This window comes from Euphorbia lathyris, chromosome 6 (assembly GCF_963576675.1).
Source record: "Euphorbia lathyris chromosome 6, ddEupLath1.1, whole genome shotgun sequence".
Classification (NCBI taxonomy): domain Eukaryota; kingdom Viridiplantae; phylum Streptophyta; class Magnoliopsida; order Malpighiales; family Euphorbiaceae; genus Euphorbia; species Euphorbia lathyris.
In genome coordinates this window covers 79,302,381-79,366,762 of record NC_088915.1, presented here as the reverse complement: position 1 = coordinate 79,366,762, position 64,382 = coordinate 79,302,381, and the positions used below count along the sequence as shown (strand labels likewise).

Below are 64,382 nucleotides of genomic sequence, written 5' to 3'. Positions count from 1 at the left end.
GCCTCCCACTTTTATTCCAATAATCGGCCTCTTCCATTGCTCTTGTCATAATACGAAACCGGGGTTCTAGCCATTTGTCTATTGATTCGTTGTATGCATTTGACTCCAGACTATCATAGAACTCTATCCTCATTTCTTCCACGTAGAACACCCCGAGTAACCAGTGTTCTCTTTTATAGTTGATGGGTATTAGCACATGTTTAACCTCATACCAAGGCCGATTTCGAAACGCTTCCATCCCATTGATTCGTTGCACAAACAACTTGGCTTGTTCCCATTTTCCGGGTTTGTCATAATTCTTGGTCATATTTGCAATCTCCATGAATCCAAAGAAATTTGGTCAATGGCAGTCCAATCCTGACTCTGATGGACGTTTTTTCCATTCAATAACCACAAAAATGCATTTACAAGCTGTAACACATGAAAAAATAAGTACAAACACATATTAGTAAGGACCCAAATTGAATGATGCGTCGATATGGTTGATATATCGATGCATCCTAGTGAACAATATACACCAAAACATACAAAGTGAGCAGTATCTTACTTGGCTGTCTATGTACATTCCAGTTAACTCTGCATCTTCAAACCACGATACAGTCTGTCCCCATTCGGTTCCACCTAACTGCCTCAACAGATCATGGGGGTATTCTTCTTCCAGTCGTCATAGGCCTGTAGGAGGTGTCCTTTTATACGATCGCGACCATCGTGTTGTTCCACGGGGTACTGATCATCATCATCAGCAAAATGACAATTCATCTGAGGATGAGTGAATGGTGACTGAACGTCTTTCCCAAGTTTCTTTTCTCGCTTGGGTCTCCCTTTCACTTCAAGTGTTGGGGTTTTAGTGTCCTATAGACAATTGTTCTAGGATACAAACTTAATGTAAATGAAGTGTGTTGGTCCCTAGTAATTAGTTCCAAGGGGGGGTTAGGAACTAATATAACTTTTTCGCGTTTAGTAATGCTGACTGAAGGTTATTTTAGGAGTTTGTTAACTCAACTTTTGGTCAGCTTGGTGAGATGTGTTTTAAGACAGCTTTAGTCAGGTGTTGACTAAAGTTATTTTCTTGTAAGTTAGGAATTGACACTCTTGGAGGTCAGCTTCTAACTCAGCACAACTTATTTACTCAAGGTCAGCTTTGGCAATTTATATGCTAAGTAGATAAAGCAAACAACACATGCAATATGAGAGAGAGTTTAGAGATTACTCAGTATCACTTATCCTGGTTCGGCCTCTCTGCCTACGTCCAGTCCCCAGAGTCCTCCGGGCTTTTTGAATCCAATACTGAGCTCTTTAACGGTAGAGCACAAACCAATTATAAGGTAGTTGAATATGCAAGAGTACCTTCCTCTATTCGTCTACTCAACTCCTACTAAGTGCTACAACCCAGCACCTAGATTTCTCTACCACTGAATGCTTACAACCAAGCACTCAGCTTAACACTCTCAATAGTCCTATTGATCACAGACTTGTTCTTTTTCAACTAAAGAACACTTTAGATGATTACAAAACAATCAATCTAGCATTTACACAGAGAATAGAAAAGTTGGTGTAAGATCTTTTTGTATTTGAGTGCTTTCAAGATTTTCTCTCTTTTTTATTTTTCTCTTGATGCTTCGGTGATTATCCAAGGTTCTTCATTGTCCTTTTATAGAAGGAAAATTGCAGATTTGGATCGTTTGAATTGTTGTTACCGTTAACACCAAAACGGCTCTTTTGGGGGACAAATTCTGGTCAGCTTCAGTCTGTTCCGCCATTCCCTTCCTCTGTTTTCTTCAGGCGTCAGGTTTTGTCTTATTGCACCAGACTTGTCTTTTTGCGCCAGTTGTCTTTTACCAATAATCCAATGTCCCATGTTTCTTGGAATTAGTCTTTTGTGTGTCTTCGAGGTTCCAATTATTGGTGCAGAGGATTGGCAGACTTTGTCTTGTAGTGAACGGATCCTTCATGCTGTCTTGACTGTCACTCAGCTTTATTCGTTATCTTCGGATGTTCAACTTCTAAACTGAGTTCCTTCTTGGTCAGCTCCGTTCTGTTTAAACGCTTCTGAAGAAGTCTTCAAATTTAGTTAGCTTCATTTTGCTTCTGAGTTCTACTCCACTCAGCTTCCATTCTGTCATGCTGAGTTCCCTTCTACTCAGCTTTGCTTGTGCTGACTTTTGTCCTGTCTTTACTTTATATATATTTTTGCACTCAATATTGAACAAACACATTAGTACAATTAAATCAAAGCATTTAATTTAATTGCCTCTTAATCATGGATGATTTTGTCAAATCAAAATCTTGTGGAAAAGGTGTTTCAACAAAGTGTTCTTTATATCATTTGTTTTAATGAGATATGGTTTCATAACTATATAAAGGCAATCCCTTTTAAGAAATAAATAAAGTCTAATAAAAGGAAATCCGTAAGTTTGTTTAAAGTGATTATAAAGTGTTCATACAAGCATGAAGTGAGACGAAACTTTATAATAAACTAATAAACTTAAAACCACCCCAAGTCAAGTAATATGTTTAGGATTGACATATCACTGCTGAGACTTGCATGTAACAATATCTTCTGTCGTGACAGAAAGCTAATCTCACAAGCTTCATATATATAGATATCTGGACAGTTACATGGATCCAATGAAAAGAAGTTCATTAGGATTGAGGACCCGACTTGAGATAACAGGCTGAGTAGATTCATCATTGTCACCTATTCATCTCATTGGTATTAATAGGTATAAGTAATCCTCAGACTCAAAGGAATGTTAATTAGTAATTCTGGATTACGGAATGTGACGCTTTGATCCTGTTGTAACACGATCCTTAACAGAGATGACTCTGGGGTGTGAACGACAGACGTTGGGTATCACAGGAAGTAATTGTAGGATAGTTATACATTGGATTGAGCATTTATCACTCCCGATAAATGGGAGATATATCCATGGATCGCTTGTGGAAGACTTGACTCTAAATCCTTGCAAGGTGATAGCTTAAGATTGAAATACAGATTTCTCTTAACCTATCTAATTGGAGTTGACTCGGCCTGTACAAGTAAAACGAACATCTCGCTATATTTGACTTGACATTATCCATAGTCATAAGATTTAGTCTAAGGATGTAGTTGATAAATGATCGAATTATACTGTAACTAATACGGAAAGGTCAACGACAGAATCAACCTGTCTTCTTATAGCTCTGGGGGAATGTTTCGGATTTGCCAATCACATTTTGCGTACTCATTCCGTTATGCAAAGATTAAATATAATTCTGTGAAAATTAATTTAATAGTTGCATACGGCTAGAAGCAATAAAAACCTAATGGGTCACACATAAGACTTGGAACCCAAAAGAGAAACATATGTTAATTAATTGATGGAAGCCCAACTGAGCCCAATAAGGCCCAGTTAATGAGGGGGGCGATTTTATGTATATAAGATACATAAATAATTAATTTGATTTTATCAATTCTAATTAGATTAGGATTATGAATTAAATTACTTAAAGGATAAATAAGTTAGGAGTTTTAATTAGATTATATTACTCCTATTATTATCCTATAAGGTTACTAATATTATCTTTATATTTAAGATATAATTATAGATAATAAATAAGAATTATATTCCGAATTAAATTCTTATTCAGTAATCTAATTCTATCTAACTAGGGTTTAGATACAAGAGGATATAAATACCCCCTTATATGCAATTTTTCGAAATACACAAGTAAACCGAGAGAGAGAAAATTTCGACCCACACACTAGAGGACGAGATTATCTACCGCTTCCTTCCGTTCGATTGATTTTCATCTCTTTCTCTTTATCCTTGATCTTGTGTTGATTAATTAGAGACAATCTATTTTGGTTGTTATAAACGGTTGATTCTAACTTGATCTTCAATTGTTTTGTTTTGTGTTCGGGAACTCGAAGTAAGAGTTGTGGGCACTTCGTTTTCAACGGTAGATAGAACTTCTGAAAGGTATTTCTTTTATCGCTCTTTATATGAAATAACGATTAACGGATCTTGGGTTAATGGAAATAGGTTAAAATTTTTATATTTCCGCTGCTATACGTTAGCCTATTTTCCTTCATCAAGTTCCTCCTTGATGTTTCCATCCCTTCCTCTCCCTCTTCTTCCTCCTCTTGCCCCTTTTCCTCCTCTTCCATCCCTTCCTCCTGCATCCCTTACTCCCCCTCTTATTCCTCTTCCACCTCCTCTTCCTCCTCTTTTTCCTTTCCATTCCTCCTCATGTTTAACCTCGATAGTCAAATCTTCTATTTCTCATTTGTCTTCACGCGTAGGTAAAGATGATTGGACAACTTGGTTAACCAGAAGAGTAAGTTGTCCATGATCTATATCAGCATCATGGCCGTCATGGCTCTCATCCTGTTAAAACACCAAGTAGAAACACAGATTATATCATTATTCTATATTAAAAGCACCGGATTAAACATTAAAAACAAACTTACATCAATCATTATAACAATTTTCCTCTCCTTATGCTCTATCTTCTCCCTCTCCTCGTGATCTTTCTTCTCCCTCTCCTCATGCTCTTTCTTCTCCCTCTCCTCATGCTCTCTCTTCTCCCTCTCCCCATGCTCTTTCTTTTCCCTAGCCTCCTGCTCTCTCTTCTCCCTCGCCTCTTGCTCTTTCTTCTCCCTCTCCTCCTGCTCTTTCTTCTCCCTATCTTCCTGCTCTTTCTTCTCATTCTCCTCCATATCTTTTCCTCCAATCTCCATCTCATACATATGAAACTCCCCCTCATACATCCCACGTTCCACATCCCGTTGTGACTTCAGTTCATGCACATCACGTTCTACAACGGACAATCTATTTACAAAGGCATTCATTTTCCTCTCTTGCTGACCAAACTGTTCAGTTATCATCTTCTCTTGCTCAGCAAACTTGTCATTCATTTTCTTCTCGTGCTCAGCAAACATCCTCCTCAGTAGTCGTTCCAGACTAGATTGTTTCTTCTTCTGGACAGGTACTCTAGGAGAGACAATGAAGGCATTTTCATCATTATCAGTCTCAGATTCACTATCATCCTCTACATCAATATCTCCCCCTTCATATGTACCCAATCCCTCATGTTCCTCCTTTTTCATGCCTTCATCCTCTTGCTCCCCTTTCCCCTCTTCTTCCACCTCTTTCCCCTTTGCAACCTCTTGCCCCTTTTCCTCCTCTTTCCCTTTTTCCTTCTCTTGCCCCTTTTCCAAATCGGTAAACACTTGGTCATAATTACACGGAAGACCATCCACATGGTTTACTAGATGTTCATACCATGAGCTTTCTTTCTCCATGTCTTCAGCTGTAAGTTGTGTGGCATTTGGTTTTATACCCGACTAAAAATACAAATGTACAAATAAACAAGTCAGTCAGATGTATAGCACAATAGTGACACATATAGGCACAATGATTGGCCAACTTACTTCAAAAATGGCTAGAACGTTGGGCAATTTAGCGATACCGGTCTTTTTCCATCGTAGCCATCGTGGGATGCGAGTGCCTTTCTTCTCATACCATGCGTGGGTGGCATCCCATACTTCCAACAACCAAGCCTGCAACAAAGTTCCAATTCATTATTTATGCCTATTACCAACATTTCTAGTATACAGATGTTGAGCGATTTCCGCAAGTGCACGGTTTCGCTTGTAGTAATAAAAATATCGATCCCACAGGGATACGTTTTTTAACGAAAAACTTATTTTTGAATCTGTTAATTTCGAACTTGTTAGATTTACTATTGAATGTAAATGAAAAGTGAAATTTGTCTAATTGAATTTAGGAAATTGTTTAATTGAGTTTGTGGACTTTGAATACTTGAAAATGCTGGAATAAGATTTTATATTTAGAATATATCGATTGTTAGAAAGATCTTCTGATTTTAAGGGTGAATTTTACAAAACAGGAACATTTAGAACTTTTTAGAAAAACGAATGAATTTATTCATTTGCATTAAGCAAAGAAAACAACTTAAACTTTGTATCAATTATGATGATGAAATAAATGACGGAACCTCTAATTAATTGGTTTTGAACGCGACAAAACCCTTTCGGGATAGTTGCCCTTACTCAAATTAAAACTCTTTCGAGATGATAATTTGCCTAAGTGTTCAACAAAGTTTCCTTGTAATGATTTTGAATTCAACTGCGTATTAATGAAAACACCAGCCTCACTTATATTGGATTGGTTACCATAAGTGTTGCATAACGATTTGTCGAATAGAACGGACTTTATTATATGAAATATAAATTGATACAAGTTTACAGAGAACAAGGAGCATCGAGTTCTTCGAGGGCGTGCAAGTGAACGGCTTGATCGGTTCCTTTCCTTGGGTTTCCTAAGAGGTTGTCAGGCTCAGGGGCGAACACTCTACTCAATCTTCTCGCTGTAACTTCGTAATAGGGATTCGGTCGGCCACTACCATGATGCAAACTAAAACTGGAACAATGTCTAAACGCTACTGAGATGTAATTAAACTATAAACAATATGTGTACCTCATCTTGTTTTGTACAGAATCTAATTTCTAACTCTCGAAATGTTTTACTTAGAACTTAGACATAAGTTCTACGCTCTGATTCTATATCTATATTATAACATTTCATTGCATTTTTTTCTCAACATCAACTCTTTATTTATAGATGTTGAAGGGTTGTGTTTGAAGTGATGTATCCGTTGGTTAAGAGTTGTGTCCGTTGTGAAAGGACGTCTTTATCCACTTGAACGAACGCGTTTCTTGGATTTCAACATGTGTAAAATGCATTTGGTAAATTTTCTGCACTTACCGAGGATAGGAATCCTCGGCCGTGAATGACGTAGCATTAAGTTGAACGTTGGACGAAGGGGAGAAATGGCTAAACCACGCGTGTCGCGATCGCGGGTGGTGGATTCGCGGTCGCGGCTTGGTGAGTTTTCCGTTTCTTTGCTTTCGTTCGTGTCCTCGACTTGGTGCTTTCGATTTACGTCGTCTTTGACTCATTTTGTAGGGTTTTTCTTCTGTTTTAGATCCTTTTTCGTTCCTATTTGGATTTTACCAAATATTTAGGTACCTTGCAAGAAAGAAAGATATTCGAGAGTAAAAGTAATCTAAACAGATATAAATAACACGAATTTGTAATAAAAATGATGTAAATGTTAATGATATTTTAGGTATATTTTGGGCTTAACAACAGAATATACACACATCATACCTAAAATACATGTGCAAAACCATATAGGTTGTATGAGACACGGTTAGTCCTAAAATTCTCCCTATAAGCGACCAATTGATCAATTCGGTCTTTTCCACCAATTATCCCATTAACAAGAGACCTGTAGGTCACATCCGAGGCACAAATACCCCACGTGAACTCGTTAAACAATCTTGGAAATTCAGCAAGTTCTAACACCCAAGGAAGATCTTTTTTCGCGGCAGTGTTATCCAACAGACAGCCAATGACAAAATACAACATGGCAAATGAAACTGCATCCTGATCAGGTTCATTCTTCCAAACAGTTTACAGCATAATTGTGTCCACGTCTTTAAAGGTTGGTGTAGGGATGCCTGGAAAAAACTTATTCCTAAATCTATATGGCTTATTTATCGCACTAAACCTTTTGGTAAATGCTTCCATGTCTCCAAACCGTAACCCACTTAGGAGTCCAAACTCCCAATCCCCAAATCTTATCTCAACACCTCTAACTTTGAAGCAAAGCTCCCTGGATTTGAGGTCTTCACGTATGATCTCCCTTGTTAAAAGGGTATGACAGAGGACTCCTGCAAATACTGTATTGGTCATATCCAAATACTGCCCAAAGCAACTCTTCCTAAATAGATTTACTTGGTTTGGTGTTAAACAATCCTTTATATGTTTTCCTGCTTCTAGGTTACACCTAACTGTGATGACGCTTTCCGTTCCAAATGCTTTTTTGTATTTATATTCAGATTTCTTCTTGGCTGTCTTCTTCGAAGGAGAGCCATGTTCATCTCTATTCCTCTTGTCTACACGATCATGCTGAAAAATGTTGTAGACATATCATCAGAGAACATACAATTAAGCTAATTATAACGTTGAGCTAGAATGAGCTAGCGTATGCTAAAATAAGAGAGTTATCGACAATTAGCTCGACGATATGAATGTTCTATCGGCAATAGATCATCGATATGAATGTTCTATCGGCAATAGATCGTCGATATGAATGTTCTATCGACAATTAGCTCGACGATATGAATGTTCTATCGGCAATATATCGTCGATGTGGATGTTCTATCGGCCATTAGTCTGTCTATATCTATGTATTATCTACAATTAGGTTGCCGATGAACATACATATCGACGAATTTCAACCAAACCGAATGACTTCCTAACACCAGACGAACCCAGATAAACCCTAGCACCAGAAGAAGTAAACGAAACGAAACGAAATATTCCTTCTCAAACACAACAAATGTACATACAATACAAGAGAGAAATGCAAATGTAAAGTCAAGTTATTTACCCTCTTTTTCATCCTTCCTTCTGAATTCGATTCGTTGTCTGAGCTTCGTGTTCTCGCCATGTCCACTCAAAGTAACAGAGATTCGCCGTATGAAATGTACAGAATCGGACAATGAATCACCGGAAAGTTAGAGAGAGGAATAGCGGGGTGTTAGGTTAGAGAGATGGAAGTTTGAATGTTAAAGAGCGGGAGCGGAGTGTTAGAGATGAGGGCAAGGTTGGAATTTTGTTAATGAAATGTGTTAGTTTTGGTGAGTTTTTCAAAATGAGTTATAAAAGAAAATTAGCCCCTTAAAAGGTGCTAGTTTTGTAATTGTCCCTTTTATAAACTCCATAAGTTTTTAGTGACATGTATTTTCTTATATTTGTTGCAGTTCAACAAAAAAAAAAAATGGAAGAAAAAATAATAATAGAGTTAAACATGTTTTACCAGTCATGTTTTCATGTATCATTTTATTAGCCTTTTCTAATATATATTAGGATGCTCATTTGATATATTGACTTAAAAATATAGGATGGTTGTCCACATATGGAGTGGTTGTGTATCATATTACAGAAGCTTTTACTAGAGCAATAAAATGAATTGAAAAGCATTTTGGATACAGACCCTCTCAACTTTTCTCTTTACACGAAACAACAAATGATATAATAAAGAAAGAAGCAATGTACAAAATACCTGAAAGGATGTATTTTAGCTGATGTGGTTCGGTTTGTATGTATATAATAAAATGCTACGAGTAATAGAATGTGATAATTTTCCTAAAATAATAATAATAATAATAATTTAGCATTTTGTAGCATCTCTCTTGATAATTTGCCTCCTAATTTCAAATTCTTAATTTGAAGTACATATCATTTTCAATTTTATTGTTTATCTAAGATTTTTAAATTTGAATATCTAAACATAATTGAATGTATTTGAATCTCAATTGGATTCTATATCATTCTAACGTATGTATTTTGAATTTCAATATCAAATAAATTGGATTCTTTATCCTTGGCATTTTATCCGATATTAAACTTCGAAAATTTATGATAAAATATTAAATGGAAACTCCATTAATAATTCGACCAAGAACAATCCAACAGAAAACAAAAAAGGAAAATAATTGAAATTTGTAATGTACCGGAAGGGAAAAACTGAGCGCGAAAAGAATTGAAAAAGACTGTGAATCCCAAACTTAGGCAAATAAAGCAAAAATCTCAAATTTAAAAGAAAATTAATAAGAAAACTCAAAATTAGAAATTATCTATTAGAACTGCAAATATCATAAACATTAGAACCCTACGATTATGATATCACTATATAAAGCTAGGAAATGTTCTTACTATCCCCTTATTGATATGTTCCAATATTAAGACAATCTTTAACACTCTTTCAGCAGTATCAAGAGGTAATAATACATCTCCACCCGCTTCTAGAGTCTTTAAGATAGTCTTTTAAAATGAATTAGAGAAAATTAGCGTAAGTACATACATTTCAAAAGGTCCTGCAGCATTAGCGAGAATATGACCATATCCAAGTGAATGTACAGAGTACCTGAAAGGATGTATTTTAGCTGATGTGGTTCGGTTTGTATGTATGTAATAAAATGCTACGAGTAATAAAATGTGATAATTTTCCTAAAAAAAAAAAAAAATTAGCATTTTGTAGCATCTCTCTTGATAATTTGCCTCCTAATTTCAAATTCTTAATTTGAAGTATATATCATTTTCATTTTTTTTGTTTACCTAAGATTTTTAAATTTGAATATCTAAACATAATTAAATGTATTTGAATCTATCATTTGACAAATATTAGAATTAAAATCATGTGATTTTATATATGGACATTAAATTGGTTCTTCTCTAATTTTTTAGTAATATTTTGGTATCTCATCTCTTTTAATAATATTCTGTAATTATTTTATTAAATTCAATTATCTTATTTAATTTAATTTAAAAATAGTATACTAATATATATTTTAACTTATATATATAATAATATTTAAATATTGACAAAAAATTATTAATTTTTTTATATATCCCGTGCATAGCACAGGTACGAAGCTAGTTTTCTTGTAATCAAGCTAATCCTATCAATAAAATTGACTTTTTTTTTCAAAATCTTTGTGTCAATTTCGCACTTTATTTTTTGTAGCTATCATCGTTCCAGTAAAGCTTCTAAGCGGTACTAGGAACCCAAGAGGGAGATTTTCTCAGTCTTTGTGTCTCTTGCCAGTCGTTTCGTTTAAAAGTCAAGTTATTCGCACATTTATCATGTAATCATCTAAATTAATTGGAAATAATTTCCCTGGCATGCCCGTACTCCAATTCACACATGACAAGGTTGAGTTTGATAATATTTCAAAAATATCGCTAACAGTGAGATAAAAGAGAATAGAGTGATTAAAATTGTTTTTACATTGTACAATTTTTGTAAGAAAGATCAAACGTGTAGGTTGAGTCTTTTAGGTTTTCATCACTAGTTCTTTAGATAGTGTAGGTTCTTAAGTACATGTAATCTTAAGGTTGTAAGAGTTTTTAAATTAAGCTCGTAAAAATTGATGGGTGAGTTTCTTAAAGACTCGAGAAGTTTTGAGAGAAGTAGATAACAGGAAGATATTTACTTGGGTAGTTTTTAGGTTGTAAAAATTTCGCAGGCTTGATTTTTGTCAGTTAACAGAATTACAGTGGAAAATCTCGAGATTCTCCCGAAGTTGCCAAAACCTATGTAAATCGTGTGGCTAAACTTTTCTATCCCTACTCTTTTAATTATTATCTTTACATTTTATTTGCAAATATTCCATTAAAATCATTTTATTATATTTGCTTAAAAAGTTTTAAAAGATAACACTTAATATTTTTACTAAAAAGTAATTAATTTGCAAATTCATTTAATTCGTAAATATTTTAAAAGTGCAAATTAATACTATTGAACATAACATTTAATAAGTAAAAGATATAGTTTTTAAAAGGGAAATAAATATTATTCATCCATCTAACATTTATATAGTCATATTGGACTAACAAATAGTATCAGAGTCGATATCTTTTTGCTCAAAGTTTAATTATTAAGAGAAATCTATATAACTAATATAAATTTCTCCAGAAATATGTCTACACAATTTATTCCTGAAGGTTGATCAACCACAAGACTTCTTTTATTTGTAGGAACAAATTATACTTTTTAGAAAAATAGAATGATATCTATTGACATATTTGTTTGGAAAATTATTAGGGATGGTCCAAAGCAATCCATCAAAAATTGTTGATGGAATAAAAGTTGATAAAAAAAAATGAATTTACAAACGATGATTGGAAAGATTTACAATTAAATGTTAAAGCTATTAATGTTTTACATTGTGCTTTAGATATTAACGAATATCATTAATTCAGGATACACCACCAATGCGGAAAAAATATAAAATAAACTAGAGACCGCACAAGAAGGCATTATGAAACAAAAAAGATTTAATAGTGAATATGAGTTATTTAAAATGGAGGATACAAAAAGACTAAATGATGTAGATATTGTGGGAGTTAGCTTTTCTATGTTAATCCCGAGTTAATTTGTTGTGGTGTTTGTTTTGTCTTACTTTTCCCTGGAAAAAAAAAAAAAAACTAAATGATGTTAAACAAAAAAAAAATAAACATCACAATCAAAATCAAATGGTCATCAATATTTTTGTACTTCCATTTTTTCCATAATTTATTGTATTTTTATTTTTTTATACTTTAATCAATCCTAAATAGACAAATCACTTTTTCTCTCTCCTTAATGTCTCTTTTCTCCTTCTCTTCAATTTTTCACTCTTCCAATAACCAATTTCAATACAGCTTTCTCTCTCTAATAATATTTTCATCTAGTGATCGATTCCCTCTAACATACCTTTCAATTTCCACGTGGAATAATTTTCCTTGTAGAATTTAGAGGTAACTTGGAAGAATTTTCATGTATTTGTGGTTGTTAATTTCTCCAAATTCTTATTAATTTAAACTCTAATATAAAATAGGCTTAATACATCGTTAACTTGTCCAAAAAGCTTGATTGACCCCCTTAACTTTTAAAATGTTCAAATACGGAAGATCTATTACACGTATCTTAAAAAAAAAGTAAAACAATGGTATGCAATTCTAATATTAGAGAAGACAAGTTTTACAGTTGATTAAATAAGAACTTCCTTTTTAATCTATTCTATGAATTATATAATAACATTTTAGGACTCGTGCAATACATATTCCGAATTTAACTTTTTTTTTTTTACAACCGAGTAATTAATTTATTACATTTTACACAAATTCTGGAGGCTATCAGGACACTTTGAAAGTTCAAGGGGCAAATGATGTATTAAACCTATAAAATAATATAAAGTTTTTAAAAAAATTAATGTTTAGAGATCATAATGAATGTATTTTACCTCAAATATGCAAAATCGATTTTTTTTTTAGGAAATTCATGTAAGTCGTCAAAGATGATTATACTAACAAGTAATAATGACTCGTACAGACATCTTTGAACATGTTGAAAAAGAAGAAAGTGAAAGCACTCACAAGCCACATATTATAACGTTTGGACAAATCATGGGAAACTAAGAACAATGGCTGCCAAAAGAAGTTTTCTGCATTTTTTGCTTTTTATCCTTCACTTCTCATCATACGATTCTCTTGATATCATCACCACAAACCAAACCTTCCAAGATGGACATCTTCTTATCTCCGAAAATGGCAAGTTTGCATTCGGGTTCTTCACTCCTGGCAATTCGGCTCACAGATATGTTGGAATATGGTTCCACAAAATTTCACAACTTGTAGTGTGGGTAGCAAACAGAAACAGTCCAATCAATGGCTCTTCCGGGTTTCTATCATTCGACCGATATGGGAAACTTGTTCTCTATAATGATCCTCGACGAAAAATTCCACTATGGTTTACTAATGTTTCGGGCGAAGTAGATGATCCTTGTGTTGCTCAACTATTGGATTCAGGAAATTTGGTTTTGCTTCAGGGGAGAAGTAGAACAGTTGTGTGGCAAAGCTTTGATCATCTCACTGATACTTTTCTACCAGGTGCCAAAGGAGGGAAGAATTTCAAGACAGGTCAAGAATGGAGCTTGACATCATGGAGATCAGAAGATGATCCGGGAACAGGAAAATTCTCCGTTAAAATCGACCACAGAGGCACACCACAAGTCTTTTTGTACGAGGGCACAAAACCACGCCATCGCCAACACATATGGCCGCATAGGAGATTCTCTGAAATATACAAGGGTGTTTACAATCGAAATGAAGAGGAGGCGCATTTGGTCATTGAGATTAATGATACTTCAAAGACAATTATCATAGTAGCAACGGTGGACTATGCAGGAATTTACAAGTGGCTGAGGTGGAGCGAGAGCAGTAGCCAATGGAAAGAGTTTGTATCAGTGCCTAAACACACATGTGATCTGTATGGAAGATGTGGCGCGTATGGTAAGTGTACTCCTAGCAATCCTGATACATTTGAATGTTCTTGCTTACCTGGTTATGAACCCAGATCCCCGATGGATTGGCACCTGAGAGATGCATCAGGAGGATGTATCAGGAAGCGAATGGAATCTGCCTCAGTGTGCAAAAGTGGAGAAGGCTTTTTGAAAGTTGAAAATCTCAAGTTTCCAGACACTTCATCTGTAGCTTGGTTGCGTATGAATATTAGCCATCGACAATGTGAAAGGGAATGCCTGATGAATTGTTCCTGCTCTGCATATGCAAGTGTAGATAATGATTTATCAGAGAATGACTGCTTGACATGGTATGGGGAATTAATAGACACAGTGGATCACGTAGATGGTAATGGCGGATTTGACATGTATGTTCGTGTAGATGCACTTGAACTAGGTAATTTTTTTTTTTCCAGTACCATTCTTCAAAACACAGATCATAAACAAAATGAACAGGCTTTATGTGTCAAAATGTATAGTCTACTATGGCTATGCTGCACAAATTCTCTTCTTTCATTCTAGCCTTACCTTTTACTTCTTTATTTGAAGCCAGAAGCTAGAAATTATAAATTTCTCTTCCTCTTTCTTTTGTTGAGGAACAATTTATTTCCATTACTGCAGCTGAAAATACTATACAATCAAATGCTTTTCTCAGAATTGGCGTAAAGATTCTAATAGTTCCTGTCGCTTCAGTATGGCTTACAGTTATCTTTTTTGCCTATTTATGGATTAAGAGGAGGAAAAGAAGAGGTAAGGAACCCATGAGTCTCTGTTCTTAATTTTTGCTACTAAAGCACATTATAACCAAACTATCCTCATTATAGCAACAAAGAACAAACAGGACAAAAGGCTATTCAATCCTGCATCTGGTTCAATCTACTACAAAAATACTTTAGTGGCAAGTGAGCTTGAGCAGGCAAGTCGTCCACAAGACGTATCATTTTTCGACCTTAGCATCATTGTTGCAGCCACTGATAACTTTTCTCCCGCTAACAAACTTGGCCAGGGTGGTTTTGGTATAGTTTACAAGGTAGTTTGCTCATACAATATTTGAATGCTCTATTTCTGTAAATGTTATATTCAGCAACAGCATGAGAAAAAGAAATTCTGTGAAAATTGACTCTTCTTTCAGGGTCAGTTATCTAATGGGAAAGAAGTTGCTGTAAAACGACTATCCACTAATTCAGGGCAAGGGATAGAAGAGCTTAAAAATGAAGTTATGCTTATTGCAAAGCTTCAGCACAGGAATCTTGTGAAGCTTCTAGGATGTTGCATTGAGGGAGGAGAACAAATGTTAATTTATGAATATCTGCCAAACAAATCCTTGGATACATTTCTCTTTGGTAAGTAAATTTTATGTATCTAGTATTCTGGGTTATCTGGTTGTCTAATTTTAAAGTGTTTCAAATGAAATAGACTTAGGTGCAGACACAACATCATTATAGAGTAACTGATAGAGAAACGTAATATATAATGTTATATGATAATTAACCGGCAATAAAGGAATAAAAGTGATGCGGACATCCTAACTGGGATCACTGATCACGCGCGCTTTGGCGGATCCTCAAACATCAGACCCACGGAGGTTGTACCTAGGAGGGCGGATCCCCAGGACATACAAGCGGGGCGGATCTAGGAGTACGCCAGAAGGCGTATCAACATCTACCCTGGGCGGATCTCTAAGGTTTACTTCCTCCCGAAGTAATTCACCAACAACCCTCACAATCCGTACCTGTACCATTGTACTGATTGTCGGGGCGTATCACCCATTTTACCCTTTTATGGATAGCCTTATCGGAACCCTAGTAGGGGTAGTCCTTGTCTTTTATTATCATTAGTAGGAGGTATTTAAACCCTCATTTTGTAAGGATGTAACAACTTTTATCAATCAAACATTATTCTCTTTGAGAACTGAAGGTTTATACCTTGTTATTGGGATTCACTCCTTCTAGTTTAGCTAGAGAAGAAACTCTTTGTTGGTTTACGATTAAAACCTCCATTTATCGCTTTCAATCTGTATCAGTTGGTATCAGAGCCGATCGTTTCCTAACCCGAAACTTCTTTTGGCAATGGTTCAACCCCGACAACCGCAAGATTCCATGGAAACCAGTGACCGGAGGTATGAGGAGCTGAGGGAGCACCTCGCGGAGCAGATCCAGGCCAGCCATGAGCGGCAGAGGCAAACCGACCAACGGTTCCTGGAGCTGGCCACCTCCCTAGAAAACTTCAAACTGGAGATTCGGGCTCTAATCCGACCAAACGCGGGAGGATCAACCCAGAGAAAGGAAGGAATCCCTGAACAACAGCTTCCACAAATGGATCCTAGGGATCCTGAGGTAAGAAGACCCAACTTTGTCCTTGTGCATAACGCTGATAGTGATGACTTTGAGGGTATCGGAAATGATGATACCGTTAGAACTATGAGGGATGTTGGGCCTGTTGACGACCGACGTGTGGAGGTTGCTAGAGTATACCCAGGTCTAGGAAACTTTGATAGAGATGATGCCTTTAAGCTAAAAATAGACTTACCGTCTTTTGGAGGCGAACTGGACATAGAGGGATTCTTAGTCTGGTTATCGGAAGTAGAACGTTTCTTTGAGTATGCTGGGATTCCTGATGAGAGGAAAGTAAGGCTGGTGGCGTATCGCCTGAAGGGTGGCGCATCAGTCTGGTGGGATCAGATGAGGGAAGAAAGAAGAAGAGGGGGCAGAGATCCGATTAGATCTTGGCTACGGATGAAGGCGATGTTGAGGGAGCGGTTCCTACCGCCGGATTATGAGCAGTATATCTACAGCTCCTACAGGGGATGCTCTCAAGGGACCCGAAGTGTTCATGAGTATACCTCCGAGTTCTTGAGGCTTTCGGCAAGGGCCAACTTGTCAGAAACTGAAAGCCAAAAGACCTCTAAATATCTAGAAGGGTTGAGATACAACATCCAGGATCGTATTGGCACACAGATGGTGGTGCGGGTACAAGATGCCAGAAATTTAGCCCTCAAGGCTGAATCTCAACTAACCGGGAGATCCAGGAGATCCGCCACTACTGAGTATACGCCTGGAGGAAGAGATCACGTGAGGTCTTATGACAAAGGCAAGCAGGTGGCGAGTGCCAGTGGGGCCAAGGTTAACAGTGTGGGGAGGGGATCTGTCGGAGATACTAGGCCATACAAGGAAGCACCTATACCACCTAAGAGCAACAATCCGTATGCGAGGCCAGCGCCTTTCAAATGTTTTCGGTGCAATGAGCCAGGCCATAGATCCAACGAATGTCCTAGGAGGAAGAGCGCCAACATGGTGGAGAGGTATGAAGATGACTATGACGAAGGGGATGAAGTATTTTGTGAACCCTTAGGAGAAGATGATGATGAGGCGGATGAAGAGAGATACGTCATTCATGTTGTACGGCGTTTGTTAGTCTCCAGCCGGATAGAGGGAGATCAGAGGCACCGACTATTCAAGACCCGCTGTCTTGTGAAAGGTGGGCGATGCAATGTGATAATAGATAGTGGGAGCCAAGAGAACATTGTGAGCAGCAGCGCCGTTCAGAAGTTCGGGTTGTTGGCGGAGGCGCATCCCGACCCTTATAGAGTGGGATGGATAAAAAACGTGGGTGAGCTTAGGGTGACCCAGAGATGCAGGGTACCTATTGTGATTGGTGATTACAGTGATGAAGTCTGTTGTGATGTGGTCGATATGGATGCCTGCCACCTATTGTTGGGCCGACCCTGGCAGTTTGATAACGACGCCATCCACGCCGGAAGAGAGAACACTTACAGATTTGTGAAGAATGGGGTGAAGTTCGTCCTTACGCCAATGATGAGAGAGCCAAAGGCCGACGAGAAGTCTACCTTGGTAGTCTGCCCTACACACAAATCATTTGTCAGTGAATGTGAAGAGAGCCAAATGGTGTATGTGGTAATGGTTAAGGCGAATCACGAATCCGCCCAAAGGGACGAGAGGGAGATCCCGACTGAGGTGACCCGCCTACTTGGCGAATATCAAGAACTGTTCCCTGAAGGGCTGCCGAGTGGGTTACCACCTTTGAGGGACATCCAGCATCATATCGATCTTGTGCCCGGGGCTAGTTTACCAAGCCTTCCCCACTATCGGATGAGTCCAAAGGAAAATGACATCATGAGACAGAAAGTGGAAGAGCTCATTGAGATGGGATACGTTAGAGAAAGTATGAGTCCATGCGCCGTCCCAACCCTACTTACGCCCAAGAAGGATGGATCTTGGCGGATGTGTGTGGACAGCAGGGCTATCAACAAGATCACTATCAAGTATAAGTTCCCTATTCCAAGCTGGATGATATGCTAGACCAGCTTGGCGGATTCCGAGTTTTCTCCAAGATTGATCTCAGGAGCGGTTATCATCAGATACGAATTCGATCTGGGGATGAGTGGAAAACCGCCTTCAAAACTAGGGATGGATTGTATGAGTGGTTAGTTATGCCATTTGGGATGACTAACGCCCCTAGTACTTTCATGAGGCTGATGAATCAGGTACTTCGCCCGGTGATTGGAAAATTTGTAGTTGTGTACTTTGATGACATCCTGATTCATAGCGAGACCTTGGTGGATCATGTGGAGCATTTACGAATAGTGTTTGACCTATTAAGGAAACACCAGTTATACGCCAACACTAAGAAGTGTGACTTCGTCATGGAAAGTCTGGTTTTCCTTGGGTTCGTGGTTAGTGGCGATGGGGTCCAAGTTGATGGGGAGAAGGTAAGAGCCATCCGAGAATGGCCTACTCCGAGGAATGTGGGGGATATCAGGATATCAGGAGTTTTCATGGGTTAGCAACATTTTATCGTCGATTCATCAAAAACTTCAGTTCCATAGTGGCCCCGTTGACGGAATGTTTGAAGAAAGGAAGGGGGTTCGAGTGGGCGGATGCCCAAGAGAAGAGCTTCGCCCTGATCAAGGAAAAGTTGAGTACATCGCCCGTGCAGGCGTATCCCAATTTTGATAAACTGTTCGAAGTTGAGTGTGATGCCAGTGGAGTTGGGATTGGTGGAGTCTTGATGCAAGAAAAGAGGCCCATTGCATATTTCAGTGAGAAGCTCTGTGAGGCACGGCAAAAGTGGGCCACGTATGATCAAGAGTTCTATGCCGTAGTGAGGGCGTTGAGAGTGTGGGAACATTATTTGGTAGGGAAAGAATTCATCCTCTACACTGACCACCAAGCTCTCAAGTACCTGGGAAGTCAGAAGCAGCTTCGAAGCTCCATGCATGCCCGGTGGTCCGCCTTCATAGATAAGTTCCCCTATAAGCTTATCCATAAGGCTGGAAAACAGAACAAAGTGGCGGACGCCTTGAGCCGAAGGGTATCACTAATAAAAACAGTCAGTCTGGAGACCGATTGTTTTGAACACATCAGAGGAGAATACTTGGCGGACCCTGACTTTGGCAATATCTGGGAGAAGTGTCAACACCAGCATGGGGATGGGGCGTATCACCTGATGGATGAGTATCTCATGAAGGGCAACCAACTTTGCTTACCCTGCACTTCCATCCGCGAGAAGGTTATCCGTGATCTACATAGCGGATCCCTTGGAGGACATTTTGCGCGAGACAAGACATATGAAGCAGTGAGTTCCCATTATTTATGGCCTAAGATGAGAAGAGATGTTGCCTACTTAGTCGAACGATGCTATATTTGCCAGACCGCCAAGGGACGCACTACAAATACTGGATTGCAGTTACCTTTGCCTGTGCCAGAGACCATATGGGAGGATCTGTCCATGGACTTCGTCCTAGGGTTACCCAGAACTCAGAGGGGCATGGATTCCATCTTTGTCGTGGTTGATCGGTTTTCAAAGATGGCTCACTTCATACCATGTCGCAAGACTAATGATGCCTCAGCGACTGCTAAGCTATTTTTTAAAGAGATTGTCAGGCTACATGGAGTGCCTAAGAGCATTGTCTCGGATCGTGACACGAAGTTCCTCAGTCACTTCTGGCGGACGTTGTGGGCTCTGTTTGATACGTCTCTGAAGTTTAGTACCACCGCCCACCCTCAAACAGACGGACAGACAGAAGTGGTCAATAGAACTTTGGGAAACTTACTGCGCAGCAAATGTAAGGATAAGCCCAGGATGTGGGATGTGGTTTTAGCCCAAGCTGAGTTCGCCTACAACGGCTCTGTACATTCGGGAACCGGGAGATCCCCATTTGAGGTGGTATACACAAAGACCCCGAATCACGTCCTTGATACTGCCAACCAACTGGCCAAGGATTACGTACAGATGCACCAAGAGGTAAGAGAGACTCTCGAGGAGAGAAACCAGAAATTAAAGGCTAAGGCGGATGAGCACCGCAGGGACCTACAGTTTGAAGTTGGGGATGAGGTTATGGTATATTTGGGCAAAGAGAGACTCGCCAACGCCCCAAGTAGCAAGCTTCGGCCTAGGAAATACGGGCCATATAAGATCACTAAAAAGGTTAATGCCAATGCCTATCATATAGCACTGCCGAATTGGCTTGGTAAAATCTCACCAGCATTCAACATCCGTGACCTTAGCCCATGGAAGCCGGATGGTACTTTGGAGTTCAACCAGGGCGGATCAGTGCCGAGGTCTTTTAAAGAAGGAGAGAATGATGCGGACATCCTAACTGGGATCACTGATCACGCGCGCTTTGGCGGATCCTCAAACATCAGACCCACGGAGGTTGTACCTAGAAGGGCGGATCCCCACGACATACAAGCGGGGCGGATCTAGGAGTACGCCGGAAGGCGTATCAACATCTACCCTGGGCGGATCTCTAAGGTTTACTTCCTCCCGAAGTAATTCACCAACAACCCTGACAATCCGTACCTGTACCATTGTACTGATTGTCGGGGCGTATCACCCATTTTACCCTTTTATGGATAGCCTTATCGGAACCCTAGTAGGGGTAGTCCTTGTCTTTTATTATCATTAGTAGAAGGTATTTAAACCCTCATTTTGTAAGGATGTAACAACTTTTATCAATCAAACATTATTCTCTTTGAGAACCGAAGGTTTATACCTTGTTATTGGGATTCACTCCTTCTAGTTTAGCTAGAGAAGAAACTCTTTGTTGGTTTACGATTAAAACCTCCATTTATAACTCTGACAATCCGTACCTGTACCATTGTACTGATTGTCGGGGTGTATCACCCATTTTACCCTTTTATGGATAGCCTTATCGGAACCCTAGTAGGGGTAGTCCTTGTCTTTTATTATCATTAGTAGGAGGTATTTAAACCCTCATTTTGTACTTGTCTTTTATTATCATTAGTAGGAGGTATTTAAACCCTCATTTTGTAAGGATGTAACAACTTTTATCAATCAAACATTATTCTCTTTGAGAACCGAAGGTTTATACCTTGTTATTGGGATTCACTCCTTCTAGTTTGGCTAGAGAAGAAACTTTTTGTTGGTTTACGATTAAAACCTCCATTTATCGCTTTCAATCTGTATCAAAAAGGGACATGTGGCAATCCTAGACATAATTGGCTATATCAGGGGTTTAAAGTGAGAAATGGGGGAGATATATATATATGTGGTATGAAAAGAGAAAGGTAGCTTTTGATTTATACATTTTGGGAATTTTTGTAGATTTCTGCTAAGAGAAAAAGGGATCATTCCCTTGGCAGTGCTTCGGCATTGATTTATAATTTGATTTTGTTCATCAACTTGTATCTAATATTATATCAGTTCTACTATTCGTCATCTATTGTGCATTCTACTTCTTGGTTTGATTTTTGTCCCTTTTATTCGTTCTTGCCCTTTTCTCATATAGCATTATCTAGCACATTTTCTGTTAGAAACCCTAATAAATAAAAATATAATAATCTAAAATCTTGATGTAGATCAAACAAGAAAACCATTCTTGGACTGGAAGAAACGCTTTGGTATTATAATTGGAATTGCTCGCGGGATGTTATATCTTCACCAGGATTCAAGGTTGACAATCATTCATAGGGATCTGAAATGCAGCAATATTCTACTAGATGCAAACATGAACCCAAAAATTTCAGATTTTGGCATGGCTAGAATATTCATGACTGATCAAATTCAAGAGAAGACAAACAAAGTTGTGGGGACATAGTAAGTATGAAATTTAGAACAGTTGGTCAATATGAATATCCATGGAAAAACTTGGAATACATGTTAAGTTTATTTTTCAACAATTTTCTTGTACAGTGGCTATATGTCTCCAGAGTATGCAATATTTGGAAAATTTTCAACAAAATCAGATGTGTTTAGTTTTGGGGTCATACTATTGGAGATTGTGAGTGCTAAGAAGAACAATGGCTTTCGTAAAGAGGATCCTTCCTTGAGCTTGATAGAATATGTAAGTGATGGAAATTCATAAGCACCAATCTATAAATCTAGGAATGAAGTACAAAATTAGCCCTATGATAGTTTGGGAGAATAGATTTAGACTCCGCTTATAGAACAGAGAAATGTTAACACTAACATTTTGTAGATGGAGCAATTTCAGACTTCAATAACGACATATAGCCCATTTCCATTAATTTGGTTCCATGTCTACACCACCTAAGCTCCATTAGTCCACTTGTAACCAAAGTTCGCAAATATTACATGGTTTTGTATATGGAGTCTACATTTTCTCCCCCGCAATAACCATAGGGCTATGTTTTTACCTCAGGAGACGTAGGCTTGGAACCAAATTAGGGAAAATTGACTACTGTTGGATCTGTCATTAATGGAGTCTAAAATTGCTCCATCTACAAAAGGTTAGTGCTAACCTTGCACTGTTTTACAGGTTCTGTTCTCCATTGGACTAAATTTGTACATTATCCCATAAATCTATAACTATAACGATTATATTCTCCATATGCTAATGCTTCAAAACATACAGGTGTGGGAACTATGGAGACAAAACAGAGGAATGGAGATTGTTGATTCATCAATGGAAGGATCATGTCCTATGAATGAAGCTTTGAGATGCATTCAAATTGGGCTTTTATGTGTTCAAGAAAATGCAGAGGACAGACCAACTGTGGTAGAAATAGTCCTAATGTTAGGGAGTGAAAAGGCTCTTCCCTCTCCAAAACAACCAGCTTACATTTACAGAAAATCTACCAATACTTCTTACTCCATAACAGCAGATGAGAATGCACCAAGTTCAATTAATGAAGTCACAATTAGCAGTTTAATAAGTCGCTAAACGCATAGGTTCTCAATCATCCAGCAACAGGAATTCATAATTTGTGAATACTAAGGAGAAATAACAACATACCTTATCGATTCGATTTGGGAATCTGAAAATCCGTGTCATATTTTCCACAGAGTCTGCATTAATTTTCTCGCTCTTCTTGTTCGGATAATGGAAAGCCATGACTTGGTTTGAGTTGGTATTGAAGTTCTTTTCTGTCTTCTTCGCTGCAACTGAACTCTCCAAAGTCCAAGAAGGCTTTCAGAAAAAAATTCGTAGTCATGAAGCCATTAAAACGACAATTGAGGAATTTCTGGCCACGTATAGATCGTGGTGGTGAGCAGGGTGACTAGTGACCGGCCCCGGTGGTCGTCGGCGGCGATAATTTCTACAATACTCCCCCGAACAATACACTGATTTATCCTGATTTTGTCTATTTTTCTTGATTAAGCTGATTTTTTAATACAGCACCAATTTTTTTAGAATGATTTGGGAGTATTAACTTATTAACGAATTAGTTAATATCATATGTAATTTTCCTTTTTAATATGTAATTTTTCTTTTTAATATTAATCATTTCTCATAAGGTCTGGTATGCAATATTGTTTTGATTGGTTAAATATAAGTATAGTAAAAAAATTCTCATGTGACACATTCATTTACCGCCTCCAAATTACTTATTATCACCCCTATTGGACAATTTTGCCCTTGGCATAAAAAAAAATTTCGAAATTGGGGAAAAAAGTTTTGAGAGAAAATTCAAAATTTAGCCTAAACGGATGCGGCATACCGTTCGACCCATGGCGAGAACGGATGCCGCATCCGTTCTCACCATGGTTCGAGCGGTATGCCGCATCCGTTCCCGCCATGGGTCGAATGGTATGCTGAATCCGTTCCCACCATGGGTCGGGTGGTATGCCGCATCCGTTTAGACTAAATTTTGAAATATGCAAAATCGTAAAATTTTTAGTGACGAAAAATACTAAATCATTCAATTTTTTGTGACGAAAAATGCAAAATCGTCATGAAAAATATATATTATTTTCATGAGTTCTTTGATAAAAAGATGTAAATCTTAATGTTTCCGACTCGTAATCATCCATTTTCGGGGTTCGGATTGTCACACATCAATTATTTTCATAACTTCAATTATTGTTGTTCGGGTTTATGATTTTGGAGAGAAAATTTTCAGTTTTTGAACAAAATTATGAGAAGGGCAAAAAAAGTCCAAAAAAAGTGGTGATAAATAATTTGGAGGTGGTATTTAGCAGTTGACTTTATATATGCAGATTATAATGTCAACTGCTAAATATCGCCTCCAAATTACTTATACAACTGATTAAGATAATAAAGATTTTTAAATTATAAACTCCAATAAAAAAAAATTTAGGGTTTCTTTTAGGTTTTTTCACGTATAGGTGAGAGTGTTGATTTTGCTTCTTCTGTGAGTAGATTTATGGAAGACGTTGCGAATTTATCTCTTAGTATCGAAGAGGATGTGGAGTTGAGTTTGGAGCCTGCAGACAAAGGAGGAGAATGGGGTTTAAATGAGTTCTGTTTGGTTGGTCGTTTTCTCACCGACCGATTAATCAAATTTCCAGTTATGAAACATTGACTGGCGGGACTGCGGAGGCTTGAAAAGGGAATTACCATCTATGAGTTAGGCAGGGGGAATTACCAATTGTAGCATACTTTGGACTTGAAGCGTATTATTGAAGATGGGCCTTAGACTTTTGATGTTCATCTCATCCTCATGCACCATTTACAATAAGGAGAAGTGTCGTCGATGGTTCTGCTTTTATTATTGAAGGTCTGAGTCCAAGCGCATGATGCACCTCTTGGCTACATATTTGTGTCAGATGGGAAGCTCTTAGGCCGATTTTTGGACGACTTTGTGGAATATGATGTTAAAAACAATGCGGGTGAATAGAAGAATTTATGAAGGTTCGTGTGACTATAGATTTCCGTGTACCCTTAAAGAGATGGAAAAAGATTAAACTCCAAAATAGGGTGGGAAGAGTTATGCAATTCAAGTATAAGTTCCAACAGCTAGTCCCATTCATAATGACGGGTTGTGCCCTAAACGATTCTCAATGGCGGAAGAAGATTTGAAACTAATGGGGTAAATGGATTAGGGCATCAAACTTGTGTGATTATAAGAGGGAGAGAGAAGTGGCTACGAGAAGATGGAGGTAGTGTGTACGACTTGAATTAATAGTGGAATATCAGTGGCCATGGAAGCTGAAGTTTTGAATAATAACAACAGTAATGGGAGCAAGCCTGTTGACTAAGAAACAACTACCTCTAAGATTTTGATCCATAATGGTCGCACTATGAGAAGTGACGAATACATGATTGCTCTGCTGGGGGCAAATTTACACCTGTGTGGTCTAGTATTAATTTTTTTCGTACAAAAAGATATTCCGCTCTTCGTCTTCCAACAACAGTCATATTCCTCAAGCCCAACTCAGTTCATCTTTCTCAATTTGCTTTTATATTCCTTAAGTTCATCAACATGTATTTTTCCTTTGAATTTTTGTTCAATCTATACATTTTCTCTCTTATATGTCCTTTATCTCTACCTTGATTCATCATTTGGATTTTTTCTATTGTCTATTCTCTTTAATTACTAGAAATCTAATCATTAACATCAATGAGATTGAAGATAAGTTGAGTTGACAAAAGAAAGAAAGAGGTTGACAGTAGGAGATAATAATTACCCCAGTAAAAGAGAAGATTTTTATACTTAACACAAGGCCTAAAAAATGGATAAGATTAGGATTTTAGGTGTGAAACGATTGAAGGTCTTCTTTGAATATAGATTATTAATATGAAAGACAATAACATATAATAAACTAAGAACATACTCAGTCGTCTTCCCTTCATGTCATTAAGAATTTAGCTCTTCAAATTTGAATTTTACTATTTAGTTATATTACACCAGTTGTACTAAGCTCGAGGGGGTGATGATCAGAAACATTTGCTAAGAAGCAAGTCAATCTAGCCTCTTGGAGAGCTTCTAACCACTCAATCGACACTACACATTTGTCTAACCTCTCTTCAATAAATTGATCGATCCCACACCTTTCTTCCACGTGTAGATATACCCCAACATGGAAAGTAAACCTAAGATCGAGGTTGGATTTCCAAAAAAACCTGAGATCGGAGCCAGAGAATAGAATTGTGTTGGGCGTCAAAAGAACGACGGTGAAAATCAAAAGCTATAGGGATGATAGCACCGATGGGACGAGTCTAGACATATTGGCGAGACCAAAATAAAAAATGCATAGGGCATGTGGGCAAGTGGGAAGCAAAGAAGATCCTAGAAGCTGCTGGGAGGCATATCTAATATCAGATACGCGTGGATGTTAAGAGAGAAGAAGAAATACAAGTTGAATATGCTAAAGAAAGTAAGCTAGGGTCGCGCTGCAAATCCAAATCCGAACACAACGCAAAGTAAGAGATAAACAAAGTTACTAAGATGCTTTGGAAGGATGTATAACGTCCTAAGAATATCACTTTTGGAAATTCATGATTTCTGAAATTCCAAATTTCTGGAATTTCTAGAATTTCGGAAATTTTAGCATTTTTAGAAATTCTGAAACGAATTCTCAAAATTTTGAAAATTCAAGAAAATTCCGGAATTTCAAAATTTTGAAACTTAAGCATTTTTTGAAATTTCAGAAAATTCTAGATTTTTGAAAGTCCAAAATTCTGGAATTTCCGATTTCTTTTTTGTAATTTCTAGTATTTCTAGAAATTGAAGAATACTAATATTTTTAGAATTTTGAAAATTGGAGAACATTGATCCTCTTTTTCCACAGCTACGAATGTGAACTAATTCTAGCCTAGTTTTATATTTTACAAATATTGAGATTTTTTAATAGATTGGATACATAACAACTTAAGTAATTTATTTATGGATTAAAATTATATTAATTTGGTTATAACCCATCCAATAAAATAAATAAATTAATAAACTTGTTATTTTAGTTTTGGTTTTGGATTTGGATTGGATAATAAATGGTAGGCTTAATACACAAATAAACTCATGAACTTGTTCAAATGTTACAACTGTTCCTTCAAATTTTCAATTGTAACAATTTATCCCTTAAACTTGTCCAATTGTAAAACATAACCTCAAATTGGGAATTTTTTTACCCTGTACTTGAAGCAACAGTAAAAACGTTTCCCCGGATTTGTATCACGCCAAAAATCTGATTATCACACTCCACGAGCGTTGCAGTTTTTGTATTTCACGTATTTCTTCAATTGCAGTCCATGTCAGCAATTTGAGGTTATATTTTACAATTGGACAAGTTTAAGAGGTTATGTTTTACAGTTAGATAAGTTTGAGGAGTAAGTTGTTACAATTGAAAGTTCGGGAGGGCAGTTGCAACATTTGGATAAATTTAGGTGGTTATTTGTATATTAGGCCTAAATTATAAATACATGGATTAATAAATTATAAATACACGGATTGGAGCCATTCCCATCGGTAATCACCAACGGTTGGCTCCTCCTCTAACGGTTTTAGTGAGTGACATTCAATCCCGTCAAATGAGATCGACAGCATGTAATTTTTGAATGACACTCTAGAATCAGGAAGCGAGAACGCCGAAACTGTAGTGCCAACTGAATCACACACTCGACTGTAATTTCCGATCAGCGCACATCATAGTGCACTGCCGGCTGCCAGGCGCCCTCCATTCAGGTAAATTCTTTTGCATCCCTGCTCACCCTAGAATACAAAAAGCGAGAACGAAGAACGAAACTGAAACTGTTATGTCAAATGAATCGCAGTCTCAGTTTCCATTCTAATTCGAATAACACCGGGAGCAAGAACAAGGAGAAAATCAATGGAGAGTTAAGAAAACGAAGGGATTTTGGACAAACACGAAACATTTGGTGCAGCATTTCTGAAATTCCAAAATGGAATCGACAATGTAAGTTTTCATTTCTCAAAGTAGAAAGTAATTTACAAATTCATTTCCGCAATCAGTGATTAGCAATCAGTATCTTTAGCGACTCACTAAACTGGAAATTGTGAGTTCATTTATAGAACATGCTGCATTCTCATCTGATGTTAATGAGTTAGAACTATTGGTAGATTTTCTGAAAATGAAAGCTGGTTGTTTTGGATAGGGAGGAGCCTTTTCACTCCCTAACATTAGGACTACTTCTACCATAGTTGGTCTGTCCTCTGCATTTTCTTGTACACATAAAAGCCCAATTTGAATGCATCTCAAAGCTTCATCCCTAGGATACGACCCTTCCAGTGATGAATCAACAATCTCAATTCCTCTGTCTTGTCTCCATAGTTCCCACACCTGTATGCTTTATGGCATTAGTATAAAAAAAAAGGGCGGCCCGGTGCACAACGCTCCCACCACAAGGGTGTAGTGGGGGCAAGCCTTCCCCTGCCAATTTATTTGGCAAGAGGCCGCTTTATGGCATTAGTATATGGAGAATAAAATAAGTTATAGATTGGTGTTTAAAGTCTATGAGTTTCCATCACTTACATGGTCTATCAAGCTCAAGGAAGGATCCTCTTTGTGAAAGTCATTGTTCTTCTTGGCACTCACAATCTCCAACATTATAACCCCAAAACTAAACACATCTGATTTTGCTGAAAATTTTCCAAATAATCCATACTCCGGAGACATATAGCCACTGAAGAAGAAAATTGTTGAAAAATAAACTTTACATGTATTCCAAGCTTTGTTCGTGGATGTTCACATCATAGTTATTAAAGGAGGATGGCGCACTAAGGCGCTAAGGGTTCTGGAGCCTTGGCGCATGGCGCAAGGCGGTTGCACGCTCTATCACTTACAAAAACAAAAATTATAAAACCATAAAAATGCAACCCCATGTTAGAAAGCTAAAGTTGAATACTAAATCCTAAGTTCTACTCCTGATCAAAACTCTCCAAATTCATCACTCCTGTTGAATTCAAATTCCCCTTGGCTGCTTTGTTTCTGTTTGAATTCGTTTTCCCTGTTTTGTTCTACTAAACTTCTTCCTCTTATAATCAGACTCTGTCGCTTCCTCTTCTAACTGTCTCTTCTTCTTCTAATTAATTCAAACCTATAATCTCTCTCTTCCTTTTTTAATATTTGTGTTTTTTCTCATTTGGAACCGTTCAAAACACTTGTTCCAGATATGTAACTGTCAAAAAAACCATAAAACTGCCCCTATGTCACCAAGGCGCCTTGGTGCGCCTATGGCAACTGCCCCTTGGTGCAAAATGGCGCATGCCACGGCGTTTGCGCCACGCCACGCCATGGGGTGTCATGGTGCTAAGGCCTGCACCTGGTGCACCATGCGCCAAAGGCACGGCTTTAATAACTATGGTTCACATTGACAAAATATTGTGTAGTTCATACTTACTATGTCCCCACAACTCTGTTTGTCTTCTCTTGAATTTGATCAGTCCTGAATATTCTAGCCATTCCAAAATCTGAAATTTTAGGGTTCATGTTTGCATCTAGTAAAATGTTGCTGCATTTTAGATCCCTATGAATGATTTTCAACCTTGAATCTTGGTGAAGATATAAGATGCCACGAGCAATTCCAGTTATAATATCAAAGCGTTTCCTCCAGTCCAAGATAGATCTTCTTGTTTGATCTACATAAAGATTTGCTACGTTTACTCTTGAAAGTTTATAGTTAAACAGGTAATAATACTCAAAGAACTAGATACATGATGAAAAATTACTTACCAAAAATAAATGAATCCAGTGATTTGTTTGGCAGATATTCATAAATCAACATTTCTTCTCCTCCCTCAATGCAACATCCTAGAAGCTTCACAAGATTCCTGTGCTGAAGCTTTGCAATCAGCATGATTTCATTTCTAAGTTCTTCTATCCCTTGCCCTGAATTAGTGGATAAACGTTTTACAGCAACTTCTTTCCCATCAGATAGCTGACCCTGAACCAATTATTAGAATTTAGAAGAATAAGTTTTCTCTGTGTTATCAATTAGAACTACTTATTTTCATGTTGTTGCTAAACATCACAATGACAGAACTAGAGCAAGCACATGTAATAAAGTATCTAAATATCGTATGAGCAAACTACCTTGTAAACTATACCAAAACCACCCTGGCCAAGTTTGTTTGTTGGAGAAAAATTATTTGTTGCTGTGACAATGATGCTGAAGTCAAAAAATAATATATCTTGGGGATGACTGCCCTGCTCAAGCTCACTTGCCACTAATGTATTTTTGTAGTATATTGAGCCAGATGTAGGATTAAATAGTCTGTTCTCCCGTCGCTTTTTTACTGCTGTCCTTTAAAAAATTCAAAGCTAATGGTTAATCTCCTTTATAAGTGGGTGTCATGAAACTGGAAGATCTATTCAGTTTCAGATGAACCCCCTTATCCCTATGTGCCTTAGTTCATCTTCAAAGCAATTGTGATTTTCATTAAATGAGTTAATTTGTTGTGTAGTTTATTATCAAAATGGAAGAGCAGAGATTCATGGGTTACTTACCTTCTTTTCTCCTCCTAATCCATAAGTAGGTGAATAAGATAAGTGTAACCCAAGCTGAAGCGACAGACAGTATTAGAATCTTCCAACCCTTTCTTAGAAAAACATTTGAATGTACGGCATTTTCAGCTGCATCAATTGAAATAGTATTTATCAAGAGAAGGCACAGGAAGATAAATTTGCAATTGTGGTTTAGCTTGATCAAGTAGACAATTATGCAGCACAGCCATAGACTAACATTTTGGCACCACCTTTCACTCTGTTTATGATCTATGTTTTTGAAAAATCATACAGAAAAGATAAAATACCTAGTTCAATTGCATCAACACGAACATACATATCAAACCCGCCATTACTATCCATATGATCCACTGTGTCAATTAATTCCCCATGCCATGTTAAACATTCATTCCCTGATTCATTATTCACCACGCTTGCATATGCAGAGCAGGAACAATCCCTCAAGCATTCCCGTTCACATTCTAGATGGCTGATATTGATACGTAACAGAGCTGCAGACGAAGTGTCTGGAAACTTGACATGTTCAACTTTCAAAAAGCCTTCTCCACTGTTGCACAACGAGGAAGATTCCATTCGCTTTCTGGTACATCCTCCTGATCCATCTCGTAGATGCCAATCCCTTGGCAATCTGGGTTCATAACCAGGTAAACAAGAACATTCAAATGTATCAGGATTGCTAAGAGTACACTTACCATAGGCACCGCAATGTGCATAAAAGTCACATGGATATATAGGGGCTGACCAAAACTCCTTCCATTTTCCATCACTCTCACTCCACCTTAGCCACTTATAAGTTCCTGCATGATCCACCACTGCTATTATGAAAATGGAAGCCACATTCATGTGGAATGCCACATATGCCTCTTCTTGATTTACAACATAACTATAATTGTATGCATCAGAGAATCTCCTATGTGGCCATATATGTTGTCGCCAACGACGTTTTGTGCCCTCATAAAGGAAGATTTGTAGTGTGCCCTTTGGGTCTATTTCAATAGAGAAATCTCCGGTTCCTGGGTCATCTTCTGACCTCCATGAGGTTATTCTCCAGTCTAGGACTTTCTTCTTACTCATCCCATGTCTCATTCCCGGTAGATAGGTGTTAGTAGGATAATCAAAACTTTGCCATAAAATATTTCTCTTTCTGCCATGTAGCAAAACCAAGTTCCCAGAATCCAAGAGTTGAGCAACACAAGAATCAGTTGTTTCACTTGAAACATTTGTTGACCAAAGTGTACTTGTTTGGTAATGATCGGAATAGAGAACGAGGTTCCCATATTCGTTAATTGATAGAAACCCTGAAGAGCCATTGATTGGACTATTCCTGTTTGCTACCCACACTACAGATGATTCTGAAATTTTGAGGAAGTGGAACCATATTCCAAGATATGTATGAATTGAACTATGAGGAGTGAAGAATCCAAATGCAAACTTGCCATTTTTTGAGAGAAGAAGGTCACCTTTTTTTATGATCTGGTTTGTGGTAATGCTATCAAGGGAATTGTGTGATGGAAAATGAAGAAACAGAAGCAAACAAAGGAGGAAATTTTTTCTGGTCGCCATTGCAAATTCTATGGGGTTTCATTTATGGAGTTGCGTTATATGTTTGAACTTGATTTTGCGTGGTTGACTTTTGCTTTTGTTTTGGAAAACGGAATATAGCTTTGACAGGTTACTAGAAAATTATAATTTCTGAGTGCTTTCATTTTTCATCTCCACAGAATTGACCTTAATATTGTTTGATATGATCTTTTCATTCATTAGTATATGGGTGAATAGTTGCGTAAATTACCACTGAATTTTGAAGTCAATAAATTTTTATTAAAAATTTATTTAGTTTCAATATTGGACTTTTCTTTTTATTTTAATAAATTTGTTTTAACCAATTTTGACACCACATTAGACGAAATTTATTTTTATATATAACATGACAACTATGTGGCAACCATGTGTGACTACAAAAAAGTAAAAAATTTCAAGTAAATTAAATAAATAAAGAAATATATTTTTTTTACATTTTTTTCTCTGTCATGTGGTTGCCATCATAAGTAAGATTCATTCATTTTAAAAAAATGGCTGTCATGCCACTGTTTTAGTGATTTTTTCTATTTGAAATTGCCAGAATGACTTCATGCAATAAAAGAAAAGTTCAATGACTTTTTGAAACCAACCCCAAATTTCACTGACCATTTTTACAATTTACCCGCGAATAGTTGTTAGAATGTTCAAGAACTTTTTACTTATTAAGGCTGTAAACAGTTTTAAGGACAAAAGATTCCATTATAGTTATTCACTTTGGTAAGTGGTAGGTTACCATCTATAAATTTTACTTCTCTGAGTTATATGTCAGTTCTGCTTTTGGGCTAATTATTGGTAAAAGTATCTATCACTTGCATTACATTGATTGGATGATGAACATGATGTTCCAATAATGATCTTGAATGTGTTAATCTTTTTTTTTTTTTTTTTGAATCAACTGAATGTGTTAATCTTGACTAACTAATTGTGCATTTTGTTTGCAGATATCACACGACGTTGCCTGATATTTTCTTTAATTTTACATGGTTACAGAATGCTCAATCATACACAATGATGGACAAGACTTGTAAGTAGTGTCAAAATAATATATAAAAGTTATTTTTGGATCTTATCTTATTTATTAAGTTAAGTTTTTAAATTAATTGGTTTCTTGATATGGTATCAAAATGTCTTAGATAAAATTGTCAAAAGTTTACTTCCTTGCAATTTTAAGTGTCGGTATAACATAGATTAAATATGTTGACTTGGAGAAACATTTTTAACAATGATCTTTTTTTAGCTTAATACATTTGTTGCGTATTCTTGCCCAATTGCATTTAATTAACCTCCTATTCTTGGTTAGTTGCATTCAGTAACCTCCTTTCTTGTTCAATTGCATTCAGCAACCCCCTATTCTTATCCAATTGCATTCAATAACCCAAAAACTTCAATAGCCCTTTCAACTTTCAAAAATTCCTAATTGTTTGTCTTTTTGGTATTTTCTTTTTGACACATAGCATGCACTTTGACACATGGCGAAGCGTGTTTCGCCCATTTTCTGTACCCAAAATTTTTATTGAGAAATAGAGAGTTATTGAATGCAATTTGACAAGAACAGGGGATCATTTGTACCTGTTGAAAGTTAAGGTGGGCAGTTGAAATTTTGGACCAAGTACAAAAGACAACAGACAACAGATATATTAAGCCATCTTTTTTTGAATTTGATACAAAATGAGATATTAATTTATGGGATAAAGGTCCAATTTTGTCCAACATATTTTGGGAAGTGGAGTTATATCCCTGATGTAAAAAAGGCAAAATTTTGTCCTCAATGTTTCCAACATGGAGCAACATGGGGTTCAGGTATTGGCAAGTTGGTTTTGACTGCTTGGAGTGCAAAAGAATATAAGGAAATTTATATGTATTGGGCTTAATTTGGTTTTTCTTTTGCCTTAAGCTGGGACAAAAAAAGAAAAAGAAAGATGGACACCTTTCATCTGTGGGGGGATACAGGGCAGGGATGTAACCATCCCTTTAACCACTCCCTATGACGGTGGCTCTCAATAAACGGGGTGCGTCGACACTCCCACTGTCCCCTTGCCTTTGCTTATAGGTCCACGTAATAGTCCTGTTCTATGAGTTTTGTTACCTGGATACAAAATTGTTCCATATACCGTTATCTGAACCCAAATTGCTTCAAAGATGGAAACATAAGTATAAAATTTTACCATTTCTTACATTAAGAGAATATCTGTACTTCCCGAAAAACTCTAGAGGCAAATTCGAACCTCATCCCTTTATTCATTATGCTTCAATATATTCACCAGAAAAAAAGAAAAATCACTATGCTTCAATAGCTTTCCATGTTTTCATTATAAATATGTTTTAACTTGTATAATTTGCACATAATATCAGATATGAAAATTGAATACCTTAGCAATGAATTACTCTCTCCGTTCCACAATACATGTCTTTTTAGAGAATTTTGTTTGTTCCACAATACATGACATTTTGCTTCAATCTATGCACATTAATTTACTTTTACCAAATATACCCCTATTTAAGTTGATCTTTTGGCTTGGGAATAGATAAAGTTACCAGTGAATGCAATTAATATAAGGGTAACAAAGTCTTTTACTTAAAATTAATTGCATTTCTTAATTAGTGTGCACTAACCTTAAAAGACATGTATTGTGGAACTGAGGGAGTACTATATATATAGCTAACGAGGTTGAAGCTCAGTTTCAGTCATGGAATTGACAGAATTGGTTCGTCCAGAAGTAGTTGATCTTGATGGGTCTTCAGTGTTGTAATTTGTCTTCAAAATGAAAGCAGGTTGCTTAGGAGAGGCAAGAGGTGTGTCATTGCTGAGCATGAGAAGAACACCAGACATTGTTGGTCTATCAATGGCTGATTCTTGGACACATAACAGTCCTATTTGGATGCATCTTTCTATTTCTTCTGCTTGGTTTGATTCAGCACTTACTGATTCATCTACTATCTCCAAGGCCCTTCCTTCTTTCCACAGCTCCCAGACCTATAATACATGTGGTGGATATTCTCTGAGGTAATATAAATTTCTCATACTTTATTTATCAGTTTAAGTTTTTATATCAATTGATTCCTTGGCATGATATTAGAGGACTCGTATATCGAAGGTTCAAACCTATAATGTTATTCAAATGTTTTCAATCTGGAACAATTTTGTACCCAAATAACGATACATAAAGCAATTTTGAGTCCAAAATTAATGTAAGAGGATCCATACAATGAGACTTTTACCTAATCCTAAAGGCAGAGGTTGAGGGAATGGGGCTATTAGTGAACTACCTCTTATAAGGGTAGTTTTGTCTCTGTCCATCCCTCCATCTTTATTTACGGGATACTGAATGCATCCCAATGAATAAAAGGTTCATGTTTTTTTCCGTTCCAGCCTGTCTAAAACGATTTCGTTTTGGTCTAGGTATGGGCAAAAAAAGTTTAAACCCGGCACACATGGGTTGGGTATAGTATTTACACTCCAAACAAACAAAGGCGGACTGCTGGATCCAAAATTGCTCCTTATTGAAAAATTTAATGATAAAAATTTACCGTTTCGTATCTTAAAAGTATATTTGTTCGTCTTCAAAAATGTTGTGTGTCATATTACTATTATTCTATTCCGAATCATGTGAGATGTCAATGGAAATTTTCAATGACTTACATGTCCGGCTAAATTTGAAAATATGGTTTCGTTGTAGAAGCTGCTGTTTTTTCTTCCACTGATGATCTCTAGCAGTAAAATCCCAAAGCTGTAAACATCGGATTTTACTGAAAAGTGGCCTTGCATTGCATATTCTGGGGCCATATAACCACTACATTATATCAAATTAATTAGTAGGCATAGAAAATTAGTGATAAAATACAAAAATAAACTTTAGAGTTTTACATATGTATAAAGATGTTTTTATAGTTTGAAAGTTTCACTAAAACTGTCTAAATTTACCAAAGTGATAAATATTGAGAACAAAACCCCGCATAAAGCTTGTAGGGGCGGTTACATGTGAAAAATTCAGTCGTTAAAAGGTTATTTTTAAAGAAGAAGAAAAAAACAATAAAATGACAAATTCTATGCATTGTAGTGAAAAAGTTTGTGTTTGTAAATTATTGAAACCTCAAACATGCATGTAATAGACTACTACGGGATTATCTTTACAAACAAGACGTACTTACTATGTTCCAACAACACGATGTGTTTCAGCTTCAATTTGATTAGCTTCAAATATTCTAGCCATCCCAAAATCTGAAATTTTTGGTTTCATTGAAGCATCTAACAAAATATTGCTGGCTTTGAGATCTCTATGAATAATTCTTAATCTCGAGTCCTGATGAAGATATAAAATTCCTCGAGCAATCCCACAAATAATTTCATGCCTCATTGTCCAATTTAAAAGTGGTCTTTTGATTCAAGGAGGTGAAAAACAAAAGAAAGTAAAAAACTATATCATAAAGTCAATATATATACCGTATTAACAAAGTCAATATTCAGTAAAAAAAACAAAGTCAATATGACACGGTGATAAAAGTCAATAATTCAACATGTCATATCAGTAAATTAATATTGAAAGAAAAAAAAACATATCAAATGCATATGAAATGTAATGTACTTAAATTGAATTTAATTTAGTTGTTCTATTAGTAGATGGCTCAATTATATTTAATTGAATAATTGATCAAATTAAAATAAATTAATATATAAAAAGCATAATAATAATAAAGTGAATGTGTCATTATACTTCTTCGACAGTTATAGAATATTAAAAAAAACAAGACTTGAATGAAAATTACAGAAGTTCATACAAATTTGTTTAATATTCTAATGTGGTCACTAAATTCCAATTTGTGTTAATAAAATAATTGAATGTTTTTTTTTTGAACCAAATAATTGAATGTTTTATTTTCTACTTTTATAATTTTTTTAGCAATTTCAATGTTGGACTATTGACTAGAATGATTTGCAAACACAATTCATTGACTTTTTTATTTTATTTTATTTTAGGGATAAGGTATAAAAATAAGTCTAAGGTTTTCGAGGAAGTATTAATTTAGGCTCTACGTATAAAATAACACTAATGTAGGCTTAACGTCTAAAAAAGAGTATCAATTTAAGTCTCGGTAAAGAAATATGACACGTCATTCATATTACTCCTTTAAATTCTGATTTCTCTCTCCACATACAATTGATAGAACTTAACGAAGTAATATAAATGATGTGTCACATTTCGTTATCAAGGTCTAAATTGATACTCGTTTTCACGTTAAATCTATATTAGTGTTATTTTATACGTAGAGTCTAAATTGATATTTTTCTAAAAACTTTAAACATATTTTGATACCTTATCTCTTTATTTTACGAAAACACTCACTTTTAAGTCAACTACAAATTATATATTTTATTCAAGTTTTAACCTATGATTTCACATGGCACAATATTTTTGGCACCCAAAGATATATATTTTTATTATACTCTAACGACAAACTAATTAAAGTGGCTTGAGTGGTTAAGGACCTCAAGTTGCTTAAACTATATCTCGAGTTTGAGTCTTAGTCTATGCATCTACTTAAAGAGTATCGGACGAGCCTCGAACTGTATAACGACTTTATCCATATATTTTTAAGTAAGGTCATGCTCAATTAGTATCCTAAAAAAACTTCACATAGGCAAGGGTATTGAGAATAAATACATACCAAAAATAAAAGTGTCTAAACTTTTATTTGGGAGGAATTCATAGATGAGCATCTTCTCTTGATCTTGGAGGCAATAACCCAACATTTTCACAAGATTTCTGTGTTGTAATTTTGCAATTAATGCAACTTCATTCTTAAACTCATTGTCTCCTTGTCCAGAATATTTTGACAGTCTTTTAACTGCAATTTCCTTTCCACCAGGTAGCACACCCTGATAAATACATATCAGCAAAAATAAGCAATATGTGTTTTACACGATTAGCAAAAGTATAGAAATCAATCACAGGTTTAATATTTACTAACATGACATGTCAAATTAGAGTGACAGAACCAGAAACCACTGGCCAGGGGTGCAAAAACATAACCCCGTTCGTATGGCGGTTGGTCAACGAAGTAAAAACAACTGGAGGCAACATTGCTAGTTATTCAAAGAACTCAAGCAAAATGAGAGGGGGGAGTTTTAATTTATACACATCACCTTGTTATTAATTTAATTTACGGGATCCTAACAAGTAGTATCAAAGTTTCGGTTTCAGATAGGTGATTCTATAATTAAAATGGAAGGTTCTTAAACCTCCATGATTAAATTGAACAGTTCAAACTAGTCAATTTGGAAGGTGGTGATGGAGGATATTTTATACTACAAAGATATGTATGAAGAAATAGAAGGAGAACAAGCCAAGCCTAAGGATACGAAGGATCCAGATTGTAACTAGTTTGGTAGAAAGGCCACCAAGACCATTCGTTTGTCGCTAGATTTCAATGTGTTCCACTACGTGTTTGAGGAAACATCTATCCATGAACTATGAAAGAAGTTACAAGAGTTGTATGATCGAAAACAACTGGAAATAAATTACTTTTTCATAAGGACGGTTTATAAGGAAGGTAGCCCAATGGTTGAATATTTAAATGTATTTTGCAATGCTATTAACCATTTGTCTTGTATGGAGATTGTACTTGAAGATGAGGTTTAATCCTTATTGTTACTTAGCACTTTATCAGAGAGTTGGGATACCTTGGTGGTGTTAGTGAGCAACTCGACTCTTGATGGCAAGTTATCGATCAACCACGTTGTGATACACTACTCAACAAAGAGACAATAAGGAGAACTACAGACACCGACAACAGTTAAGCCCTTTTCACAGAAAGCAGAAGGAAGAGCAAAACTAGAAGTCCCAACAATCTCGATAAATTCAAAGGATGGGACAAGTTCAAAGGAAGATCCAACTCTGGAGGTAAGAGTCAAATGGTATCATTATGGAAAAGAAGGTCATTTGAGAAGGAATTGCCGCAAATTGAAGAGAGAACAAAAGGAGGGCAATAACTAAGAAGACTACAAGAACACTAGTGCTACAACAGAGGAGATTGTAGTCCTTACCTTCAATCACGAAGAAGAATGTCTACAAGTCTCAAATCATGATGAGACAGAATAAGTGATTGACACTAGAGCAAATTATCATGCCACTCTTAATTGGGAGTTCTTCATCATGTATAAAACATGAGATTTTGGAACAGTGAAGATGGGAAAAAAAATATCATTCCAAAATTGTTGGAATTGGTGGCTTTGTATCAAGACAAATAACGACTGCACACTCATTCTCAAAACAGTCAGACATGTTCCTGATTTGAAGCATAATTTAATTTCTGGCAGTATTCTAGATCAAGAAGGCTTCGAGAATTTCTTTAGGAGTAACAAATAGAAGCTCACCTGAAATTCATTTATGGTTGCTAAATGAAGCTTGTGGTGTACTCTGTACAAGACAAATGCAGTCATTTGCAGAGATGGATTGCATACTCTTGAAGAGGAATCTTCGCCAAACTTGTGTCATAGAAGATTGACTCATATCAATGAGAAAGGTTTGCAGATGCTAGTAAGAAAGACACTTGTTCTTGCTAATGGTACAACACTGCCTCCATGCGACTACTGCCTATTTGGCAAGTAACACATAGTTTCATTCAACAAGTCATCAAGCAAAAAGTCAAATGTTATTAACTTGGTACATTAAATTTTTATGGCCCATTTGCAACCGAGACCTTTGGAGGTAATAAGTATTTTGTTACTTTTATTGATGATGCATCACAGAATTTGTGGATGTACTTTCTGAGAACAAAAGACCGAGTATTTCAATCATTCCGGGATTTTCATGGAATGGTTGAAAGGGAGACCAACAAGAATTGAAATGTTTCAAGATAGACAATAGAGGTGAATACACATCACATGAGTTTGAAAACTATTGTTCTAAACATGGAATTCGACATGAGAAAATTGTATCAAGTATCCCACAAGAAAGTACATCCACGGAAGATTGGCTCACATTAGTGAGAAATGTTTATAGATACTAGCAAGAAAAGCACTCGTTCTAACTAATGGTACAACATTGTCTCCATGGGACTACTACCTATTTAGTAAGCAACACTGAGTTTCATTCAACAAGTCATCAAGTAAAACTTCAAATGTTATTGACTTGGTACACTCAAATGTTTATGGTCCTTTTGAAACTGAGACCTTGGGAGGTAATAAGTAACTTGTTACTTTTACTGATGATGCATCACATAAGCTGTGGATGTACTTTCTCAGAACAAAAGATCGGGTATTTTAATCATTATAGAATTTTCATGGCATGGTTAAAAGGGAGACCAACAAGAACTTGAAATGTCTCCGAACGGACAACGGAGGTGAATACACATCATACGAGTTTGAGATCTATTGTTCTAAACATGGAATTCGACAGGAGAAAATTATACCAGGTACCCCACCACATAATGACGTGGCAGAAAGGATGAATCACACCATTTTAGAGAAGGTGAGATGCATACTCAAGATGGCTAAGTTACCAAAGTTATGTTGACGAGAAGTAACTCATTTGTTATGTCATTAACATGTCTTCATTAGTTGCTCTGGATTTGATATTCCATAAAGGGTAATGACTGTCAAACATGTTTGCTACTCTCATCCGAAGGTATTTAGATGCAAGACATTTATTCATGTCCTTAAAAATCAACGGTCAAAGATTGATGATAAATCAATTCATTGCATCTGCATTGAATATGTGAATGAACAATTTGAATATGTACCTTATAAACTGATCCGAAACCGCCTTTTCCAAGCTTGTTATTATCAGAAAAATTATTTGTAGCTGCAGCTATAAAACTTAAATCAAAAAATGGTAAATCTGAAATTCCACCTTCTTCATCATTTCCCTTTCCATTTTCAGAATCTTCACCAAATAAATAGTTGCTACGTTGTCTTCTATCTCTAGCTGTTTGCAAATATGAGCATCATAATTAAATTAAATTTGGATAAATTACACTCATGTTATCGCTAATAAATTTTAAAATGTAACATAAAAATTACTCAATTTTACACTTTCTAATATAAAAGTCACTCAAATTTTAGCACTATAAATAACGGGTCTCTATTGTAAAGTTGATAAAAATGATATTCTAAGGAACTTTTATTCTTCTACCTTTTGGTTTTGAATTCATTTAGATGTTGTTTGGTTAGTAGAGAGGAAACTCATAAATGATGATTTTGAAAAAGAAAAAAGTTGTTCCACAAAAAATATTGTTCTAAACAACTTTAATTCACGAACTTTTCTATTTTAAAGTCGTCGACGTTTAGTTTGAAGTTGTTTACTTTCATAAGGGGTCATAATATTAGTAAAAACAAAGTTGAGTGACTTTTGTATTACGTTTTGAATTGTACTGACTATAATATTAATATGGGTAAAGTTTAGTGACCATAAGGGTAATTTACCCAATTAAAATTGAAGTAATTAATTAATTACTTATATATACATTACTTGCAAATTTGTTTTTTTTTAAAGAGAAAAACAAATTTGGTTTTAATGATCAAATAACTGAAAAAAACATCTTCAAGTCCCTAATCTTTTCAAATTTTTATTAATCGTGTTTCTGATTTGTAATAGACATATTGAATCCTCAATCAATTATAATCTTACCTATCAAATTTCTATTTACCAAATTAGTTAGTTGTAAATATTTAATTTAGTTAAACGGAAATTACTCAATTCATATGCATTTGTTCTTTTTTTTTTCAATAACATCGCACATATATATGAACTGTTAAATATACAAATTTCAAATGCATATGAAATGAATAAAATTTTGTTAACTAAGTTTATGTTTAATGCTAATTTTTCTTATCACCGAGACTTAGGCCCTGTTCTTTATTACTTAATTTCAGTAACAATCAGTTCAGTTCAGTTCAGTAGTAATCAGTTCAGTTCAGTATTCAGTTTCAGTATTCAATAATTTATCATTATTTATTATAATTATTATATATTATTATTATTTATATATAATTTATTATTATTATCATTATTTATTTATAATTTCAGCAATTTATTATAATTATTATAATTTATTATATATTAATTTATCTATTTTCATTATAATTATATTTATATATAATTTATGCTTTGTCATTATATATATTATCATTATTTATTATAATTATAATTATTTGGTGCAATTTATTTGCAAATTTTGCGAAAAGTAAATAAATATTATATTAATACGTTTACATTACAATGCTCTAAAAAATTAACTGGCTCAACTACCTTAATATCTCAAATAGTGCAATTTTATCCCTAATATTAGAAGCCAATAGCAATTTTACCCTTAACATTGATAAATTGAGTCAAGATTTTGTATTCATATGAAATTCATATTTAGACGTTAGGAGTAAAATAACCCCGGACCCAAAACGTTAAAGGTATTTTTGTACCTTAATACTTAATTGTAATAAAAAGTTAAGAGTGTGTATTCATATAAAAATTTGTATTTAATTTTATAGGCTTTAAATTATATATAAATTTGTGTTTGTATGTAATTTATATTTTTAATTTAAATTAGACTCATTTTTATTTAATGTCATAGGATTTTATCGAGCCTAGATTTTATTTGATATTTAATTTAGTTTAATCTTTAATAATATGTTTATTTATTATTGATATTATTTTTTTTGGTAGAAATATTATTATTATTATTATTATAAGCTTATTAATGTCCAATATTATCATTAAATTATTTTAAAGTCTAATATCATCATTATTGTTACGTTCGATTAAATTCGGTTAAGTTCGGTATCATTCAGTTAAGTTCAGTAGCATTCAGTTAAATTCAGTTCAGTTCAGTATTCAGTATCATTCAATTCAGTTCAGTTCAGTTCAGTTCAGTTCAGTTTTTTTCAGTAATAAAGAACAGAGCCTTAATGTCTAGAATTATAATTGATTAATATTTAATATGTCAAAAAATCAATAAAATCAGAGACCTCAAAATGCTTTTTTCTCATATATATGTATAAACTTAATTATATATAAAGCAATTTATTTACCTTTTCTCCTTTTCCTTATGAAACAATATATGCCGAAAATTGAAAGAAATGGAACTACAATAGAAACTATTAGTATTGCTTTCGTTCTGCCATTAGCAAGAGATCCTTTCGATTTTGTATTACCTGTCACATTTTGTATTACCTGTCACATCAGTAATGAAGTAAAAACATAGATTTGTTATTACTTATATTAAATTAAAAAAAATCAAAATTTAATATGTATTTATATATTTGTTATTTTAATTATATCCTCGTATGACTAAATTTGAAAAGAAAAACCAACCGAAAAACTGAACCGACGAGTAAATTTAAAGTCATACTTGTCATGCATCATCGTCATAACGATGAGCTGATAAATAGGACTTTCAATTGACTCATTGTGCGAACTTTTAGTTGGTTTTTCTTTAAATTTTAACGAAGTGATTGTATTGATACAAAATTAATTGTAATGACTACCGACTCATAAATATAGAATGTGAGTGACTATCAGTATATTTAACCTGAGTGTTTCACTTCTTTAAAAATCCCTTCCAACTCGAATTCAGATCTAATTACATAATAAAAGAAAACAATTAGATGATTAGAAAAAGTACCTAATTCAGTTGCGTCCACTCTTACATACAAGTCCTGACCTTCGCTAGAAAACTTTTCGGTGTCAATTAAATCTCCAAACCAATTCAAGCACCCCATTCCTCTCTCATCTGCACTTGTGTAAGCCGTACAAGAACAATTCTTCAGGCACTCTTCCTCGCATGCTTTGAGCTCGATGCTCATATCCGCACGTGCTATTGAAGTGTCAGGTAATTTAACACCTGTTGGTAGGATTGCCAATTTCTAATATAATAATGCGATTTATATAGATAATTTATTTGATACGACATGTTTGTCATGATTATCCTATTTGTTGTATTTACATCATATATAATCACCTGAAATATATAAATAGGTTTAAACCATATGCAGCCCCCCTGAACTTATCACTTTTGGTCATTTTGCCTCCTGAACTTACGAGACAACCTATTTGCCCATTCAACTATTTAAAAGTGGTATTAGCAACCCCCTCTTTTCATTATAATGGAAGCAATCATGACATGTTTTTATTGCAAGCACAAGGGCATAATAAAAAGGGTTGTGCACTATTAAAACAAGCTACAAATGAGGTTAGTATAGACAGTACACAAGTTCTCTTGTAAAAATTGCATATAGCTTTAACTCCTTCTAAATCGTCTACATATATGCAGACTGGTTTCAATACTTGCATGAACACTTGTATTAATGTTGGAACTTCATATTGTTTTCGTTATAACGAAACTAGGGGGTTGCTAATACCACTTTTAAATAGTTGAGGGGGAAAATAGATCGTCTTGTAAGTTCAGGAGGCAAAATGACTAAAATTAACAAGTTTAGAAGGCTACGTATAGTTTAGGCGTATGAATAGGGTTGCAAATGGGACATTGAAGGTAATTTCTCCCTAAGAGGGAATATAAAAATCACATGATACTGTTATGATGTGACTACTCATTTTGACACTTTTACCTGTGAGCCTTATGAATCCTTCTTTGCTTTGACACGTGGATGCACCCGTCTTTCTTATACACCCATCTGACTCGTTTCCCATTGACTTGGGTTCGAAACCTGGCAAGCACGTACATTTGAAATTACCCGAATCATATTGCTCACAATTGCTATTTGCACCGCATGTACCATATTTATCACATGGATTTTTCGGTCCAGACCATAACTCAATCCATTTGAGATCATTCCAAACTGTTTGCTCCAAAATTCCAGATTCATTGACTGTTTTCCTAGTGAGGATTGAGGAGGCAAGTCTAATATCTACGAAGTTATAAGTAACGGAGACCTCATCCTTATTGTTCACAAAGGTAGGATTGAAGGTCCCAGTTCCAGCGGTGTTCCGCTCCATCTTTGTCCGATCCATGGCCCACCTCGCCACAGCGGAACTGAACCGTTGTAGAGAAACACCTAGACAAAGACAAAGTCGGGATAACTTGTGAGTGCAAATATTTGAATTTCCAAACTAATAAAGTACAAATTTACTTGCAAAGAGAGCATATTCAGTATCCGCATATAAAATGTGCAATTTTACATTTAGTGCGATTTTAAAGTTTAATTGGTGAAAATTTAGTTTTTTTTTCATGTGTAATTTTATGTTTTTGCCATCACCCAATCTTTTATGGTACTTTAGTCACCCAATAAGGATTGAAATTGGATATTTTCTATTAATGAAAAAAACCTCATTTTTTATCAATTAGTTTTGAAATTGGACCAACAATTCAACGTTAAGTTGAAAATTGCAATATTTTCTATTGGGTTGATGGGGGGTGGGGGGGTGTGTTAAACCTGCTTTCCCAAAATAAATAAATTATATATATATATATATAATAGGATCAAAATGATATGAAATAAAGGGTTAATTTCAAATTAAATCTTGTGGTTGCACGTTTTTACAGATCGATATCTGTGGGTTTTTTCGATCCGAACTCTGATTTGTAACATTTTTATTTTTTGTTTACTTTACCAAATTTGACCAATAACAACCTCAAATTGAAATTTTAAAAAAATTTAAATAATATTTTAATCAACTTTAATTCTTTGAATTTTTAGGTTTGATGTCATTTTGGTATTGTTTTGTATGAGAGAGAAAATTAATGTTTAGATAGAGAACTCTAAAAATAATAATTTTAAAAACTAAAAAAAAATATAGTTACATAGTAAATATAATACTAAACAACTTTAATTCTAAAAAAAATTCACTTTTATGCCGTTATCGGCCAAATTTGATAAAATCAACAAAAAAAAAATGAAAATTTTACAAATATACAATTGAATTTGTAAAAAAAAAAAACTACAGATACCAACGTAAACATGTAACCACAAGGTTTAATTTTACCTTAAAAGAAATTATATGAAAAAAATAAAGTCAATTTCCACCCATTGACTCCGGTACTAACCTGAGGAAACCCGGCCGGATTAATTCTCAGGAAAATATTACCAGTTCCGGGATCATCTATTGATTTCCAGGATGATAGGAACCAGTTCTTGCCTGTTTTTCTGTTCTGGCCAAGCTTCATGTTCGGAATTGTAGTGTCGGTCGGAAAATCAAAGCTTTCCCATATCCTGTTACTGCTATTTTTCTGATCAACCAAAACGAGATTTCCCGAATCAAGAAGCTGAGCTTTAAACGACGTCGTAGAAGAAACATTAACCATGGAAGACCAACGAGAAACACGAGTTTTGTTATTCTCGTACAGGACAAGGTTGCGGTTGTCGACGGTGAGAATTCCGGCGGTACCATTTATTGGATTGTCTCTGTTTGCGACCCAAACAACCGTTTCTGGAACTTTGTTGTACCAAATTCCGACGAAACGACGAGTCGAAATGCCGGGGCTAAAGAATCCAAGTGCGAACACTTGGTTTGTAGAAACTAGAAAATCGCCATCTCTGAGAGGTTGGGTTGAAGTTATGGTGTCAATTGAAAAGGAAAACTTGAAAATCAGGCAGAGAATCAAAGAAAGTAGACATTTTTTTTCTAATTGACTCATAATAGTTTGAACAATGACGTGACTCTTATGAAATGCAAGAATGAACATACTTTAGATCGGAAATGGAGAGGACGACTGAGACTTATTACTAAGACTAAGATGTAGACTTATTGGACTTTGTCCAAATTGGACAATATCAGTTGCAATTGGTATTAAAGACGACCATTTATTTACGATGTGTTGGTTTAAGGATGAACTGAGCAGAAACACCAATCTAGAGTAGATGGTGTCAAGGTAGAGGGATCGAGCATCCTAAAGGATGACAATGAAGAGAAAATAAACTCAATTTATCACTAAAGACTTTTTTTATGTATTAGTAAAGACTTAAGCTATAAGAAGTGTATATGACAAAAAAATTTAGGATGTGATGAATAATATGGCATATTATTTTTTTAAAGAAAAATAAGTTTCATCAAACGGAATCAATATACAAGGAATGTAAAATAAAGTCTAGAGGGACAGTATCGCACTCCATAAGTTCTGACAAGGAATGAGAAGACCTAGCTAAAGCATGAGTCATATTCCATTCGTACAATGACCTATAAATCTGACAGAAATGCATTGATATTAGAAATAAGACATTTACAATCTTATATAATGGAACCATAAGAAGAACGAAAGTATGATTGATGAATATGCTCCACCACTAACAACACATCTAACTCCACCTCCACACCACCCAAACCCTTGAATTAGATCCAGTTGAGATCTTCTCGAATACCAATAGTTCCACCCTCCTAACCGAAAAGTTTCCAACAATACGTTTTGAAAATGCACCATAGAAACGGCTGACGATGTCCCTAAGCACAACACCAACGCCTAACCAGCTTCATCCAGAAACAATCGAAGTGTTTGTTTTACTTTCAGCTTACCAATGGGAGGTTTAGACCAAACAACACTCCTAGAGTCTCCACTGTTAAAACCAAGCATCTCGCGGACATTATTTTGCAATAATTATGCATTGGCAGCCTTTAAGTCAAACACAAGTCAAATGAAAGACAACAGTAACGTCAGCGCTCCAGCCCTTTTACACCACCTCATTCCTACAACAGCAAATACCCCCACACAATTGAAGCCCATAAACAACATTTCTCTCCAGTTCAAACATTAAACTCAAACTCCAACCAGGCAATAAACGACTCCCTTGTAAAATTTGAAATTATCCCCAACGAAGAGCAGTTCCAAACTGTTGTGGCAAAAAGACATTTATAAAAACTACGAATGCTAGATCCTAGCCCTCTTTCACATAAACAACACAACTGATCAATATTAACACATCGACAAATTAAATTGCCAGTCGTAAATATCATATCTTCACAAATTCTCCAAATTAAATTATGCACCTTTGGTGGAATTTTGAGACGCCAAAGCTGCTTCCAACAACTTCGACACAAATCTAAACCTCCATTAAAGATCGCCTTTTAACCACTTTTAACAGAATAATTGTCATGGTTTTCATACCTCCAAAACCAGCCATTACAATTATCATTTATAGAGAAAGTAATACTAAGAATATTGTTAACATCTTCCTGGTTAAAAATATCATTAATAATCTCAGAATCTCATTTCATCATGCCTACTTTAAATAAAGAGAGGATCTTCTCATTAGCAATGGACAAATGAATATTAGTAGAAGGTAACCCATTGAGACTATTAAGTAGTCAATCATCCTTGCCAATTCTAATGTTATTTCCACCCACTCGACCTCGACAACCCCTAATTAGCAATTACCAAGCTTGCCAAATGCTACTCCAGAAGAAACTAGGACCCACACCTTTACTAGTATGAAGGAAGTCACCGTTTTTAAAATAACGGACTTTGAAGATACAAAAAACTAAAAATTTAAGCTCAGTGAGGAATCTGCATGCTTGCTTCCCTAGTGTGACCAAATTAAAGTTCCTCAAACTTTTGAAACTCAATCCCTTAACTTCCTCTAATACACATAATTTGTTCCATTCCAGCCATTTAATACCTCTGTCTCCATTACACCACCACAACCTATTAAACATCATTTTTATTTCTTGGCAAAGGCTAATGGGAAACAAAAAGATACTCATTGCAAAGTTTGGGATTGCTTGAAGGACAGTCTTGAGTATGACCTCTTTTCTTGCACGAGAAAGAAATTTGCTATGCCAAGATTGTAAACGGTGCAACACTCGATCCTTGATAAAACTATTTGTAGTCTTATAAAAATTTATATTTTGCACAAAAACATATTTATCAATTAACAACTTATCATTTAAATATGAACTATTAAAAAAGAAAATAATAGTCATTATTTATCATTTTATATAAATAGCTATTAGCAATCAGTTAAGTTTTACCAAACAGATTTACACAAATAAATAACTAGTAAAATTAGTTAAACAAAAAGATAATTCGCTACCAGTTAAAATGTAAACTCTAATAAAGCTTTTATTTATATTGAGAATGATTGATAAAGTTAAGGTTTTAAACATAAATGTACGTTTGAAAAGAAAGGTTTGCAAAAGCAAAAGTTAATAAGGTTTGAAGAGGGGTTAATTTTGGGGTAAATTACATCGTGGTGTATAACCTTTACCCGTAATCACATTTTGGTGTACAACCAAAATTTTGTCACACTAAACTGTACAACCTTTTAGTGACCTCCCACTAAAGTGTACATCAGGTAATTGTGACCGGTCAACGCATGGTCAACGCGCCACCTCATCACTTTTAACCTCCTAACAAATAAAAGTGAATCTCACCTAATACTAAATGACTAATTTATCCTTATTTATATTTTTTTTATTTTTCTTTTATATTAATTATTTTCTATCTCCTAAATCCTCTCCCCTATCTCTGTCTTCGCCTCCGCCTCTTCCACTGGCTCCTTCTTCTTCTTCTTCTTCTTCTTCTTCTTCTTCTTCTTCTTCTTCTTCTTCTCTACTTTGTTGAATCCAGAAAAACCATCGTCGTGGCTCTGTCGTGGCTCCGCCATTCATCTTCTCCATCTTTGGTTCCGCCATTTGTCTGGTCGGTATTCGTCATGGCTCCACCTCCATCTTCATCGTCGTGACTCCTCCGCCACCGTTCATCTGCTGTAGCCGCTCCGACCTGCGTTGAGATCTGAATTGAATCCATTATAAATGGTTTGGCAGGAACTAGCAAACTTACAGTAGATGTAGAAAGATGAAGGAAAATGCAAAGGGAAAGAGGGAAAATACAGAGGGGTAAGGCAGCGGCCGCGGGGAAAGAAAAAAAGAATTAAATGTTTGGATTTCTGATATTTATATGAAAAAAAAGAGAAAATAAGAGAAGTTAAATGTTAGGATTGTTGTTGTCATCGTCACCAGAGAAGAAAAGTTATTGAATTTGAATGTTTGGACTTCTGAAAAAAAAAAATAAAAAAAAATAATTAAGGATAAATTAGTCATTTTTTTGGTAGAAACAGGAAAAGAAAAGGAAAAACCGAAAAAAACCTAGCCAGGGATTAGCCTAGGAAAGCTAACCCCAATCCTATCTTCAAGAAGAAGAGAAGAAAGAAAAACAGGAGGATAAGAAAGGGTTGTGACGCCCAACATCCCCTCATGACCAACAGCCGCCAAGCAATCCGCAACTCGGTTCTGTTCTCTCAAGATATGGCTGAACTTTATGAACTCAAAGGAAGAGCATAACCTTCTAATACCTTTGATAAGGTTTCGGCTATTTAAACAAATAGCATTTGTCAGAAATCATTTTAATGGCCTCTATTGTTGTTTGACTCTACAAACAACTTCTTCAAACCCAGATTCTTGGCAAGCTTTAGGCCAGAGAAAATCTCCCAAAGCTCAGCAGAGAAGGACGAACCCATCCCCAGATTCTGGATGAACCCAGACAACTAGGCGCCCCCATCATCTCTAAGTACACCTCCTGCAGCAATCTTCCCATCTTTGAGGCATGAACCATCCGTGTTTAACTTCACCACCCCTTCTCTTGGCCTGCTCCAACCAAGAAGGTGGACATCCTTATTCTGGATAGACCTAGCAAGAGAGTCCCCTTTGAAACTATCAGTAATATTTGAAAGTTTTTCTGAGAAGAACTCAAATAAATTAGGAATAGACACAGTTTTATCTCCAAAAATCTCTTCGTTCCTCCACTTCCAAATCTGGTGACAGATAATAGCAAAGAAAATATCACCATGTTCAAAGTTGGCCAATAACTTCCCACTAACTCCATTAGAAAACCAGTCAAGCTTAGAATAGTCCCTGAGAGCATGACACAAAGTTTCAACATATTGCAGGTTGACCATTTGTTCAAGCACCGGATGAATGACAGTATAGTAAATGCTTCAGAGTATCTCAAGCAATTTTCATCACCTATTATTTCTATTATTGCCAGGGTCATATTTTTCGTTTTTGGAGGCTTTGCTACTATAATGATCATTATCGCATTTTTGGAGGAATATTTATTGGAGGGCCATGTAATAGCTTCTCACTCCATTGCAAAAAGATGTTACACATATTTAGGGCATGGCTTTGCTGTTGTCATACGTAGTTTTTCATGGATGCCTTTTCTAAATTTTGTAGATATTTGGTAGCAACTTGTTCTGGTATGCTGCTGTTTTTGGTACCATTACAGCCATCAGTCGGGCTGCAGTTACAGATGAGCTTCTTGTCCTTGATCCAGATGGAGCTATGTCTATGGTGGTTCAACATACACATTATATGCCAAAGAGATGGCGGGCCAAAGAAAACATAGACTTTCCGAGTGCAGTTTGAAACCCTATTTCAGGTACTACTGCTTTAAACCAACATATTATAACAGAGATTTTGCTTGGACTATGCCTACATAACCCATCCCAGAACCTCTAAAAGACCCTTATGATCAAGATTTTTGGTCTATTCTGCTGTAGTTCCTGCCATGATGTTACTCAAAGAGATGGCATCGATTTCCTCACCCCGTTGCTTTTATTTGTTGCCCCAAAGGTACATATTTCACCTTTCCATAAACTTTCCATTTTATTATATTAATCTGAGCATACTGCTTTTTAGCTAATGTTTTATCTTTATTTGCAGCGTGTGGACGACATACTACAGTTCATTGCAGATTTTACAATGAACATAGAAGGGGCTGGCCACGTCTGTAGGTATATATATATATATTCTGGTAGCATGCGCTTGTATTGCGTGGTTTGAAGATAAAATCATAATGTTCCATTTTCATAGCTTTTAATTCACTTATTTATTTGTGGTGAAGCTCTTAGCCTGTTGGTTGGGAGCTTACCTATGATCTTAGAGGTCATGGGTTCGAATCACATCCGGGTGGGGTGGGTTAAGGGTTTTTCTTTCTCCTTAATGTAATTTTCCTTTGTTTAATGTAAGTGCATTGCGCACAACTTTTTTAAAAAAAAAAAATCACTTATTTATTTGCTATATATGCGTGTCTAAGCATTTTGAAGGGGCGTCATCAAATGTTTTTTGGTATGCATGTTATCCATTTTGGAGGCTAATTTTGTATAGGATCAAAAGCCTTATTATGCAATATAGTATAGAACAGATTTATTCCTCTTTGTAATCGTTTATTTACATTAATATATTTTAGTTTAAATTATATTCACAAATTAACCTAGATTTGTAATAATATGATTTTTGTAATTGTTTATTTACATTAATATATTTTAATTTAAATTATATTCACATTTAGTATATATATGAATTATAAAATGAATATTCATTTAAATGCATTATGTAGTATTAAGAAAACATTCCATAAAAAAAAAGGTATTAAGAAAACATAAACATTATACTGTGACGGAATTTTGTCAATAATTTTTATTTCTAACGGAATAAAGATTCTAACGTTTATTTCCGTTTAAGTAATCCGTCATAATTTTACCACGGAAAAATGTTAGGGAAAAATGTAAGGATGTTCAGACGTTTATTTCCGTCACAAATTTCGTCTCCACGGCTGTCGGAATTCCGTCACCTATCCGTCAGGAAATTCCGTCTCAAAAAACGTATGTAAAATTTGCGACGATCGATATAACCACGGTTTTGTTCCGTCTTAAATTCCGTCACTAAGATGATTTAGTGACGGAATCAAGCGATTAGTGACAGAATTTTCCGTCCTAGTTTGATGATTTTCTAGTAGTGGTCCTCTGCATCTGCTGCAAGCACCTGAATCCACCAGATGCCGCCTATTCCTATCCGAATTAGTAAGCAGCCTATCCTTAAACCAAGCCACATAAAGCTCCTAATGCGGTAAGTGATTTTTAAGGCCCAAATGGTTTTCCAAATTTCAGAGGGAGGACCCGTCCTACTTTGGTTGAAAGCTTCAAAGGCAGATTTGCAGGTATAAGCCCCATTATTAGTCAAAGCCTAACAATGACTATCCTTATCTTCCTCCTTATTACTTATCTTCACCCCTCTAATTCTAAGGAGAGTATCCAGACTAAAAAAGGTGTCGAATTTAGACCAAATCCAGTCCCCCTCAGAATCAACCACATCGGCGATCCTCCAATTGCGAACATTACTAGGCGGAAGGGAGCTACACACTTCTAATAAAGATTTGTCTCCAATCCAGATATCATTCTAGAAGCTGATGGATTTTCCATTACCCACCTCCCAGCCAATCCCGGAGCAGAACTCTGCAAACACAGCACTAAGCCCTTTCCGTAGAAAAAACAATTGGCAACTCTCTCCTTGGGGCCCCCAAAAATTTTATCTTTTCGATACTTCCCACAAAGAAGACGAACCCAAAGAGAAGAAGGGCATTGCCACATTCTCCACAGAAGCTTCATTAACAAGACTTTGTTATTATCCTTAGCTTGTCTTATCCCCAGGCCTCCCTTTATTTTCGGCTGGCAAACCTCCTTCCACGGGACAAGGTGGATCTTTCTCCCCTCTTCAGAGTCCCCCCAAAGGAACCGCCGGTTGATTTTATCAAGATCATTAAGAATCGGCTCAGGCAGTCTACAAGCTTGCATGATATGATTAGGAGCCGCACAATTGACAGACTGAGTTAACGTAAGACGGCCCGCTAGAGAAAGAGTTTTAGCTTTCCAACTGGCACACTTTCCATTAGTCTTGTCCAAAGTCTCTTTAAACGAGGCTTTGGAAACCCTGTCACTATGGAGGGGGACCCCCAGATACTTACCCAAAGAATTAGTCAGAGGAATATCGGATAAATCACTAAGCCTTTTGCAGACATCTTTATTCATGTTCTTAGAGCATAACATCCGGGATTTTCGGATATTAATCTTCTGGCCAGAAGCAGCGCAGAAACAGTTGAGGATATCCATAACCACACCAACTTGCTCCTCATTCCCTTCCATAAAGATCATCACATCGTCAGCGAAGAACAAATGGGTAATCGAAGGACAAAATTTGTTGATGGAAACATGATGGAAGTTCCCATTGCCCACAGCCTCTTGGATAAGGTGCGATAATCTCTCCATAGCAATAACAAATAAGAAGGGACTCATAGGGTCCCCTTGACGGATCCCCCTGGAATGAGTGAACTCTTCTGACATAGCTCCATTGATCAAAACCTAAAAAACAGGAGAAGAAATGCAATCCTCAATCAATCTCCTCCAGTTATCCGGGATACCAGCTCTCTTTAAACTATCCAGAAGAAAACTCCAGTTTAAGCGGTCATAAGCTTTCTCCAGATCCAGTTTGAGGGCCACAATACCTTTCTTTCCCTTCTTAGTCTTCATGGAGTGAATTATCTCCTGGGCAATAACCACATTATCCATCATCTGTCTGCCCGGAACAAAACTGTCTTGATTCTGGCTAATATCTCAGGAAGAATGCACCGGAGTCTATTTGCCACAATTTTAGTAATAGCTTTGTACAACACATTGCAAAGACTAATAGGCCTCATTTGTAAAAAGGAGGAAGGTTTCTCCACTTTTGGTATCAAGACCATAAGGGTTTTGTTTACCAGTCTAATATCATTGGATCCGCAAAAAACACCTTTAACAAAACTGTAAATGCCTTCCTTCACAGTGTCCCAATGTTTATGATAAAAGCTGGCAGGAATACCATCAATCCCAGGAGCCTTAGTTGCTCCAATACTAGAGAAAGCCAAATCAATCTCTTTCTGGTCAATAGGATGGAAAGCTTCCCTAATAGATTCCTCTTCCAACCTAGGAAAAGAAGTCCCAGAAAGGGCTTTATCCAGATCCACATTTTCCTCTTTAAATAAGTCTTTATAAAAATCAAGAGCCAAGCGACGAATGTCTTCATCCTCATAGACCCAATCTCCATTTGACTCTTTGATAGCATCGATCTGATTCCTCTGCCTTCGAATAATAGTAGAAATGTGGAAGAACCTAGTATTACGATCTCCGTCTTTAATCCAACCCTTTCTGGATTTTTGAAACCAAAGAAGCTCTTCCTGCCTTAGCACAACTTCCAAATCGTTCTGGAGAGATCTAAGATGACAATTCAGACTGTGATCAAAATGGATCTCCAAACTGCGATGAATGCCTTCAATTCTTCTTAAAAGCTTATTCTTTCTTCTGATAATGTGGCCAAAGATGTTTTTATTCCATCCCACCACATTCCTTCTAAACCCCTCAGCAGCAAGGAGAACATTGGAATGGGGCTGCCAATTGTCCTGAACAAAGTTGTTAAACTCAGGGTGGGACTCCCAGGCCACCTGGTACCTAAAAGGTCTATCCCCCTTAGGCCGATGACATTTAATCAGCTTAACAAAGATAGGATAATGATCAGAGTGGCGGAACGGGAGATTCAACACATTTACTTCGGGAAATCTATAAATAGCCGCAATATTCGCATAAACTTTGTCCAATCGAACAAACACGTTGTTGCGCTTCTAAGCAAATTTGTGACCAGCAGCTCCCAGATCAGAAAGCCCACATAAATCCATATTCTGCTTATGATTGAGACATCGGTTCACATAGTGGTTCCCACCCCCTTTTTGATCACTCATAAGGGCAATATCATTAAAATCCCCAGCCACCATCCAAGCATCCACCATGCTCGTACTCATAGTGTTCAGGATCTCCCACAACCTTTTACGATTGGCCATGATAGGATCGGCATAAACAAATGTGATAAAGAAGGGTTTATTACCAGGGTAAAAAACCTTACTGTGAATAAATTGTTTATCCATACTGATAATATCAATTTGTATACGATTTGGCTTCCCCCTCGGCCCGACCAGTAGCCTCCGATCTGACACAATTCCAATTCTTAAACTTTCTAACCAACTCATCTACTCTGCTACCACTGATCTTAGTTTCCAGCAACGCAAAACATGAAGGATTAAATTGCTTAATTAAATCTTTAACATGGATACGGGTAGCCTTACTAGCCGCACCTCTAACATTCCAAACAAAAAAGTGTTGAAACACCTTTCCACATGATTTTGATTTGACAAAATGATTTAAGTTAATCCATGATTAAGAGGAAATTAAATTTAAGTGCTTTGATTTAATTGTACTAATATGTTTGTTCAATGTTGAGTATAAGTATAAATGCAAACAGAAATAAAAAGTAAGACAGGACGAAGTCAGCATGAAAACACAGCACAAGCTGAGTGAAGTACAACTCAGCATAATAGGAGAAAAGTCATCTTCAGAACAAACGCTTGAAGATGAAGCTGGGTGTAACGCAACTCAGTATCAAAGAAGAGAAGTCTTCCTCTAAACTAATGATTGCAGACGAAGCAGACCACGGAAGCTGAGTAAGAATATGACTCAGAAACAAAGAACAAAAGCAACGTCAATAAAGTCAAGCTGAGTGTTCGTTAGGACAACGCGATTGATCAGTTTGCTAGAAGATAAGATCCGACAACTGTCTGCACCAATAACAAAAGCTTTGGAATTACGCCCAGAGTCAATTTTGAGATGCATGGGTCAACTGTCCGTTTGCTTTAAGACGAACTAGCGCTAGAAGATGAACCTGCCGGAAGAAGACAAGCCTGACGCCTGCTAATTTCAGACGACAGGATTGGCCTGCAAATCTGAAGCTGACCAGAACAATGACGCAATAGATCTGTTTGAATCCAATAGATAATTCCAGATTCAAATCATTAGAGCTTCAGATTTCAACTATAAAAGGACAAGTTCATTCTTGGATTCTTTGCCGATTGCCGAAACAAAAAGAGAAAAATAGCATACATACAAAGCACATTCAAACAAGAAAAAGATCTTACACCAAATTTCCATTTCTGTGTAAAAGCTAGATTAATTTTGTAATCATCTAAAGTGTTCTTTATCTATAAAAGAACAAGTTTGTATCAATTGTAAAATTGAGAGAGTGGTGTTAAGTACTCGGTTTTAGTACTCAACGATAGAGAAATCTAGGTGTTCGGTTATAGCACTTAGTAGGAGTTGAGTAGACGAATAGAGGAAGGTACTCTTGTATATTCAACTGCCTTGTAAATCGGTTTGTGCTCTACCTTTAAAGAGCTCAGTATTGGATTGAAAAATCCCGGAAGGACTCTGGGGACTGGACGTAGGTGGAGACGCCGAACTAGGATAAGTCGTGCTGAGTAATTTCTAACTCTCTCTCAATATATCTATATATGTGTTGCTTGATTAAATTGCTCAGGATATAATTGTAAAAGCTGACACTGAGTAATCTTGGTGCTGAGTTGGAAGCTGACCTCAAGTGTTAGTTCCCAACTCACACATAAAACAGTTCTAGTCAGCATCTGACTAAAGCTGTCTTACATCTCCCGGTCGTGCTGACCTAAACTAAGTTAAGTAATTTAAAGAATTGATTAAGTCAGCATAATTAAAAAAAGTTACATTAGTTCCTAACCCCCCCCCTTGGAACTAATCACACGGGACCAACAAGTGGTATCAGAGCAAAGTAGTTCACCACTCTAAGATATAACTATCTTGAGCTGATCCCGATAAATGGCTGAGAACAACACTCGTTTCCTTCCAAGAAATCAAACAACATAGGTTCTCCCCGAGGGATTATCAATTAGTCGGCCTCCCTTGTTTTTCGGACCAAACTATACTTTTTGGAAAAACAGGATGAAAAACTTTATTCAAGCTACAAACATGAGTGTGTGGCTTGCAATAGTTCAAGGCCCATATGCGCCTTACAAAACTGTTGATAACGAAAAAGTTGTCAAGAGTGAAACTGAGTGGTCAGAAGATGACCTTAGAAAACTACAAAATAATGTTTCGGGTATCAATATGCTTCACTGTGCACTAGATGCTGCAGAGTACAATAAGATCTCAGGTTGCGAGTCAGAACAGGAAATATGGAAGAAGCTCGAAGTAACCTATGAAGGCACGAGCAAGGTCAATGAGTCAAAGGTGAACCAACATATGAGATTATACGAGCTGTTCGAGATGAATGACAACGAAGACATCTCGGAAATGAATGCTAGATTCACCAACATCATAAATGACCTGAAAAGATTCGGCAAGAACTTCACAAAAGAAGAGCAGGTGAAGAAGATCTTGAGAAGTCTACCCAAGAGTTGGCAAGCTAAGAAAACAGCGGTGGAAGAAGCTCAGGACTTGACCACATACAAATACGACGAGCTGATCGGATCTCTGCTGACCCATGAGATCTCTATGAAAAATTTTGAAGCTAAATAAAAGTCAGAGGACAAGAAGCAGAAATCACTTGTTATGAAAGATGACTCAACCGAAGTTGATTCATCAGATGATGAGGAGATGGCCATGTTCACAAGAAAGATGAAGAATTTGTTCAGAAAGAATGACAAGAACAGCAAGAGGCCATACAAAAGAGGCGACAGGTACAAAGCTGAGTCCAGTGATAAATACAAAAAGGACAGCTCCAAGCCTATCACGTGCTTTGAGTGCCATCAAACTGGGCACATTAAGTCAAGTTGCCCTAACTTAAAGAAAGAAAAGAGGGGAAGCAAAAAGGCAATGGTGGCCACATGGAGTGACAGTGATGAGTCAACCTCATCAGAAGCTGATGCAAACGAGACAGCGAATATATGCTTCATGGCCGATGACGCTGCTGACCAATGCCAATCTGAGCAAGCTGACCTCTCAGATAACACTGACCAAGAGGACCACTCCAATGAGGTAACATCCTTACTCTTGCTTAGAAATGAAATGGTTAACGCCCTGAGTGATTTATACACACTGACTAAAAAGTGTAACAAGAAAATAAAGGCACTCAGCAGGCGATGTGATGAGATTGAAGAGGTCAAACTGAGTGACCTCTGTTATCTTCTCCAAGACAACACCAGGCAGGATGAAAATCTTAAAGTCATGCATGGTTTTGTCTCGGAAGTCCAAACTGAGTCAAAGAAGCTTATAAAGGACATCATAACCATACAGAACCAGCTGAGTAACTCGGCTAAGAAAAGATTCTATCCCAATGCTGAGGTTCAAGGTACTGGTCAGCATAAACAGTACACTCAGCATAAACGGTCTACTCAGTGTGACTGTTGTGGGAAAAGAGGACACACCATAGATGTGTGTTGGTATACTCAGCGGAATGTCCAATACAACTTCTATGGAAAGAAAGGCCATACCACTAAGGTATGTTGGCATGCTTAGCACAATCGTGCTGACCAGAAACAAAATCACTCTCAAAGGGTGACCTATTGTGACTTCTGTGGTAAAGTTGGCCACACAATTAATATATGTCGTCACAAATTAAAACATGATGTAGCACCTGTCTCTGCTAACCAACGAGGACCCAAAAAGAATTGGGTACCTAAAGATGAATGATTCAAAATGCAGGTGAGCCTGGGGTGCGTGGAGAAGTCAAAGCTTTGGTATATTAACAGTGCATGCTCGAGGCACATGACTGGTGATGAAACTCAATTCATCACACTTGAGCGTAAACGAGGGGGAAGTGTAAGCTTCGGAGACAATAAAAAGGGTAAGATAGTCGGTTCAGGTACTATCGGAGGTAACCCTACTATTGAGTCGGTCTCCTTAGTCAGGGGTCTCAAATATAACCTATTGAGCGTAGCTCAGCTGTGTGACAGCAGTAGAAGGGTTGTATTTGATGCCAGTGAGTGTCGGATACTCGAGGGAAAAACAAACAATTTGATTTTAACTGCCCCTCGTGTTGACAATGTGTACATGTTGAGTTTAGAAAAGAATTCTTCAAAAAATATATGCTTAGTGTCAAAGGAAGACAATTCCTGGCTATGGCATAGGAGACTTGGTCATATAAGCATGGACCTCATTGCCAAACTTGCAAGAAAACAATTAGTTGAGGGATTGCCCAAACTTAGATTTGAGAAAGATCAATTATGTAACGCTTGTCAGCAAGGTAAACAAACTAAAAAGTCTTTTCAAAGTAAAAATATTGTCTCAACCAAGCGTCCATTGGAATTACTACATTTGGACCTTTTCGGACCTGTCCAGCCACTTAGTTTGGGCGGTAAGAAATTTTTCTTAGTCATTGTAGACGATTTCTCTCAGTATACTTGGATCATTGTAGACACTGAGTCGGAGGACCTGTGACGAAAACCTGAAAACCAGACGGTTGAAGTGATTGATTCCAGAAGTTTTGAAAAACAAAAAATATATAAAGAATAATAAGCGAAGGAAAATTAGCGGCACGGCGCGGGTGCTTAGCGGCATCCGACACGCGGACGACCATGGTCGAACGCCCGCTCGGCGGCGCGGGACGTGCGCTCAGCGTCCGTCGGACGCACCGCAAGTGGCACGCTCTCGACGTCCGAGCAATGCCCAGGTCCGGTGGCACGGGACGCGCTCTCGTGGGCCACTGAGCGCACGTGCCAGGTAGCGCGAAGCGCGCGTTCGGCGGCCGCGACGTGTGAGCGTCCGGCGATGCGGGACGCGCGCTCGGCGGCCGCGGGGTGCGCACGCCCGATGGCTCGAGGCACGCCCCGAGGGTCGTCGGGCGGGCGCCCAACCACGTCGGGCGAACGCCCGACGGAGGTTGGGCGCGGGCGCCCAACCTAGCGTTGGGCGCTCGCCCAACGCCGTTGGGCGGTAGCCCAACACTAGGTTGGGCGGCCGCCCAACCCCAATGGGCGACGCCCAAATTTCTTTTGGGCGTCGCCCATTGGTCCGGGGACCCGTTTGCCTATAAAAGGCACGGATCCCCATGCAAAAAAAGGGGGAGAAAGGAAGGGAGAGCTTCTCACACTAGAATATTTTTTCTAGAGAGAAGAAGTTGATTTTTTTAGGAAAAAACATTTTTTTTCCTAAAAATTGAAAATCTCCAAATTCCCTAAGTTCAATTTTTACTAAATTTTTCATAAAAAAAACGGAAGCTCGCGGTTCGTGGAATCAATCGGCTTCGACTGTCAGATACCGAATTCAAGGTATTATCCGAGGACTAGATTCTTTATTTTATTTAAGTTATTCTCTTCTTCTATTTATTTTTTTATGCTATAGTTTTTATTCATTTAGTTACTTATTTATTTTGTCACACTTTATTTAATTAGCGTATTTATTTAATTTTCGTTTCGTGTTGAATAAAATTCGGTTTTGTTTTAAAATAAAAAACCTCGTTTTGATATCCCAATACGAACCGTGATCCGATAAAAAGGTAGTTCGGGTATCAAAAACGTTGTAATTATAACATTTTAATTTAAAAGAAATTTCCAAATAATGTTTTAAAATAAAAACGTCGTTTTAGGAACTTCCGTTTTCGACTATGATTCATTTTTGGTAGTTCGGAAATCCAAAACGATTGAATTAGATTTAATTTAAAGCTGTTGAATAAATCTGGAAACATTTAGGAGTGCTGCTGTAATTTACCGATTCTGTCACTAAATGCTGTTTACCAACGAATTTTCCGTCGGTAAATCTGCCAAAATGTAAAAAATGCCATTTCAGTCCCTTTTTCTTAACTTTTAAGCTTTTGATCCTTAGTATATATATGTATAATTACGTAATATATGTTTTTTAAATTATTTTAGAACTTTAGCATATATATTTATTTTAGAATATTTGTATATCATTTTTATTCTATTTTACAATATGAGTATAAGTATATATATATGTATTTCCTTTTTATTGATTTAGGCTATGTTTTGAATATTAGTTACTTGATATTTTGAGAAATAATGGATAAATGTTAATATGTGTCATTTTTTATATTTAAAACTATATTAGTTATGTATACATATATATAGTTTTGGGATATTTGAGTTATCTTGATTATTGAATGAAATTATTTTTGGGTAAATGTTATTTTCTTAGTTATAGGATTTACTTACTATTTTCACATTTTCAAAGTATAGATATATTGTACCTATTATTTTTATATATACATATAGTTCCTTCTGTATTAACTTTTATTTTCATATTCTATTTTTGATTTAAATATATATATATATATGTTAGAATTGCTTTCTTTATTCTTTTGGGCTTAATCATGGGTCCATGTTTCAAGTGGACTTTGTTTGAGTATGGATGGTGGTTTAAATGGGTTTATTATGGTAATTATAATTAGTAAAGAGTCCATTAAATAAGTGGGGAAAATAAATCATAAAAAAAAGAGTTTTCAATTGAATTATTTAAACTAATGAGTTTTTAGATTTCTAATGTAAATAAATAGAGTCATTCTCGTTAATATTTCAAATCGTTTCTCAAAACGCCACGTTTTAAAACCTTAATCCGTTCCAAAGGCAGATTAAATGATCATTGTAATTAAAATCGTTTTCTTTGTGAATAATAGAGTTTTGAATCATTTTCTCAAAGAATTTGTACAAAATAAAATTGACTTGTATGTTTAAACCAGGTTTTCTCATTAAAAGGTTTTTATCTCAAACGTTTTCAAATACTCGAGTCGTTCCAACGGCGATTCGGGTAAATTTCATCAAACGGGGTTTTAAAACGCACCTAAATCGTTCCAACGGCGATTAAGGTGCGAACCATGTAAATGAACTCGTTTTGGGGAAAATAAGTTAATGTAGAATGAACACACAACATCACATTTAATACGGGTATAAATAAATCACTTCTTTCTTCCCCCTCTTTGTGTATGTATAAACATAAATGGGTGATTCTTTACTGATGTGGCTTTTCAATAATATATGCTCAAAACGGTTTCTAAAAAGAGAAAGAAAAGGGTTTCAAATGAATTTTAAACTTAAAGAAGTATACGATTAGTCCGTTATTGCCTAACATGCTGAGTAGGAGGCCGGTGGTTCATAACCGGGCGATGTCGGGGTGCCTAGTAGCCTTTCTCCGGAAAGGAGCTAGCCTTCTCGGCTCGTACCTAAGTTTCCCGAACCCACACCGGTCTCCCGCAAGGGATCGGTGTTCATTTTCCCATTCGTGGGTGGCGACTCTTCCATATCTCCGAGCTCCGGTCCTGCCGAGCAGCTTGATTCCACGATTGGTTGCTTTCGGCGCCAATCACCGCTTACGTCGCCATGAGGTTGTCCACCCCCCGGTCCGCCCGGGAGATTAGGCCGCGACACCTCGTCTAACAAGTGGCGACTCTGCTGGGGAAGCGAGAAATTTGATTCCGGAAGGCGTGTATTAAGCCCTTAACGGGGACGGATCGTTTTACTTCTTTTCGTATGCATTCATGTGCATTATTGCAAACCCTTTGGGTAATTTCCGTGAAACCTCTAGCGAGAGTCCATTCGTCGCTCGAAAGAGGCTAGCGTAAGTTCCCCCTTACAGTAAGGCGCCAGAGGGTCCCCATCCATTCGTTAGGGGCGAATCTGTGAGGTCCTGTGAGGTCCCGCGGTCAGCCGTATCAGCATATAATAGCCTTAGAAGTTTCCATAGGATTACCTGTTACTATTTTTGATGTGATAAATGAATCAGTTCGTGTTTTCAAACCGCCATGATACGTGTCTAATCCTAAAGTATGTAAAGAAAATGAGACGATGAGTTAATATATACTCATGAATCGACATACTAATTACCCTAAAACATCGAAACGATTTGAACTAAAGACGACTTAGTTATCTCGTATGAATGAACATGTGCGACCCGCCTTGTCCCTTTCGGTGTCCCGACGAAGGCACGTGTTCAGGAAATGCGTTATGACGTAAGCACGTATTAGTATGAATCGGTTCGGTGTTAAGGATAGTTACATTTCGATACAAAAGACTATATTAACAGTAGCCGTTATTCACATTCTTTAAATAAATTGGGATAAAACGAGATCAAGACGAAACGAAAACGAAGAACATTTCTGTCCTGAACGACCCTGTCATAACGTGAAAAGTTTCGCACAAGTAGCCCGTCCCTTCCGAATGAAAGACGAGCTTTTACGTTATGCCTCGTGTCGTTCTTAAGAGAAATGGATGTGTCCGTAAAGGTGACTAAGAAAATAAAAGAAAAGAAAAATGAACTAATCGACCAAAATCATTCTGAATCTATGATATATGTTAATCCCGCGAGCAGTTAAAGAAAATAAACCAATGCCGTTGAATACGTGCCTCGAACGAGTGTATACCCCGTTTAAAATCTCGAAGCCAAATTAAGCCAAACCATATAATTGCGCCATATGGACGAGACTACGGGTTTTGACTAACGACTCGATCATTTCGACCGTTACCAAAACTGCAAGAAATATGGCCCGATATACGTGTTTGCTTAAATTCGCGCCTAAAGGAAAGAAAACGGTGATATCCTCGCTTCGAACAAACACGCGATTTAACGAAAGGTTGGTTTTCTATAACCACACTAAGATGATATATCCCGTAGGATTGGGAAGAACAACGAACTGTTGCTAGCCGAAAGGTCACCATGCGCTCA

General features: G+C 36.5%; 4 protein-coding genes and 2 long non-coding RNA genes across 12 annotated transcripts; 2 read left to right on the top strand and 4 right to left on the bottom strand.

Moving 5' to 3' along the window:
• Nucleotides 1-11,763: 11,763 nt before the first annotated feature.
• LOC136232153 (uncharacterized) lies at nucleotides 11,764-23,300 on the bottom strand. The gene is made up of 3 exons (XR_010690339.1): nucleotides 23,160-23,300; nucleotides 12,999-14,180; nucleotides 11,764-12,049 (listed from the first exon to the last, which is right to left on the bottom strand). It is a non-coding gene; the product is annotated as an uncharacterized lncRNA (long non-coding RNA).
• Nucleotides 13,046-23,166, top strand: LOC136232138 (G-type lectin S-receptor-like serine/threonine-protein kinase At1g11410). Of its 2 annotated transcripts, XR_010690317.1 has the most exons (8): nucleotides 13,046-14,318; nucleotides 14,543-14,671; nucleotides 14,746-14,951; nucleotides 15,054-15,264; nucleotides 21,763-22,000; nucleotides 22,097-22,247; nucleotides 22,566-22,653; nucleotides 22,779-22,914. XR_010690317.1 is itself a non-coding variant. In XM_066021183.1 (7 exons), exons 1-7 carry the CDS (start codon nucleotides 13,046-13,048, stop codon nucleotides 23,085-23,087), a joined length of 2,517 nt encoding a protein of 838 aa, XP_065877255.1. In that variant the 3' UTR covers nucleotides 23,088-23,166. The 2 variants fall into 2 exon arrangements, 1 of the variants encoding a protein (XP_065877255.1); XM_066021183.1 differs by lacking the exon at nucleotides 22,566-22,653 and having other exon boundaries at nucleotides 22,779-23,166.
• Nucleotides 23,301-28,008: 4,708 nt separating the features above from the next.
• Nucleotides 28,009-32,239, bottom strand: LOC136232137 (G-type lectin S-receptor-like serine/threonine-protein kinase At1g11410). Of its 4 annotated transcripts, none has more exons than XM_066021180.1 (7): nucleotides 30,877-32,234; nucleotides 30,572-30,697; nucleotides 30,158-30,360; nucleotides 29,798-30,008; nucleotides 29,466-29,718; nucleotides 28,598-28,748; nucleotides 28,009-28,405 (listed from the first exon to the last, which is right to left on the bottom strand). In XM_066021180.1, the coding sequence occupies exons 1-7, from the start codon at nucleotides 32,150-32,152 to the stop codon at nucleotides 28,097-28,099; spliced, it is 2,529 nt and encodes an 842-aa protein (XP_065877252.1). In that variant the 5' UTR covers nucleotides 32,153-32,234; the 3' UTR covers nucleotides 28,009-28,096. The 4 variants fall into 4 exon arrangements, with proteins under 4 accessions (XP_065877252.1, XP_065877251.1, XP_065877253.1 ...); XM_066021179.1 differs by having other exon boundaries at nucleotides 30,158-30,363; nucleotides 30,877-32,233; XM_066021181.1 differs by having other exon boundaries at nucleotides 29,466-29,703; nucleotides 30,158-30,363; nucleotides 30,877-32,229.
• A 1,804-nt stretch (nucleotides 32,240-34,043) lies between these two features.
• Nucleotides 34,044-44,953, bottom strand: LOC136232149 (G-type lectin S-receptor-like serine/threonine-protein kinase RKS1). 3 transcript variants are annotated; one of them, XM_066021200.1, is made up of 8 exons: nucleotides 44,730-44,953; nucleotides 43,787-44,005; nucleotides 43,194-43,316; nucleotides 40,910-41,094; nucleotides 37,832-38,045; nucleotides 36,320-36,554; nucleotides 35,811-35,961; nucleotides 34,049-35,144 (listed from the first exon to the last, which is right to left on the bottom strand). In XM_066021200.1, the coding sequence occupies exons 1-8, from the start codon at nucleotides 44,809-44,811 to the stop codon at nucleotides 34,830-34,832; spliced, it is 1,524 nt and encodes a 507-aa protein (XP_065877272.1). In that variant the 5' UTR covers nucleotides 44,812-44,953; the 3' UTR covers nucleotides 34,049-34,829. The 3 variants fall into 3 exon arrangements, with proteins under 3 accessions (XP_065877271.1, XP_065877270.1, XP_065877272.1); XM_066021198.1 differs by lacking the exons at nucleotides 40,910-41,094; nucleotides 43,194-43,316; nucleotides 43,787-44,005; nucleotides 44,730-44,953 and having other exon boundaries at nucleotides 34,048-35,144; nucleotides 36,320-36,544; nucleotides 37,835-37,974; XM_066021199.1 differs by lacking the exons at nucleotides 37,832-38,045; nucleotides 40,910-41,094; nucleotides 43,194-43,316; nucleotides 43,787-44,005; nucleotides 44,730-44,953 and having other exon boundaries at nucleotides 34,044-35,144; nucleotides 36,316-36,441.
• Nucleotides 44,935-46,981, bottom strand: LOC136232148 (G-type lectin S-receptor-like serine/threonine-protein kinase RKS1). Its single transcript, XM_066021197.1, has 2 exons — nucleotides 46,166-46,981; nucleotides 44,935-45,176 (listed from the first exon to the last, which is right to left on the bottom strand). Exons 1-2 carry the CDS (start codon nucleotides 46,802-46,804, stop codon nucleotides 45,069-45,071), a joined length of 747 nt encoding a protein of 248 aa, XP_065877269.1. The 5' UTR covers nucleotides 46,805-46,981; the 3' UTR covers nucleotides 44,935-45,068.
• A 4,185-nt stretch (nucleotides 46,982-51,166) lies between these two features.
• LOC136232155 (uncharacterized) lies at nucleotides 51,167-51,912 on the top strand. The gene is made up of 3 exons (XR_010690341.1): nucleotides 51,167-51,487; nucleotides 51,609-51,681; nucleotides 51,772-51,912. It is a non-coding gene; the product is annotated as an uncharacterized lncRNA (long non-coding RNA).
• Nucleotides 51,913-64,382: the final 12,470 nt, after the last annotated feature.

Excerpts from the sequence above, each read along its gene's own strand:
- LOC136232138 (XM_066021183.1), top strand. The coding sequence starts at position 13,046 with ATGGCTGCCAAAAGAAGTTTTCTGCATTTTTTGCTTTTTATCCTTCAC. Across the intron at positions 14,319-14,542 it reads TGTAGATGCACTTGAACTAG|CTGAAAATACTATACAATCA; the intron begins GTAATTTTTTTT and ends CCATTACTGCAG. Across the intron at positions 15,265-21,762 it reads CTTGGATACATTTCTCTTTG|ATCAAACAAGAAAACCATTC; the intron begins GTAAGTAAATTT and ends ATCTTGATGTAG.
- LOC136232137 (XM_066021179.1), bottom strand. The coding sequence starts at position 32,152 with ATGGCGACCAGAAAAAATTTCCTCCTTTGTTTGCTTCTGTTTCTTCAT. Across the intron at positions 29,719-29,797 it reads ACTGGATTCATTTATTTTTG|CAAATCTTTATGTAGATCAA; the intron begins GTAAGTAATTTT and ends GAGTAAACGTAG. Across the intron at positions 28,749-29,465 it reads AACAGAGTTGTGGGGACATA|TGGCTATATGTCTCCGGAGT; the intron begins GTAAGTATGAAC and ends TTTCTTCTTCAG.
- LOC136232149 (XM_066021200.1), bottom strand. The coding sequence starts at position 44,811 with ATGGGAAACGAGTCAGATGGGTGTATAAGAAAGACGGGTGCATCCACG. Across the intron at positions 44,006-44,729 it reads AGGATTCATAAGGCTCACAG|GTGTTAAATTACCTGACACT; the intron begins GTAAAAGTGTCA and ends TCCTACCAACAG. Across the intron at positions 38,046-40,909 it reads GTTTCGGATCAGTTTATAAG|GGTGTGCTACCTGGTGGAAA; the intron begins GTACATATTCAA and ends TGTATTTATCAG.
- LOC136232148 (XM_066021197.1), bottom strand. The coding sequence starts at position 46,804 with ATGTTCATTCTTGCATTTCATAAGAGTCACGTCATTGTTCAAACTATT. Across the intron at positions 45,177-46,165 it reads ATCCGGCCGGGTTTCCTCAG|GTGTTTCTCTACAACGGTTC; the intron begins GTTAGTACCGGA and ends GTCTTTGTCTAG.